Source organism: Tamandua tetradactyla, chromosome 2 (genome assembly GCF_023851605.1).
Source record: "Tamandua tetradactyla isolate mTamTet1 chromosome 2, mTamTet1.pri, whole genome shotgun sequence".
Lineage (NCBI taxonomy): Eukaryota > Metazoa > Chordata > Mammalia > Pilosa > Myrmecophagidae > Tamandua > Tamandua tetradactyla.
Window position 1 is genome coordinate 112,031,041 of NC_135328.1, and position 72,089 is coordinate 112,103,129.

Genomic DNA, 72,089 nt, shown 5'->3' on the forward strand with positions numbered 1-72,089 from the left:
ATGAAGTAGACATACATGTGTGTCTGGGTAGGGTTGTGGGAGGGGTGATTTTAAAATAATTCCTTCTCCTCTGGGTCAGCTATTAGTTTATCTGCTGTAGCCATCATGTCTGCCACGTCAACAAGTCTTTATTTGGAACTGATCATTCCAATGGTTTTGAGATCAAGTTGATGAATCCAAAGAACTAAATAGAGAAAAAAAAATTGGTACAAAATGTGGAGGAAACAATGTTTATTTCCTGGCATTTATATTTTCTTTTATATCTACCAGGTGTAAATGGAAAAACCAAGCAATAAGCAAGAACAGGGCATGGATGCCTTCCGGAAAACAGAGTCAGGGGCCCATGTTTCAAGACCCATTTAATGGCTTCATACACATCATTTTGAAATAATATACATAAAACAGCCTGTTGTTATGTAATTGTCATGTCAGTCAGTATTTCCTCAGTTGGAGAGTGGGTTCATAAAGTGCAAATGCTAACCTCTTATTCACCTTTTTAATTTCATGTCTGAGTGATTGACTCAGAAAGGGAAGGAGGGTGAAAGGAGGGGATGGAAAAAGGAAAGAATGAAAGAAGGAAGGAAGGACAGATAGACTTTAGACATGTTTGGGGAATTGCTTGAAGTCATAGAAGGAAACTAGGAATGAAAACATTGATTGCTTTCCCAAGACATGCACATATGTTATATCACAGGAGTCTCAGAATGTAATAGTTACGTCCACAACAGACCAACCAATTGAGATTCAACTCCCTAAGTGAATACGATACAGAGGTCTGCCTTCTGTTGGGGTCTCAGTTGGTGGGTTTGGGAGCACACTGTGGAAAGATCCCCTAAAGCAACACACACAACTCTTAAATAGAAGGCCCTTTCACAGAGTGGCCACAATAGAGCAGTAAAAGGCAAGAGATCCATTTTGGGCCTTCCTGGTTTAGATTACAGTGACCTGAGGGAAATTTTGCTAAAGAAAAAAATTATTTCTTTATGGTAACTCAAGGCCAGAGAGCCCATAAAACAGAAAGTCTCTAATAAATGGTCCTATTTTATTTCTATTTGGTGTTTATTTGGAGATACCCAAACAAGAGAAAGAGCAGCCTCCTAGTATTATACAGCAACCACTGAAACCAAAGCATTTTCCTTCAGGGGATGCTTCCCTGGCTTCCAAAGGGATCCTCTGAGGAGCTACAGAGGTTACCCAAGTTTTCTCATGCTGTCAGCAAGTCCTGGAAGAGACAACCATTCAAGAACTGGAAGTACCTATAACCCACTTTCTCTTTAGCTGAAATTCTACAGTTAACTGCCCTTGATCTAATCTGAAGAAGAAAGTGGAGATAAATGTCTAAGGAAACAATATGAATATAATCAGATAAATTACAAATATAATCATGTAAATTCTGGAAATAATGAATAGATTCACATTCTCTCCTAAGCCAACCAGAGGCTTTGTATAGGCTCCGGATCACAAATCAGTAATACATATGTTGTCACTGTCCCTCCTGCACTCACCAGATATGTCGCTAGTTGCCCACAGCAGTCTTCTACTCAGAGAAACAGCCCTAGGGCCCTTTTAAAAAGTGCCCATGGCAGCCCCTAACAATCACTCTGAGTTGCCTCACAAGTAAAAAACTTTTAGCCATCATTTGACTAAATGATAATTTCAGAATTCTTCATGGGTTGTCGCTAAGCTGTACCCAAATGGTATACCTTGATTTTTTGGTAGCTAGCATGTGCCTATATTGTATCTTCTGAGCAGTTAGAGCTTTTATATATAATTTAGATTTGACCCTATTTTATGCCTGAGGTATTCTGATTATGAAGCATGATATACTTTGTAGACCTTTTACCTGCCTTCATGTAAACTGGGAAATTCAAGAAATACACTTATCAAGGAGTGTGGTAGTTTTCAAGAATGTCCAATTACTAAAGTCTGGTTTTGAATTTCTATTAGGAAAAAAAAAAGAAGGCTATTGACCATTGTTTGTGATAAAACATTTTAAATTGTGGGAGATGTTCTGTAGAACAAAAAAAGAGTCATTTATCATCTACATTTCCCAACTGGCATCTAATGAGAGAGATAATATTTCAGTTAATGGAAAGGATATGTCTACAGATCAGAAACAACAAAATGGAATCAACAGAACTTCATTTTGACCTCAAACTATATAAATTAAAGGATTTCAAACATTAGTTCTGTCAGAGCCAATGTACAGGAACTGTCCAACACAGTAATCATGCCCTAGAGATGCTTAATATGAGGCCAGAAAAATGAAATGCCACGACCTTCAGCTTAATGCCACTCCTGATGTACTTCACTTTAAAGAAGGACCTGCCTCTACAAAGACATTCCCAATTCTACATCCTCTAATGCCTTTGCCCCGAAGTCTCCTCACCATAGTAAAGCTTCATCTTTAATAAGTGTTACAGAGCTAAAAGGATAGAAATTTTTAGTCAAAAACACACTGTGATGGTTAAGCTCATATGTCCACTTGGCTAGGTTATGGTGCCCAGTTCTTTGGTCAAGCAAACACTGCCCTGACTGTGTGGGGGGAGGGAGGGTATTTTTTAGATGGACTGGCATCTATAATCAGTTGATTAAATTCACAGCTATTCACACCTATAATCAACCAAGGAGATTGCCCTCAGCAATGTGGGAAGCCTCCCCATCCAATTAGCTAGAGGTCTTCCAAGCCAGAACTAAGGATTTCACAAATCAGCAAGAATTTATGCCTCAACTTCAGTCAGCCAGCCTCCCCTGGGGAATATTAACTTGTCAGACTTTAGAATCACCTTTCCTGGGGTTTTCAGCTCTCTGTCTGTCCTGTGGAATTCAGACTTGCAAGCCCCCTTGGTCATGTAAGCCAATTCCTCATAAGAAATCTCTTAATATACATATACTATATGTCTGTTGGCAGAGGGGGGGTGTATCATACTATCAGCTCTGTTTCTCTTGAGAAACCTAATATATGTACCTAACAAAGGGTCAATTTGTTATAAAAGTCAGGACCATTGTCATACTGCTATTAATACAAGCAACCATTAAAAAATTAGAGTGGATGTTTATCGAACTTGATGACGTTTTTTGGCTATGCAACTTTACTGCTGAGGGAACTTGGAAGAAATCACTGAACTTCTCTAAAGTTCAATTTTTTTAAATATTAAGGATGGTTTTGCTATGTTCCATGGACTCTACCAGACTCCAGGATGATAATGTGGGTAAAACAATGTCTTGCCATGGATAACACAGTCCAAAGAGGAGACAGAGATTTTTTTAAAAAGCCAGTAGTTTCCCTAGTTCATGTACTGGAGATAAGAATCATTCTTTTTACAAGTTTGTTTACATAAAGCACTTTATAAACTGCTGTATAGTATGTATTTGTATGAGCCACTACTTATTGAGTACCTACTGCATGCAAACAGTCACACTATACATCTTCTTGTCAAATTTTTAATGAACTATGACTATCGGCTTAAAGATCCATAAACTAGACTTCAGGGATGTTAAATAACTTGTCCAAGATGCCAGCTTCTACAATATTGCAGAAACAGGATTTGAACCTAGGTCTGGTAAAGAACAAAGGATCATTACTTGCCAATATGATATACTGCCTATGTGTTTCTTGTAATAAAAATGTAATTTTTTTTCTAAAGAGAAGTGCTACGTCTTAAGTCCCTTCTAAGCAACTCATCATGGTGCTCTTACCACTAGTCAATTCCAAGTGTGGTTTCAGTGATATCAAATGAAGGGTGGAGAAAGTATAATAACACTATTGAAATTATATCTGTAAGAGTTATCCCTAGTCACCCAGAGCAGAGCTTGGATTTCTGGTCAGTTGTAACAGTAGAGCCTAGTGTTCTTAGAGGGAAGAACTTAACCTAGGGATAATAATACAGCAGTCATTTCGACCATCCCCATTTCCCTCATCCCTGGGGTCAGAGGAGATTTGAACCCTCACAGCATTAGTGTTTGTGACTTTTGTTTATGTGATATTTCATCAAAAAGAATTAGGGACTAGTTTTTGGCAAATCAAGAAACTAACTTTTTTTAATATAAAGACTACTCAAAGACAAAAACAACCAGGAATTCAGACACACAAAAAAAGGGACAAAACTCAGTTTCAGAGAAAATGTGACTTGCCAAAGCTGGAGCAAGCAGACATACTAGGGCTTATGGGGAAAGAAATGACATGTAAAGTTCAGAATGATCTTGTAAAAAACTCCTTAAACAAAACAGAGTTCTTTCTCCCAACATACAGGAAATAGGGATCCATCTCAGGGTGAGAAGCAGAAAAGAAACACAGTAGAGAACAGTCATTGCTTTTGCTGCCAGAATGAATCACCAACTATGGGCAAATAGTGAACGATGCAGGGGAGAAGTACTCATATTTATATTTATTTTCTCAATCAAAAAACTTTTTTCAGCACCTTCTATGTTCTAGGCTCTGCAGTGGTTCCAAAATTTAAAGACCTGATTTAGTGGAGGACTCAAAGAGGAAATTTGGCAGTTGGTGGATGATAGAGATTAGCCCACGGCATCAGAGAAACACATCTGAATTAGATGTCCCAGAGAGACTGAAGGGCAAAGGAAAGACTTTCCAGAAGAGGTACTGCTCTTCTGATAATTGAATAAGGCATGGGAATTACTCATCCAAAGAAGGACATGGAATCAAGGTTGATGAGGGCATTTTAGAAGTTTCATGAGCAATTCAGTTAAAAACCAGAGGAGAAGTGTCAGGTCAGTGGTAGCCAAAACAGATAGAAGCAGTCCACAGCGTTGTCAGGTTGGGATAAAATGTATATGTTCTCCATCCTCAAATGGACTCTTATTTGGTAAGAATAAGCCTCTGAATTGATGGATGTTGTGAAGGAATAGGTGACCACTTACTTCAGAATGAGAGAGACTCGAGTTTAAATCCTTGCTCTGCGAATACTACTTGGGTGATCTCAGGCAAGGACTGCAGCTCTCTAAATCTTGCCTAACTCACCAGCAGCTGCACACAATCCCCACCTCATTGGGTGTCATGGTCAGGTTCATGTGTCAACTTGGCTAAGTGGTGGTACATGTTTGTCTGATTGGGGCAAGTGCTGGCCTGTCCGTTGCAATGAGGCCATTTCATAGAATTAAATCATGATCACGTCAGCTGCATCCACAGCTGATTCCATTTGTAATCAGCCAAGTGGAGTGTCTTCTGCAATGAGTGATGCTCAGTCTAATCACTGGAAGCCTTTTATGGGGGATTCAGAAGAGAGAGGTTCTCTCCCTGCTTCAGAGGCTCTGTGGAGTTCGTCCAGACCCTCCATTAGAATCATCGTCTTCATAGCCTGCCCACAGATTTTGGACTGTGCGTTCCCGCGGTCACGTGAGACACTTTTATAAATTTTTTATCTGTAAGTGTTCCCTGTTGATTATGTTTCTCTAGAGAACCCTAGCTAATACATAGAGGTACTGTGGGGAATGAATGATTTAATCTATGATTCAGCATAATGCCCAACAAATTCATGCTTAATAAATAGACATTACATTTTTTCTAAATGTAGATGAAAGAACATTAATTTGGAATTTGAAGGCATTAAAGGTGTGACATTAGGCAAGTTGTTTAGACACCCTGAACCTCAGATTGCTCATTTATTAAAAAGGGAAAAACATTCAAGCTTTATAGGATTGTTGTAGGAATTAAGTATGATAATTATCTACACAAGCACCTAGCACAATGCCTAGCACATACAAGGAACCCAATACATTTTACTTCCATATGACTCTGAAATACCACAATGCAGAAACACGAAGTTTTATCAGAAATGTACTTCAATGAATATTAATAGCAGGTAGTTTCAGCATTTTTCCTTAGCATCTTTTAGGCACCTCACATACACTTTCTCATTTAACACTAAAGGTCACCCTTTTGTTACCCCTATTAACACATGAGAAAAATAAAACCCCAAGAACTACAGATAAAAATACCTAAAATCTCTCAGCATTTTTTTGACCATCCATCTATCTTTCAAAAAAACTTCTACATTTCTGAGTGATTTTCTAACTCTAGGAAAAAAGACTTAAAGAGTAGGCCTCGAGTGCACAGGTAGTTCAGTGGTAGAATGCCCACCTTCCACACAGGAGATCCGGGTTCAATTTCCAAACCACGCACTGACACCCCCCCCCCAAAAAAAAGAGTAAGCCTCAAAAATAGAAAGGAGGCCAGGTAACAAAACCAACTCTGAAGAAGGAGCATCTTCATCCATCATTCAACACCAAGGGATCACGTTAACAAGCATGATGGTGTCATTGAGTGGAAACAACCTCTAACCTCCTAGAATCCACACTGTAGTTCAGTGAGATAAAGTGTGTACACATATTAGTCTCCCACATGCAGTAAGTTTTGAGGACAAATTGATATTGCCATTATTAGTGTTAAATGAGCTCAGAGGAGATTAAAACTGCATCTGGCTGGAGTGATAAAGGGAATCAGATCTGAGCATGGCTTTGAACAAGGATCCTGGCACACAGAGATGGGGGGAAGGCATTCTAACCTGAGTAAGCAATGGAGGAGAAAAAGCACAAAGAACATCCAAGGGATAATGAGGAGTCCCTTTGGACCAGAGAGATCTTATTAAAACACAGGGAGAGAGCGGAAAGGCAGGACCAGATTGATGCAGGCTTGAATATTAGGTTTAATAATAATAACTATAATTATAATTAAAACTACCATTTATCAGCCTTCATCACTTGCAGGCACCAGGCTAGTACTTAAATATATATAATCCTGCCAACAATCATATAAGGTAGGCATTAATGCCTAATTTTTACAGATGAGGACATTCAAATTCACGCAGGTTGAGTTTTTATCATAAGACGCATGCTAAGGAGTGGCAGGGCTGGGATATAAGCCCAGATCTCTCTGATTCTAAAGTTGTGTTTTTAACAACTTAGTTGTTACTGCTTCTTGAAAGAATCTGGACTTTATCTTGCAAGGAAAAGAAATTTATTGAAGAGTTTTTATTGGAACTTTCCGAGTTTTCTGAAATGTTGATTCCCAGGTCTCTCCTTCCTTGACCTATGAGCAAAATTTACCAAAGTTGATCATTCTGTCTTACTTAATACACTCCTTAATTTGCCTTCCAGGACACAGCACTGTCTTGGTTTTTCTCCTGCTTCCTCTTTTCCCTACCTTTGCTAGTTTTACCTCTTTTCCTCAACCTCTCAATATTAGGGTGGCCCAACATTGCATGTTTCTCTTCTTGTCTCTATACTCACTCTCTCTGTTGGTCTCACCCAACGTCACTAGCTTTAAATATCCTCTATATGCTAATGACTCACAAATCAACATCTCTAGCCCAGACCATTCTCATGAAATCTAGATTCATTTCCAACTGATTTTTTTTTTTTACTTCTCCACTTGGTAGCCTAAAACTGAACTCCTGATGTTTCCCAAACTGAACCTGCTCCACCGGCATTCTTTTCAATGTTGGCATTACCATCAGGCCAAAACTGTTACATCATCCTTAGTCCCTCATTTATTTCACACCCCCAACTCCAATCTGTCAAGAATTTTGGATATATTCAAAACATACCCAGGGTCTAATCGCTTCTTATCATCTGAAGCACTACCACCCCAGTCTGCACCACCATCGCCTCTCTTGGTGCAAGCCTACTTCCTCCTCTTATGTTGCTTCTGTCCTTCCCTTTTGACGGTCTATTCTCAGCTCAGAAGACAGATGAGTAATTTCAAACATAAATCTGATCAGCAGATGGTCCTAAATAATCTATTTCCTCCCTTTGTTCATCTCCAGTCTCGCTGGCCTACCGAGCATTTGTTTCTTCCTGTCTGCCCTTGCTGTTTGTCCTGCTGGAGTGCCATTCACCAAATATCTCCTTGACTAGTTCTCTCACCTCCTCAGCAAAAATCCCACCTTCTCAATGAGCTCTATCCTGTTCATCCACAGAAACCTGAAAACGGCCACAGCATTCCTGATGGCCCTTTCCCCAATCTACTTTTATTTTTGTTTTCCATAGGGCTTCCAATTTCTAACCATATCAGAGAATTACTTATTTATTTATATGTTTATACGTGTTGTCTGTTTCCCCCAGTAGAATGTAAACTTACTGGGGACAGAAAATTTTTCCTTTTTTTTTTTTGCTCTTCACAAATCCCAAAAGGCTAAAAATTTACTGGAACATAGGAGACATTCAATAAATATTTGTTTACATTCATTTGAATGGCAAATAAATGAAATAAATAAACATATACAGTACATATTTTTCTGTTCTTTTTAATTTTCTTCCCTTTCTTTGTAGGCATCTGTCATGGTCAGGTTCATGTGTCAACTTGGCCAAGTGGTGGTACCTGTCTGTCTAGTTGGCCAGTGCTGGCCTGTCTGTTGCAATGAGGACATTTCATAAAATTAAATCATGAGCATGTCAGCTGCATCCACAGCTGATTCCATTTGTAATCAGTCAAAGGGGAGTGTCTTCTGCAATGAGTGATGCTTAATCTGATCACTGGAAGCCTTTTAAGGAGGATTCAGAAGAGACAGGCTCTTTCTGTTTCAGCTGGTGAACTACACAGGAGACTGTGGAGACGAGTCCAGACCCTCCATCGGAATCGTTGGCTTCACAGCCTGCCCTGCAGATTTTGGACTCTACATTCCCACAGTCACATGAGATACTTATAAATTTTATATTTGCGAGTGTTCTCTGTTGATTCTGTTTCTCTAGAGAACCTGAACTGATACAGCATCTATTTTCCAAGTGCCCTTGGAAGGCCATTTATGTCTCCTAAGAAGTGACCACCTCACACCTGGACAATTTTTAAAACTCAATGGTAAGGACAGGCAAGAGTGAGATGGATTGTTCTCAAGATACAATTCAGAACTTTCTACATCCAAACGTACATTGAGGATATATATGGAGCATTGCACATGCCTGATAAATACTTTTAAATGAAATATGTAACAATATTTCTGTTATTACAATAGGTTGATAGAATAGATGGTCAGAGTTTGATCTGGAAATGTGGGGGGGGGGGAGGGGTTAAGAAAAAGTAACCTCTGAAGTCAAAAAAAGAAAGGCTATAAATCCCCAACGGTTAAGATTTCTTCTGTATGAATTTAATGACAAAGGAATAGCCTTAGGGGGACATCTATGAACAGATGTACTCTCACCATTCTTTAACGCGAATGTGTGATGGGGCATCTAGATGTCTTCAACACAAAGTATTATGAAGGAATAATCAGAACTATTAAGGTCAGTGAAGCAGAAACTGTTTCCAAGAAAATAAATTCATTTTGGATGAGATCACACTGTGCAATATCACTTGGTGTAAAAACACACAGTCAGACCACTGACGCAGCCATTTAAGCTAGTCAAACCACCTTAAAGAAATTAAACAGTAAAAGTACAAGAGTTATAACTGGTCTTCCTCTTATATATATATATAATATATATTATATATATATATATATATAATATATATATATATTATATTTTCATGGGAAAGTGCTTTAATGAGAAAATTCAGCACAGATGAAATACTGATGAGTCCATCTGTACCAATTACAGTTTGCCCTCCAGTGAAAGGCTCTGGTCCCTGTTTGCAGAAACTGCCTTATAGGTAAACCATATTAGTGTATTCCTAAAATTTTGAATGTAGTTTGCTTCATGGAGATTGAAATTTTGTTTTCAGTGCACTAAACTGAGAGTTTATTAAAGTCCTTAGCACTTGTTTTCCTAAAGTGTTTTTGTGTGTTTGTATGTGTGTGAAATTGCCATTTCAAGTTTAATGAAAGAAGGTCGTACTACCTTCTTCTTAATAAAGTAAGCACTGAAATAACAATCATCCCTTTTCGATGTCATTTCTATGGCAGCAGAAAACTAATTTTGTTATGTCTTGATATATCAGCATTCAAAAAAATCATCTCTGTTGACTATGACTTTACTTTTATATAAAGCTTTAAAAAATACGTTAAACAGTAGTATAACATATTTGTCAATTTTATAGCACTACTTCCCATCTTTAGATGTGAAAAGTTACTTCTTCCTTGATGGATCCTTCAATGAAATATTCATTTTTATACCCCATGACTGCACAATTTGCTGTTATGGAAGTAACCAGAACACCACATATTTAAAGTTGAGTTTCTCAGTGTCAAGGAGGGAGAGATAAAAGACCAGCAATAACAAAGGCCACATATTTAAAAGGCAACAGCAAATAATAAGAAAAAAATGTGTAAGAATAAAAATTTTAAACAATTAAAGGTAAATGGGCTTACATTTGAAAAAGGACACATTTTAAGCTTTCTATGCTTCAAAAATATTGCTTTAAAAACAATGTTTCATCAGTTCTTCTTGATATCCATAATGACAAAATATCCTTACACATTTTCATATGTATTATTTTCTAAATGGTATGATAAAAGCTGTCAGTTACTCCCTCTGCATACTAACAGAAAAGTACAGTCCTTTGTTCTGTGCATGACTGCATTTGCACATTATGGAACCATGAAATATTTACAAAGGGAAGGTTAAATCAATACAGCTCTAAAATTTGTACTTTAGTCTTCAGGGACTTATATCATCTTGATTTAATGAAGTACGAGGAGTGAGAATGTTGACACAGAAAAAAATATATTCCAGTTTCCCCTTTATTGTACATACAGAAAGTATTGAAGTAGAATTTGTTGATACCTAAGCAGTAACTAATTATTACACATTTTATGCCTCAACTATCAGTTGTGAAATCTCATGGTGAAAAACAGAAGTCAACCATCCAAAAACGAAAAATGAGATGCATGCCACAGTAAAGAAGTATTTTTATTTAACTAGCTTGACAGTCAAATTCCTTTAAAATATCTTATATTAACAAATACTACTTAATTACCATAGAGATTAATCCATTTATATACTAATAAAACTATATCGTTATACATGACATTATAAACTAATATATATTATACAATGTATTTGCATTTCATATTTTGAGAATTTATGCTTATATATCTCATTAGTATAAATGAACACTATGGACATAAATTCCTGTAAGCCATTCAAGACTATACTCATGAAATGAAACAGAAAACTCTCTTCCTATTTGTAGAAATGACCAATCTCACAGTTTGTTCCAATGAATATTTTAATGAAGTTATATAAGAATTGGAGGAGAGAAGCAAAGAGCTTTAAATATATATATTTTAAATAAACAAATGAAATGTACATAGAATAATAAGTATTTATAAAAGAATATGGGATACCTCCAGGAAGATGGCCGACTAGAGTGGCTTGAGATTAGCCCTGCTCCACAGAAAGGTTGGCAAGGGGAAAGGAGGGCAACTGAGGTGGCGACTTGGGAGTGCAGCTGACCTGGGAGAGCCTTCTGCACCACATGCGACAGCCCTGGTTGCCAAAGCCAAGGAACTGAGAGGCAAAAGGCTGGAGCCTGGCATGGAGGTATGGAAACACAGAGCCCACAGAAGTACACAGACAGGAGCCAGGGACTAGGAATTAAGTCAGGCCATGTTCCTTGGGCGCACTGCCCACACCTGCGCAGCCCCGTGACCAGAGACTCACTCCACACCCCACACGCCTGAACCCAATCACCCTCTCCCACTCCCCATGCTCCAGGCGACCCCACCCCACCAGCCCCCAGTACATGTACCTCCCCACACACCCTCCCCAAGTGCAGCCCAACTCACCTCTCCTGCACACCTCCAGAACACTACCTCCCCCTCCCTGTTCCTTGCAGGCTGTTGCCAGCACATGAAGGTTGCAGGCACTAACCTCCATACCGAGGCTATCCATGCCCCCTGCCCATAGTGTTGCACAGCCTCACCCCACCCTCCCTGAGCTCAGCACATCCCTTTACAGCACTCCCAGGCCCACGCATATGCACGGGCCCCCAATTACATCATTCAGCTCAGAGAAGTGCACTTTACAGCAGTCCTAGAATTGCGCAGTCTTCAGCCTCAAATATCAAGTTGCCCTATGACCCAGCAATAGCACTGCTTGGTATATACCCAGAAGAGCTGAAAGTAACAACACAAGCAGACATTTGCACACCGATGTTCATAGCAGCATTACTCACAATTGCCAAAAGATGGAAACAAACCAAATGTCCATCAATAGATGAGTGGATCAACAAAATGTGTGGTATATACATACGATGGATTATTATGCAGCAGTAAGACAAAATGATATCCTGAAGCATATAACAAGATGAATGAGCCTTGAGGACATAATGCTGAGTGAAGTTTGCCAGACAGAGAAGGACAGACACTGTCTGACTCCACTTTTATGACCAGCATAAAGGTATAATCAGAGGTTTATAATATAGAAGATAGGGAACTTAGAGATACATAGAGGTAGAGATGGGTGAACCATTAGCTAATGAGGTTGAACTCCAATGTAAGGGAATAAATAGATAGGAGTGAAGGTGATTCTCTAGTGTGTCTAGAAGTAATATTACCATATTGAAGATGAACAAGATTGAAAGGGGTTGTATAGACCTACCTGACTCAGACTAGAAATGTGAATGAGTTCTCATAAGAATTACTTCAAAGATGTGACTTGTATAAAGAGTGTTTAAGTCCAGGATACAGGAGTACAACTGCTATTGCATGCCATGAGCTGTGTTCAAAAGGAAACTATTCACACTACCACAACAGCAGAGGTAAATACTGGGGGGAGGGACAAGAGTTAAGAGGAGGTTTAGATTTCCTAGCTGGTGAGGGTGTTTTTATTGGTTTTCTGTCTCTTGGGAAGAATGAAATTATCTAAAATTGAGAATGATGATGCACTGTGGACTTTGGGCCCTCTACATGATGCCTGTCATGGTTAGGGACAGGTGTCAACTTGGCCAAGTTGTGGTACCTGTTCATCTGATTGGGCAAGCACTGGCCTGTCTGTTGCAATGAGGACATTTCATAGGATTAGGTCATGATCACGTCAGCTACATCCACAGCTGATTCCATTTGTAATCAGCGAAGGGGGAGTGTCTTCTGCAATTAGTGATGCTAAATGCAATCATGGGAAGCCTTTTAAGGAGGACTCAGAGGAGACAGGTTCCATTCCTGCTTTGGCTGGTGAGCCTCTCCTGTGGAGTTCATCCAGGCCATCCATTGGAGTCATCAGCTTTGCAGCCTGCCCTGTGGATTTTGGACTCTGCGTTCCTACGGTCACGTGAGACACTTTCATAAATTTTATATTTGCAAGTGTTCCCTGTTGATTCTGTTTCTCTAGAGAACCCTAACTAATACAATGCCCAATGAATGCAAGTAGCTGAAGGTTGCACTGACAGAGAAGTACACTGGCGAATGATGGTGTATACTTACGAACAAAGGCTGTGCTGCTACAAAAAGGAACAATGTTGTGAGACATGCAACAATGTAAATGAACATGTGGGGCATTTGGTGAGATAAAATAAGCCAGAAACAAAAAAACAACCATGGTTTGGTCACCCTTAGAAATTGCTTATAAGAAAACAGGAGTCTAGATTGTAAGCTTTTAGAGGAGACACATTAAATTTGGAGTGGTGATTATTATTTCTGAATTTTGAGAGGCTGTTTTATATATACAACCTGATATTTAGAAATAAGAATGAAGCCAAATAGGTTGCGGTTAAAGTAATTCAGAACATAGGGGTAATGAAGACAGTGTCTATATTTTAGAACCACACATACTCTTTGAGATCAATGGTTTATTTGATCTGGAGCTGAAATTTGCTATAGTGTATAATCTAATTCAACCTACCTGTATAGTTCATTTGAACAACTGAAGCACAGGAAGCACAGAATAAGAAAGAGGTTCTTTAATCCTGTATAGATTATTGTAATGCCTGGAAACATCCTAGAGTATATTAAGCAGATAATCAAAAAGTATTGGTAAAGTCCCCTGAGGGATGGGCCAAAGACTATGGAACTATTAAACTTTACCATCAGGGAATCTCCTCATACTGTCAAACTTTAGGGACCCAAATCAATAGGCCATGTCCTCGATCATGAGGTTTACTCTTATGAAGCTTATATAGGTAGCAGAGAAGCTTAGACTTTGCTACGTATCATAACCTGCCAACCCCTAAACAGGACCGTTCCAGCCAATCCTAAAGAACACCTTAAGGGCAATATATAAGATGCCACAAGGGTTCCAAACATTAGAGTAACTTTCCAGAAACCTACAACCTCCAGATGGGTCCCTCGTCCAGATAAATCCTGAAACCTAGCCCATCCTCTCCAGAACATCAGATTGTTCCATCCCCCTACCCCATATTAGGGACAGACCCTTCCAATATGAAAAATTTAGAATTTCCATAGCCCAAACAACCCCAAAGAGAGGTATGGAAAGATTAAAGGTGATGGTGGAATTATACATAGAAGATAGGACTTAACAAATGAATATGAATGCTGAATCATTAACTTGACATCTCTTTTAGTCTCCAGCATTTTAGAGCAGCTAGAAGTAAAAACCTAAAATTGTGAAATCGTAACTCATGTTAAAGTTTGAAATACGTTCTACACAATTGTGGTGCTGTGCTTGGAAATTTATAGCTTTTTATACATATATGCTATTATTCACAAAAAAAAGTAGGAAAAGAAAGTCAATTGTGGTGATAAAAAAAGCATTTAAGCCCTCCAGCCACCTATGTTCTGGAGCAGCTGAAAGGAAAAATATGAGAGGATCATATCGTAGCCCATGACAAACTCTGAGATCTGTCCTGTAACCACTTGTTGAACAGTGCTTTGAAAACTTGCTTTTCTATTTCTTTGCTTTTATATGTTATACTATACAATAAAAAAGTTAAAAAAAAAAAAAGTATGGGGTATGTTACGTGAAGTATGATTTGCTTTTATGGAATTGGTTTAGTCATTCCCAGTTTGCATTGCTACATACTACATAGGTATATAATATATATCATATATTATACATATTATATATAAACCAGAAAAGTTTATGACATTTAACATCAATTGATAGATCTTGACTATACTAGAGGTATTTCATAGATGCATTCAAAACAAATTATATTCATTTATAAGACTCAAAGTTTGCATATTCATGATATAAAAGATAGTAAGGGAGAGAACAAAATCCTTGTAGACTGATGATTCTGGTTCTGATAATTATACCACCCTCTGTTGCCGAAGGTAAAGCACTTTATCTTTCTGAACCTCAATTTCCATCCTATAAAAGATAAATAAAGCTGCTTCCCTGCTTACCTCACAGGATTATTTTGAAGATACAAAGAAATGATAAATTTCATTTGTAGTAAAAAAATCCTGAGGAGACATAAAAATCCATTTTACTTCATACTATGTATAGCACTCTGAAAACAACTAAAAAGTAATTAACAACTATTTATAGGGTATAAATTCCCTGAGTACATACCTGTTACAAGGCAGAAAACCAAAGTCCCCTTGAATGCTCAGCAGTGCAGAGAGTAAGGAGAAATTAGATTTGAAAAATGAGGCAAACGAATTTCATTGCAATAAACCAAGCACAATTATTTAATATCTATATTCAACTGGAAATGCTTACTTCACATTTTATTTGGCTTCACATGGGCTTGCTAATTAAATAATAATGTTATGTATCTTGGTCAAGAAAAGAGAATATGAGGCATAAAATGATAAGTGCTAATGTGTGATTGTGGACTACAGTATCAGACTGTGGAAGTGGGGGACAAAGGGAGCAAAAGACAGATAGAGGGGAAGTCAACAATAAATTAAATCAATACATGCAACTGACTGCTTGATTCCCAGGTAGATGCCAACTAATGGAACTGAATACTTGATTTGCCAGGTCCTTCCTCTGAGAAGCCATAAAAGCTGTACCCTGGGACCATTCTCTGAGTGCACAGAGAAAGGGAAAAGAAAATAATTTACTATTAATTCACTAATCAAAGTTTTTGCTATACAGGGGATTAACCGTTGCTTACTTTCAGAATCCCCCAGCATCCCATGCCTCTGGGTGAGCAGGGCAGCTCCAGGGCAGAGGTGAGAGATGAGCTGCAGGAGGTAAGACAAGGTCAGTTTCTATCTGTGTGATTAATCAGAGCCCACCGCAGCAGCTAGAGCAACAGACAAGTGCAGCCAAGAGGATCAGAAACGGGGCATAAAGAGATGACTGATACACCACTGACAAAGTATTACTGCTTCCCAGTTTCATTCTCACAGATATCTTACCCCATCTTGCTGACATACTCTTATTGCTAATATGCTCCAAAATGAATACTAAGCTAAACAATTCAGCCTATTTTAAATCTCCCTTGCCCATGTCATGTTTCAATCAAATTAAGCACTCTTAGAACCAGGCATTACAAAATGAAGCAGGCCTATTTACCAGATATGGGTAAAAGAGAAAAAACTGACAAACATATGTTGCGCCATTTTTCCACTAATATCCAACCACAAGTACCAAGGTAGTAAATTCTCATGATCTTGATGTTTTCTTCACACAGGTGATGCTAATTAATAAGCACTCTTAGACCAAGTCTTGTACACTGCTGAGTGCCTGTTTAAGGCTTTGCTTGTTCTTTCAAAGTCAAGACAGAGAGATCTGGAAACAATAGTCAGCAGCCCCGAGCTCTGACTATTGCTCAGCCTCCTTAGAAATAAGTGCCCCTCTCTTTCCACACTGTTGTCAATTTGGGTAAAGCGAGTTTCTAATTGGCCTTCCCCAACCATGTTATTTTAGCATTTAGTGATGATGTTGGAGAGAGGAGATCATCTTCATTAACTAGCTAGTTTGCCTTACTTAAGATGACAGGATTTGTCAATAAGAATTAAAATATTTTTCTGATTAGTCCCCGCTAGCTAGTTAAAAGTGATTTCTAAGCTTCCCAATAATTTAAATAAAAACCAAGATAAAACTATTACATGCACACTGAATATAAATGACCCATGCTTTAAAATATGTAGTAAATAGTGTTTTTAAAGCATGCATATACACCATAAACTAAAGGCAAACACTTTTGAATTGTATGGAAAGATAGAAATTCTCAACAAAAAATCAAATGCTATAAACAAAAAACAAATATAAACTTTAGAACTGAAAAAGTTGAAAACTCAAATCTCATTGAGTGGGCTCAATAGCAGAATGGAGATGACAGAGGAAACAGTATTTAAAGATAAAACAATAGGAATTAAATGATCTGGAAATAGATGGTTAAGGTTTCTATACTTCAATTGCAATAGAAAAATATTGATTCTAAGCAGACGATGTAAAGCTCAGTATGTATTTTATATCCCTAAAAGAACTAAAGAAAAAACTACACAAGAATATACAGACAAAAAAAAAGTGATAAATCAAAATGAAATACTAAGAAATATTCAAATATCCCCAAAAGAATGCAAGAAAGTGGAACCTGAAGTACCGAAAACAGAGGAGCAAACAGAAAACAAATATAAAAAATGGAAGCCCTAAGTCCAAACATGCCTGTAATTACAGTAAACACAATTGGTGTAAATGTACTAATTAAACAACAAACATCAGAGTGGAAAAAATATATGAATCAACTATAAATGCTACCTACAAAAATATGGTCTCAAGTAAAATGATATGGACAAAAATAAAAATAAAAGTATAGAAAAAGATATAAAATGAAAACCCTAATCAAAAGAATGCAAGCATGACTATTACTATAAGACAAATTAGACTTCAGAGCAAAGACTATTATCAGGGTTAAAGAGATATATTACAAAAGTACAAAAGAATCAATTCACTAAGAAGACAACAATTCTGTATCTGTACCAAACAACAGACATTCAAAAGGCATAAAGAAAAAACTGGCCCAAAAGGAGAAATAGATGAAAACACAATTATAGTTAAAGAATTCAACTCGATTCTCTCAATAATCAATAGAACCAATAAACAGAAAATCCGCATAGAAATCGAAGAACAGAGCAACATGATCCACCAAATATTCTAATGACATTCATAGAACAATCCATCCAAAACAGCAGAATGTACACTTTTTTTCCAAGTATATAGGAAACACTAAAGAAGACAGAACATTTCTGGGATCATAAAACAAATCTTAAGAAAATTTAAAAGAATTGAAACCATGCAAAGTATTTTCTTCCTTAACCATTATGGGATTATACTACAAATCAATGACAAAAAACAAGTAGGAAAATCTCCAAACACTTCAAGTTTAAATAACATACCTCTCAATAATACATGGATCAATCAGGAAGTTTCAGGGGACATTAGAAAATATTTTGAATTAAACATAAATGAAAATACAGCATACACATCAAAATTTGTATGATACTGCTAAAGCAGTGCTTAGAGGAAAATGCAAAGCATTATATACTTAAATTAGAAAATAAGCATAGTTTCAAATCAATAATCTAAGATTCATCCTTAGGAAAGTAGAAAACAAAGCAAAATAAACCTAGAGCAAGCAGAAGAAATAAAATGATAAGGGTAAGAATAGATATCAAGGAAATTAAAGAACAGAAAAATAGAGAAAATCAATGTAAATAAAAGCTGGTTTTCTGAAAAGATGAAAATTAATAAGCTTCTAGCAAGAATGACAAAGGGATATAAGACAAAATTACCAATATAGTAGTAATTGGCATACTAATATATGTCCTGTCCTGTAGATATTAAAAGGATAATATGGTTAGACTACATGCAACTTAAGGTTTGGTAGCATAAGCTACTCAAACTCTTCCAAAATAAAGTAAATAATGTTAATAATCCCTGTAACGATTAAAGAAAGTAAATTTATACTTAAAACTTCTAAAAAAAAAAAACCCCAAGATTCAGCTGATTTCACTAGAGAATTAATTCTATAACACATTTTTTAAAAAAAGAACACCAATTGTATACAGTGTTTTACAGAAAACAGAGGAGGAGAGAACACTTCCCAAATAATTATATGAGGCCAGCATTTGCCCTGATACCAAAATCAGACAAAAACAGTATGAAAAAGAGATGGGGGAGGAAAGGAACAGAATGGAACTGAAGGGAACAGTAAGAAAGGAAGGGAGAGGGGGAGGGAAGAACAGAAGAAAGAAGGAAACAGGGATTGAAGAGGAGAGAAAAAGAAGGAGGGAGAGGGAAGCTACACATGAATATACCTCATGAATGTAGATGCAAAGATTCTCACTAAAATAGAACAAATCAAACCCAATAATATATATAAAGAGGAGTATGCCACAGCCAAGGGGACTTTATCCTGGGAATGCAAAGTGAATTTAATATTAAAGAAAACATTCAACATAATCCAGTATAAAGAAGAAAAGTACAGGATCACATCAATTGAGGCAGAAAAAGCATTTGACAAAAGCATCCATTCAGGATAAACTCTCAGCAAACTAGAAATAGAAGGAAACTTGGAAAACCTGATAAAGGGCATGCACACAAACAAACCCTACAGACAGCATGAAACTTAACAGTGAAAAACTAAACACATTTTATCTAAGACTGGAAACAAGGCACTCTCATCTCACCTTTCAACATTATAATGAAAGTCCCAGCTAATAAAATAAGGGAAGAAAAATAAGTAAAAGGTATACACACTGGAAAGAAAAAAATAAACCTCCCCTGTTTGTGGACAATGTAATTGTTTATGTAGATGATCCCAACTCTAGAACTAATAATTGAGTAGCAAGGTCACAGGCTACAAAAGATACAAGATCAGCATACATATATCAACTGTATCTCTATATTAGAATGGAACAATTGAAAACGGAACTAAATTCTACACATAAAATCATATATATGCATTATTTATACATGTAATATATGATGTATGTATGCATATAAATATATATATAAGTAGCTCTAAAAACATATATATTTAGGTATAAATCTGGGAAACATGCATGATCAGTATGTTGAAAACTAGAAAACAGTGACAAAATGAATCAAAGACGAAAACACATGGAGAGACACTGTGTTCATGGATCGGAAGACTCAACATAGAAAAAATATCAATGCTCCCTAAATTGATATATAGATTTAATATCATTCCAATCAAAACCCAAGTGGATTTTTTTTGTGGTTATAGACAAACCGATTCTAAATGTATATGCATTTGCAAAGAAACTTGAATAGCCAAACCAATTCAGAAAAAGAAGAAATCTGGATCCCCATATCCTAATTTTATGACTTATAATGCATCAATGATTAAAACATGGTGGTATTAGTAACAGGGTAGACACATACATCAATAGAACAGGGTAGAAAATCCAGAAATAGATTCACAAATATTGCCATTTAATTTTTGACAAAGGTACAAAGAGAATTCAATGGAGAAAGGACAATCTTCACAAGTTTTATTGGAACATCCATCTGCAATAAAATGGACCTCAACTTAAAACCTCACAGCTTTTAATTTAAAAACTCAAAATGGATTACAGATATAAAGTAAAATGTTAAACTATAAAACTTTCAGAAGAAAAAACAGGGGAAAATCTTTGTTACCTGAGATTGTGAAAAGACCTCTTAGATACAGCACCAAAAGCATGATTTGCAGAAGAAAAATTGGACTTCGAAAAAAAATTTTTTAAAAGCATTTTCTCTGTGAAAGATGCTGCTAAGAAAATGTAGAGGGGCTACAGAGTAGAAGTAAACAGTTGTAAATCACATATCAAACAAAGGACTTGAATCCCAGAATCTATAAAGAGCTTCAAAACTCACCAATAAGGAAACAAACAACCCTGTTAAAAATAGGCAAAATAGCTGAAAAGACACCTCAATGAAAAAGATACACAGATGGCACAAAAGCACATGTTAAGAGGTTCGACATGATTAGCCATTTAAAAAATTCCGATTAAAACCACAATGTAATATCACTGTGTCCCCATTAGATTGGCTAAAATAAAAATTACTAATAAAACCAAGTGCTGACAAGAAAGCAGAGCAACTTCAACTCATATCCAATGCAATGACTGCAATGAAAAAGGGTAAATCCTCTCTTATAAAGTTAAAACACACTTACAATATGATCCAGGAATCCCATTCTTGGGTATTTACCCTACAGAAATTAAAATCCATTTTCACACAAAAGCTGTTACACAGATGTTTAAAAAAACATTAGTCATAATTGCCAAAAAGTGGAAATAATCAAATTTATCTTCCAGAAGTGAATGGATAAACAAACTGGTACCTCCAAACAGTGGAGTACTACTCAACAAGAAAAAAGAACAAACTACTGATGCACACAAGTTGGATGGATCTCAAAGTCATTAGGCTGAATGAAAGAAGTAGGTCTCAAAGGCACACACTGTATGATTCTCAAAAAAATAAAGCTTCAGTGATGGAGAACAGATCAGCAGTTGCCAGGGGTTAGAGATCAGGGGAGAGTATGATTATAAGAGGGCAGCCACAAGAGAGGTTATAGAGGTCATGATTATGGCAATGGCAAATTTATACATGTATTAAAATTCATAGAACTGGACATCAAAAACTCAATTTTATTCTGTTAGTGAGAATTTTTTTTAAATATTTATAGGTTTAAATTAACTTCACCCTGCAGAGGACAAAGCCCCCAACACAATCCAACACAGACTTAATTTTTTTTCTCTCAAGCAATTTTAGATAACCTTAAAAAAGAACTTCAAGAAATAACTTCTAAACTATATTTATCCTCAAACCCAAAAAATCTATTAATGTTGCTTTCTAGGCAGATAAACTTTTAGAATGTCAGAATATAATTCATGGATCAAATTGCTGTATTTCCAACTGTTATTTCTCTCCAATCAATGTGTTATTAGCATAAGTTACATTTGAAAGGTATATCTTGAAAAGTGAACAAACTTTTTTGAAAACTAAGTACTAGCAAGGGTGTCAATTTTCTCCTGTCACAAAAGAAATGCTGAGAAGGATGCTATAGCTCCCACAGAATTTAGCCAGCTTCAGTCAAAATCACACTCCCTTGGTATAAAAGCAAATTAAAATACCACTCAGACAAGTAATCCCAACTGGTACCTCTTAACAAAAAAAAATCACTTCCTGTCTGCTTACAAGTGCTACTTATTAATACCCAATGTGACATCTGCTCTAAGTTCATGATGCATAACGCATATTAGATGTAATGACTTTTGCATACAACAAAGGCAGCATTTTTCAAACCTATGACCTGGAAGCAAGAGACTTTAAATTCCATGAATGATTTCTTGAGACAGCAGCCTCCCCACTGTGAAGTCCAGAGAAAGGTGTGCATCTGTTGTTAATATATTATCTTAATGTTCTGACCATCTGCCTAAATAAAAACCAAGATGGGGAAGCATTAAAATAAATATCCTTTCAGAAAGGAAGATAAATTAGTATCTAAAACTCCTGAGTCCTTTTCCAAAATTCAGTCATTAGCTTAATAAAACCTTCCCTGGTTTTACTTTGGTTATATTTTCGGTTTTCTTATTACCATTCATGCCTCTGGACTAAGGAGTGAGCTTCTAAGACCTATTTTCATATATGGGAAAACACTGGACTGTGAACTATCTTTCCCAGATTACGTTTATCAGTTTATCGGGTTCAGTAAGCCATGTGACAACTAACATCCTGCAATTTGCTATTGCACTTGATGTGTGACCTTGGAACATAATTTTGTATTTCACATGACTCTAAAGGCACCGCTGGTTGGCTTACACATACAACTGCCATCTCTGACAAAACTTGAAGACTCAAAAATGGCCTTTGTCCTCCAGTTTCATCAGCCATGTCATGTCACAATGAGATCTAGCAGGAAGAGAGGGCAAAGTAGAAGCCAGCTCCAGACTGGGACAAAGGAAGACACCAAATGCTAAGCCTTCCTCAGAATCAATAGTTAATACCTCTTGCTCTTTCTAAACTGGGATGCTTTCCATGCTTCTATATAAACACTGGTCACCGGACTCTAATAGGTCTTTAGGAGACTGTTTTCGTCATAGTCTAGGTTCTGGTCTTGGCCCATCTAAGTTTTCCATATTTTATGGTATAAAAGAGGCTAATAAGTGATAAGAGTATGAAATTTGCATCTAGTTTATACCCCAAATTGTGCCTATACTAGAGACAGTTAACACCTGACCCCTTTCCTCTTGGAGTTTGCATTGCCCGTAGTCTGGTTAATAGACAAAAATAATCACACAGAGAAAAAACAATATATGTTGTCATAAAATTATTAAAATAACCATGAAAGGTATGAAAACGCCTACATAATAATTACAAAGTAATACTAAGACTCCAAAGCTTTCTACATTCAGAATATCTTAAATTCCATATTGGATATCATAAGGGATCAGTCATGGGGTACTTGGAAGAGACACTGGAGAGAAGATGTCAACACCTGAATAGATGGTAGATCTCAATATTGCTTATATAAACTGGTTGTTTCCAGAAACCTCAGGTATTTATGTGATACCTGAGACTGAGAGTTAGAGCTCTGCAGCCTTGAAAATCAGCAGTCCCCACACAGGAACTGTTTAAAAGTTGAAAAAAGGGATCAGACTTAGATTGGAGAGATGAATGAAGGTGATATGGACAGAACTAAGATAAAAATCAGAATATAGGATAAAGGATGATACCATGTACATTTTAAAACTTCACCTTCTGTGTGAGACCAAAGGGAGAGATGTTTATTTGGTGCAAAATCTATATTTTGGGTACCACATTAACTAATTTAACTTATATGGTCAGTTTAATTGAACACCACAAATACAAGGAATCTTGAATAGGGCATGAAATCTTGTTGGTTTGTACAGGTTAGTGTGATGCCCCAAAATATCCCAGGGTAATTTAGACAGTGGAAAAACAAGTATTTGCAAAGTCTCCTTGAGGGACTGGGAGAAAGAAGAAATCTTCAACTTCCCCATTTGGAGAATTTCTGATACCCTCGCAAGCAGCCGGGACAAACAAATCCATAGGCTGAGCCTTTGATCTTGGGGTCTGCCCCTATGAAACTTATTCCAAAGCAAAGGACAGGCTAAGTCTACTTATAATTATGCCTAAGAGTCACCCTCAGAGAACCTCTTTTGTTGCTCAGATGGGGCTACTGTCTCTAACTCAATTCAGCCGATGAACTCACTGCCCTCCCCCCTACGTGGGATGTGACTCCCAGGGGTGTAAATCTCCCTGGCAACATGGGACAGAACTCATTGGGTGAGCCAGGACCTGGAATCATGGGACTGAGAGAGCCTTCTTGACTAAAAGGGGGAAGAGAGAAATGAGACAAAATAAAGTTTCAGTGGCTAAGAGATTTCAAACAGAGTTGAGAGGTTATCCTGGAGGTTATCCTTATACAGTATATAGATATCTCTTTTTAGTTTTTAATGTAGTGAAGTGGCTGAAGTGGCACTAGTCCCCCACTGGAGTGCGATACCAGCTGCGGGGCACAGGTCGGCCACCCCCCTGGGTCACAGGGAAGAGAAACAGGGCCGGGACCCCTAGTAGTGCAGGCGCCGCTGCCCTGAAACCTGAAACTGTTGAGCTGTGTTCCAGTAGCCTCGATTCTTGAAGACAACTGTATAATGATATAGCTTTTAAACATGATTGTGTGACTGTGAAAATCTTGTGTCTGATGCTCCTTTTTATCCAGGGTATGGACAGATGAGTAAAAAAAAATGGATTAAAAATAAATCCATAATGGGGGGATAAAGGGTAAAATAAATTGGGTATACTGAAATAGTAGTCAAAGAGAGGGAGGGGTAAGGAATATGGGGTGTATGAGCTTTTTTCTTTTTTTCTTTTTATTTCTTTTCCTGGAGTGATGCAAATGTTCTAAAAATGATCATGGTGGTGAATACACAACTATGTGATAATATTGTGAGCCACGGACTGTACACCATGTATGGACTGTATGAGTGTAAGGATTTGTCAATAAAAATATTTTTAAGAAGAAGAGTAAAGCTCAAGCAGATTCTTACATAAACCCCAAGGGAGAATTTATTACTGTCACAATACTTTTTATTTATAGTCATACTGATATTAATACTCATGCAAGATGCTACATTTATAAGGTATTAACAAAGCTTTCATATTTTCTGCTCTCATGAGGAATTTTCAGAAAATATAATAAAAAGGAATAACTCTATGCTAACAATATAAAACAAAACTATCTCAAATGTATTCATCCACTCAGTGGATTTGAGGAACAACTCTGGAATTCTGACCCAATATCACGCTTTTCCTTGAAATATTTCATAACAATAAAAACTCAAATCTAATAGCTTCAGCTATGTGTAATTAACATATTGTCTCTGCATTTATATATTCCAGCCATCGACAGAACAGGCTTTCTGTGAATTAGTAAAATACATAATTTAAGATTTTTTTTAAATGCTTGAAAACCTCCCCCTCTCAAGAGAGCCAAGATAAAATAAAGATAATTCTCTGCAGGTATATTATTTTGGAGTTATAAAACTGCTTTCACCAGCAATGTCCCCCCTTCTCCTCCCTTTCCTCCTGTCTCATTCTCTCTCTCTCTAAACCACTCTGGTGAAAGTGAGTAGATATTTTTACTCTTGTATCCATTTTAAAGAACATAAATGACTTGACTCTGATCTACATATTTAATTGTGAGAAAGATAAAGCTTTTTATTTCAAGCACTATTTCTGTTACACTATAATGTTACATTCACTTTTTTTCATATATACATTTCTTCTTGAATTCCTGTTTACAGTGATAGATATTTTTAGAGTAGTGCTTCCTGAATGGAAATGAGTACCAGAATTACCTGAGTAAATAAAAGGTGGGTGGAGCCCTACACTCTACAGGGACCCAGACAATTCAGATATAGCTAGTTCAAAGTCCAGTCTTTAAGAAACACTGCCTTTAAGACACAATATAAGGGTAGAATGCTCACCTTTCATGCAGGAGATGTGGGTTTGCTTCTTGGACCATGCACCTCAAAAATAAATAAATTAAAATTAAAATTAAAATTTTAATACTTTAAAACAAATTAATCCATTAAATTATATTCCCAGGTTCAGGAAAATTATTCAGAATGGAGGCTTTTCTAGTTTGCTAGCTGTCAGAATGCAAAATACCAGAAATGGAGTGGAGTTTTAAAAAGAGAATTTAATAAGTTGCTAGTTTACAGTTCTAAGACCGAGAAAATGTCCCAATTAAAGCAAGTCTACAAAAATGTCCAAATTAAGGTACCAACAAGAGGTTACCTTCACTCAAGAAAGGTCGATGAAGTCCAGGCTTTCTCTGTCAATTGTAAAGGCACATGTGGAACATGGTGACATCTGCTAGCTTTCTCTCCAGGTTTTTTGTTTCATGAAGCTCCCCCAGGGGTGTTTTCCTTCTTCATCTCCAAAGATCTCTGGCTGCATGGGCTCTTTCTCTTGGATTCTCAAGCCTTTTCCAAAATGCTTCCTCTTTTAAAGGATTCCAGTAAACTAACCAAGATCCACCTGGAATAGGTAGAGTCACATCTCTCTCTAATGAAGAGTTAATACCACAAGTGGGTGAGTTACCCCTCCCTGGAGAAAATCTAATCACGTTTTCAACTTTATTACTGAATAGGGATTAAAGAATCTTACCTCCACAAGATTGATTAGGATTAAAACATGCCTTTTCTAGGATACATAAATCCTTTCAAACCATCACAGAGGTAAAGAAAGAAAATTTGACAGACAGAACTGAAACAGGAGTAATGTTTATAAAAAGTAAAAGTAGATGGTAAGACAAATTCCACTGACTATGTCTGCCTCAGGCATCCCTGCCACTGGGGCAGAGTTTTAAGACTGTAGACTCAGTCATCCGTTTTGAATTAGAAACTTCATGTTCCTCCTGTTGCTTTTATGGTGATGCTGAGCATATTACCAAATTTCCAAAGACTGATTTTTCTAGCACTAACCCAATGTCAGCCTGATAAATAAATATAAATATAAAAATATTTATCATAGTAAGCATTGAAAACTCAAATATGTCCTCTATTCTATATCTCAGAAGCTCTCGATCTATACTATTTTGTCACCCTGTAAATGTTTTAGTAAGTTGTGTTTCAATGCAAGAGGTGACACATTAACAGTAGGCTGAAATCGTAAGTTCATTTGACAGCCCATTCAGTGGAAAATAGGAAAGAAAGGGAAAAAGTAGTTAAAAAAAAAAGTCATTAGTCACAAAATAAAATTTTATATTTTATAGTGCTTTGGAATACTCCCAAGGTACTTTAATATGCATCATCGTATCTGATTTAACCTACATGTAAGCCAAGAAGCATTTGTCCTGGCATTGGAAAAAATTAAAATTCAAAGATGTTCAGTGATACATCCAAGGCCACATACCTCAAAACAGCAGAATTTGAATTAGCGTACAGATTATCTGACTCACAAAGTACAAAGCTTTCTAACACAGTATGCATAAAATACTTAAATGGTTATATATATCTCCCCATACTTTTTCTCTGTTTCCTTTGACCATTTCTACCCCTTCCATTGCCACACAATATCTATGATTCCCCAACGTCCTTCACACTTCTCCTTCTGTATTTTGTTCCTGAGTGATCTCATCCAAATATTCTTTATAAGATTCATTTCCTTAACCTAACATCACCCAAATATACCGTTCCAACTCCATCCACTTATCCACATACCCTATCATCTACTGAATATTTCCCCATAGATGCCCAGGTGTATCTAATTCATGAATGAAACTGAACTTACCATATACCTCAATAAAAGTGATCCCTCTCCTATATTTTCCTTCTCATGTGAATGACTTCACTATGAAACTCAGTTGCCCAAAGTGAAGGTCTGGAAGTCATCCAAGACCCTTCCCATACAGTCACCGCCTATTCCCCACTATCTAGAGGTCACAATTCTGATGAGTTTAACCTGTACAAAACTGCATATCACTTTCTTCTTCTTCTCTGTCCCCACTATCACAGCCTTCCTTCATCCCTTTTAGTTTCTTGGCTTACAATAGCAGCTTCTTAGTTGGTTTCTCTTGGTTTCTTTAGTTTCTATTATTCATAGATACCAAAACGGCATTTCTGGCCATGTTGATTCTGGTCCCATTGATTTCCTACCTCCATGGAGGATCTGCCAATGCTTTTAGGATCAAGATCAACCGTTAGGTTATTTCATGTGAACATTCGTCAATTTTTCTTCTACTGTTGCTTCTGACTCATACTTCTGCCCATTCATTCTTTAGTCATATGCAAACTTTACTTTAGGTATACTGAGCTACTAAAAATTTCCCAAACATGTGTAGTTTCTGTCTTTCAAACTACTGGTAATGGCCTTTACTTCCTACCTCCATTCTTCTTATACAGTTAATTCCTTTTTTCCCCAAAACTCAGCTCAGACATCACATTGTCAAAATATAATTTCTCTATCCACTTAACTACAGTCTAATTTACATGCCCCCTAAAATATTCCCATTTATCAAGGGCCATAAAATGTTCATCATATTTTACCCTTTGTTTATACTAAAAATCCCAAAAGATGAGATGGTTACAAGAATCAAAAGTCATAGGCACATTCTAGGAAAACATCTGACTTTCTATACTTTCAATCTCCATAAGACTTCTATATTCACTACAGCTCTAAATCACTTTTTCTTCCTCCAAATTTTTACTTTTGTACAGCTGAGAGGTAAATATTTTGAGCTACAGCTTCTCTCCTAAATACATTCAAATTTGGGTTGTGGTCTTCTTTCTCTTTAACAGTGTTTGCGCAATTATTTTGATAGATTACTGAATGTTATATGTATAAATAATTTTTGTATTAGTGGAAAAAACAAAAGTGAAATTGCTGAAACAAAAGACACTGGTTCTAGAAACTTAATAAAATTGCAACACGGGAATGAAAGGAATCTTTAGCTTCAGTCCATCCCTCACTGCAACTAAAGTAGTCAAGTGTTCTTTTGCAAAAATAAAGAACAAAAGCTTTCTGTGAATTGCTGTTAGAAACATATTGTCTTAAAAGAAGTGGAGTTATGGACTTCATAATTATTTTTAGCTTTAGGGAATGAACTTTCCCTTACAACTTGTAAGTATGTAGTAACATTTCATGCATTTCACTCTTTCTAGGAATTTATTGCATTCACACGGGACAACACGTACTTGTGAAAAATAAGAAGCAATCTAAATATGCAACAGTAGAATGAGGCAAATTAATTGATGCCACAATCACTAGGTAAGACATTTTGCAGCCATTAAAAATAACAATTAAACAAAGCAAACTAAAAAAAAAAAAAAAAAAAAAACAGAATTGTAAATGCTATGTAGCAACCTGAAACCAGGGTTCTAATTTAAACAGAAGAATTATAAAGTGCATGCCTATAATGAACTCAATCATAAATAAGAATATTTCACATTGAAAAATTATTAGAAGGGAGCATACAAAATTTACAGAAGCTGTTCAATTTTGATAGCAGCATTATAGGCAATTGCCCTCTATATTCCAAGTTTTTCATAATTGCTGTTATTATTATACCTAGGATAAATATTCAGGAGGTCATTTCTATAAATTCAGCACTGGGAAAGAAATAGACCTCATTTATATATAAAATAAATATAGGAGGGCTTTGTAAATCCTCTATTGGGGAGAAAGTATATTATCAGTTGTAAAGGTACAGTGGTATATTAGGCAAAGGCATGATGTTGCTATTGTCATATACGAACATTAAATATGGTTAAAAGAACTGTGCGCAGATGCCTCACTGACAAGGAATATAATGTGCTGGATTGTCCTATCATCAATTTCATGACACAGGTAGCAATATTTCCTAGAATCACTTTCCCTGTATAGATTCAGCTTAGAACTAGCCAAAAGTGAAGTAGTATGAGATTTGGGAGGTGAAAGTAAAGAAATAACCATTACACCCTGAAGATCAACATTGTTTAGAGGGAAGAAAGGACATGTCAAGGTATTGGTAGATTCCAATTTGACTTCCTCTACCTCTCAGCAAACAGATTTCCTTCCCAGCATTTGGCCATAATAACCAATAATGACCCCCAGCTCCTTTCACTACTTAGAGGTGAAATCACAGAAGCAGTAGCCATAGATATCCAATAACCTCCCACTGATTTCTACCAGACTCCTCTGTGGTCCTACTCTAGTACCTGGATATGTCTGCCTTCCAGATCTTCAAACACCTCAAGCTCATTCTCATTCCCATAGACTAGTACTGAGTAGTGACATTTCTCTAACCCTTTAACTTCCTGCCCCCTTTTGGAGTTCCATGGCCAAACAAACATGTAAGGTCAAATGCCTATAATAAATTCATTCTACCATGATATACTTATTAGTTATGCTTCTGTAATAAAGTGTTGACTGAAACATTTATTGGTACCAGAAGTGGGGTAGTACCATGATGAAACTCTAAAGTATGTGGACAGTAGTTAGAAGTTGGACGGTCCCAAGGAAACTGTTAGTAAAGGCTTGAAAAATAGTGAAAAATTGCTACTGGAGGCTGAAAAGAAGGAGAACCAATCTGAACAATTAGCCTCCTTCATCTTAGAAGACAAAAAGGGCACTCAATTAACTCATGCATCTGGCTAAGGAAACGTCCAGGCAAAATGTTGACAGTGCCAAATAGCTTCCTCTGACTGCCTATGGTAAAATATAAAGAGACAAATATACTAAAGAAGTCATTTATCAACTTTCAAGCATTATGTAGAGGAAATACTGGACTCTTTCCAGCAAGCAAAAGTTTCTCAAGGTAAAAAACAGCCTCATGGCAAAGTTAAAATAGAGATGGTTTTTAGCCCATGAAAAATGGTTTCTGTTGAGCAGGACCTCAGCTTTGTCAAGACTTCAGGACAAGTTAAAGCTGGGCCTCATACACCCTCTCAGGTAGACAAGAGTCTTATGGACTTGCCTCTTAGATCCTATCTGCTAGACAATAAGGGCTTATAAAAACCCAAAGAACGTTATCCCATATCATGCTGACTCTCAGCCCATGGTAGTGAGTGGGCTGTGTAATGGAGTAAGCCCCAGTGAGACTGATTACAAAAACATTTAAAGAAGATGGTATTGGTGACAACACTACCAGCATATACTGAAAAATCAGAGAGGACTCCAAAAGAAAGCCCTTGGGGGTCCCTAATCTACAGGGAGAAAACAGTCTGAGAAATTTCTCAGCTGAAAATCATGGGCTGTATTTCTTATGGAAAAGGTAGGGTGATTCAGTGTTCTGAGTCAAAAGTCCAAGGAGCAGAGCCAAGACTACCAAATAACTCCTACAGATCAGAAATGGGTTCTAATTAAGAAAGAGGTGATTTGCGTCCTGTTGTATTCAAAACTGTGCTATGGATCAGTGAGTACCATGTGCCTCCTTTCCCCTCCCTTTTAGAGTAAGAATATCTACGGTGATTATTCTATGTATAGTTCACCATTGCATGCTATATAAGTGTGGGGGGGGGGGAATCAAATCACTTAAATCTTATATCACAGATCTTCATATTGAAGAATCCAAACCTCTGAAAAGTCTCAATTGCCTCTAGAACTGATTTAGATGAAATCCTAGATTTCAATTCTGAGCTTCACACTAAAAGGGATAAGACACGATGTCTTGGAAGAGAGATGATATATTTTGCATGTGGGAGAGATGTGAATCACTAGGACAAGAAGGCAGGCAGTATGAGATCGTCTTCAATGATGTCCTCTCCCCCACTCCCACGGAACCTCACTTGTCAATATTTCTATCTCTCTGTTCTCCCCTTGAATCTGGGTTAGCCCTGTAAATCATATTTGACCAATAAAATATGGGAGAAGTAATGCAGCATGACTTTCAAGATTAGGTTATAAGAAACTTTAATTGCTTCCTCCCGGGTCTTTTGGAATGTTCACGAAGAAGGAAGCCAGTCACCATGTAAGAGTGCTTTGAGGAACCCCAAGGTAGCCATGTCAAGAGGCCATATGGAAACAGAGATACTCCTACACAAATATTCCAGCCATCCTTGCTAAGATCTAAGACAGGTGAGTAAAGAAGCCACTGGATGTTCAGCCCAGGTGAGCCTTTAGCTGACCCTTGTCCTAGCTGTCACTTGACTACACTTGCAGGAATGACTTAAAGAGGAACCACTCAGATAAGGCCAGTCAACTTAAACAACCATAAGAGATAATAAATTATTGTAGTGCCCCACTAAGTTTGGGTATAGTTTGTGACACAGCAATGTATAATTGAAACATAATCTGATAAGCAATTGTCTTCACTTTGAAGAGAGAATCATATATCTATGTTAGACTCCTTGGGGGCACAGACTTTATAAATCTTACAGTAAGATGCTTCCTCTGGCTTTATTTCATGGTAGCTCAATACTGGCTCTCTGAAATAAAAAGATCCTTTTGTACACGGTAGGCAGGACCGTTCCTATCCTGACTGTACTCAGTGAATGTTAATGCTGATTCACGGGGAAAAAAAATTTTTTGGACCAAATGTCAGTAGAGCTGAGATAGAAATCCCAATCTCTCCATAGCCATATTGTATGCAATCAGCCAGTCTTTATCAAAAGCTTAACTTGTTGATCATGGTGATGAATATACAACTATGTGATGATATTGTGAGCCACTGATTGCATACCATGTATGGACTCTATGTGTGTGAAGATTTCTCAAATAAAAATATTTTTTTTAAAAAAAGCTTACCTTGTGCAATGAGGTGGAAGAAAGTCTAAGACATAATCATTCTCAAGAAGACCATATTATTCTGGTAAAGGAGATTTATAAGACCAGAATCTGCATTAGTGAGATACATGTCATGAGAAAGGTTTGTATGAAAGGTAATGGAAATAGAGAAGACGAGAACGTAACATGATGTAGGTCCAAGAAAGGGCAATGAAATCTTCTAGAGGAAACAGTTGTTAAGTTAGATCCCATGAAAAAGGAGAGCATTGGATGGTGAAAAAAAGGAGGAAATGATATTCAAGACAGAAAAAAATAGCATTTGAGCTGTGAATGTTCAGAAAAATTTAAGTATCCAGGAAGTACTAGATTATTTTTTATAGAGATTAAATTTCAAATCAAGAAGTACAAAACAATGAGGTTATCACATGTCTATTTAGGATGAAAAAGTACGGATTTTTTTTTAAAGTTCATGCACTCTTGAGCTAGAGCTTGAATTAACAGTTGGAAATCACCATCATACCCTTCCAAACAGGTGCTGTGACCCTCTGATTCCTGTTTCCAGAAATAATCATCTGTTTTTATTATGTCTACTTCTTTACATTTCCAGTTTTTAAATCAACCTTCTGGTCTCAACTACTTCACTGACTCTTCTGTCTAAAACATCTCTATTTATAAGACCAGTGGCGTCAGACTCCAGATCAATGTTTTAATATGTGGTAGCAATGGACTTTGAACTTAAGGAATTTTAGCAACAACATGGCAAATAGTTTCTTGCTCAATTCATTCAAATGAGTTGGTATCTCTATAGAATCTTCTTTTATACATTGAAATTTTATCACAAATAGGCTACAAATTACTATAGCCTACTACAAATAGGCTATTTTTCTATCTTATCTAAACTTTTTGCTTACAAATTCAAGTGAGATTTGGTCTGGTTCCATTTTTTTTTTTTTTTAAATAGACCTGGCTGTTTTGTTTAATTTTTCTGCTAGGACCATATCACTGCTATTATCTTTTTAATATGGTCGGTTCATTGGCAATATAGTCCGCTGGTTGTTTGTTTAAAAAGCAGGCTCTGGACCCTTTCATTGAGGTGCTGAAGTTGAAGGTTGTGAGGTGAGGTGGAGTCTACAGCACCTTTGAGGTGACCCGTTCCACAGTCGGAGTCCAACTGTAGTCATATTTGAGGTCTTGGGAAAATAGTATCTGTGTATCATTTAATTTGTAGCCTATTTGTGATAAAATTTCAAATTGACCTCCTATTTTATCTGGATTCTCTTCTTTTGCTTCTCTTCTTATCTCTTTCCTATCTCATTTGTCAAAATTTCTAAAAGAAGATTCTATAGAAATACCAACTCATTTGAATGAATTGAGCAAGAAACTATTTGCCACGTGGACTGGGGAACTATCACTTAGTGGGTACAGAGTTTGTGTCTGAAAAGGTCATGAAAAAGTTTTAGTAACAGAAAACAGTAACGGTAGCACAACATTGCGAATATAGTTTACACTACTGAATTGTACCCTTGAAAATGGCTAAAGTGGCAAATTTATGGCATATATATATATATGCTACCACCATAAAAACAAACAAGTAGTAGGAGCAAAGGAGAAGGAGGAATTATAACAGAGAAGATGGGATTTAACAAATGCCTATGATTACTGAATCATTATAATGATAATTCTTTTAGCTTCTAATGTTTTGGAGCAGCTAGAAGGAAAAACCTGAAATTGTGGAATGATAACAACATACCAAACTTTGAAATCTATTTCATGTCTATCTGTTAAAATGTACTTTGAAAGTTATTTTTTATGTATGTTATATATCAGAATTAAAAAAATGTTTTAAAAAAACAAACAAGTAAATAAAATAAATTCCTATGAAATGTTCTAATTAGTAAAAAAAAAAAAAAAAAAGATAGAAAAATAGGGTACCTAATAGATTTGGAAAGATATCAATTGAGATAGCTTCCAACTAAATAGGTATGTTTTGGGAAGGTACTTGAATGTAATATATGAATGTTGACAAGATAAAAGAAAGGGAATACAGCAGGAAAGCATATAAATAGTGGATTATCAACAGGAAAGGAAAGGCAGAGAGTGATACAGACATTATATTTAGTAAAACTATAATGCCTTGATATAACTATATATAAAATATCAGTTCTGGATATTATGAGATGAGTCTTAGGCTAGAGGGGAGATACAGACTGGTGAAATAGGCTTCCAACATTTGATTCAGTTAGCTCTACTAGAGGTCAACATAACTTCTCTGAAGTTGCTACTGCCTTAGAAGCAAACACGACTCTTGTTAAGTCATTTCCTATGATATTTGCAGCAAATTAAAGATGACCACAAAAATACTTTAATATACCTACCAATGAGAGCAGCATCAATTCCAATCCCCTTACATCTGTGCCAGCCTTTGGGAATTGTTTGAGCAGTAGAATACACTGAAAGAAGTGTTCTTAAGACTTCCAAATTTAGGTTATAAGAAACCTTACAGCTTATACCTGAATCTCTTGGAACAATCACTTTTGGGATGCTTGCTCTTGGAACAGTCCCCCTTGGAAGCACGTGCCTTACTGCCGGAAGCCAAACTAACATGGAGAAGCCATGTGAAAAGTCTTCCTTGGTAGCTTCTCTGATGAAAAATCCAGCTGAGTTCCTGGCTGAAGCCAACAACCACTGCCAGCTATATTGGACATCTAGCCCCAGTGAGCCTGCAGCCCTATGAGAGACCACAAGCAAGAACCACCCCAGTCAACTGAAGAGAAATTACTAATAAATTTAAGGCAATACATTTTGGGATGATCTGTTATGTAGCAATGACAAATGGAATAATGACAGCAGGAAAGAAAATGCCCAGAACAGTGCAACCTGGAGGTGGCAATTAATACATCATTCTTTCTTCTCAGGAGAAACACCAAATAAATTATTACGGACCCAGAGGGCACAAAGATTTAGAATTAACTTATTATTAAAATTTTATTTTTAATTTGGTTTGTGCAAGTGAGAATTAAAATATAAACCTGAATACCACCCAAAACCCCTTTTATATTATGAATTTCTCAGTCAACAGATCTATAATTTTCAAGATACAATTCATGGAGGGGTGTCTGGTAAAAACTGAATACAAGTAAAATCTGTACAGACCAAGAGCATTTTCTATAATAATCTGCAAGAATGATGCTATCATCTAATCAACTCATTTTACAAAATACCAAAAGCCAGTATGTAAATGTGAGCAATGATTAGCATATATTCTTTAAATGTGGTTTTAAAATAAAGCATTTAAATTTATGGACTGGGAATTATAAATTCTGAAAAAAAAGTCCATTTTTGTCTTTCTTATGTTTTTCTTAAAGCAAAACTTATCCATATTAAATTTTTCAGGGAAAAAGCAAAGGTGAAGAATACATCCTAGACCACTGATGTTTCACATGCACTTATATTTAGAATAATCATCTCTAAACTGGAATTTATAACAAAAGTACAGACAGGATTGGAACTGTTGAATTTTTAAATGAAGAGAAAGATTTGGACTATTTTTCTTTTTAGCAATAGCATATGTTCATCTTTCAGATTTTTTTTTACCATGTTATAAGCTATATATGTCAAATCTGAGAAGTATCCTAAAATGTGAACAAAGGATATTGTTTGCAATGATATGACTTGGTGACTCTGGTTAAATGGAAAAGTCATGATCCACACATTTGGCACTGTGTAGTTTCAAAGACACAATTCTAAGAAGGAATGGCAGGGGTAACAGAACCACCACTCCCTTCTTAAGGGGAAGCCCAGAACCAATAGAGCTATGGCAAACCTAAAGAGGATTCTTAAAAGAAAAGGAAACAAAAGTAAGATTTTAAAGCTCAGGCTCTAGTGCACTTACCTTGGTCCCTATGAAGCTACTTATATTATACAGATTAAAATCTTAAAATAGGTACAATTAAATTTTACAGGTCCTTATGGTCCAGCTAAATCCTTTTCTAACATTGATTTGAAGAAAGGAAATTACACACTCCTTAAGGCCATTAATCTCAAAATTTTACACAACCGGAGAGATAGTTACACAGGAGCTTCTTGACGTCTGTGTCAAAAGAAGGATTAAGTACTTCTGTGCTATTTCTTTCTTAATATTTGGGAACATTTTTCATCTATCCATAAGAAATGGAATGTACTGTACCTTTGCCTGTATATAGAGAAATGAGATCGAAAAAAAATCATTTGCTTCCCGCTCACCATCATATTAATTATACATATTTTAATTACATAATGAGTCAGGAATGAGCTACCTAACTCAGTGTACTCTTTCCCTGGTATGTTAGCTCATAATTTCAAAATCCAAAAGACACTATGAATCATAGGAATTAATGCACTGGCATTCCAAAGAAAACAAGTCTGCATAAGTTTTAGAGTCTGTGTGACAGAGATGATTAGTTTCTAAAAAGGGGGTTTTCTGCTCTATTATTTTCTGTGTTACCTTCTTCTTGCTCTTTCAAAACATTCTGTGCTAAAAAGGAATCATACCATGTAAGGAAGACAGAGTACATTAATACACCAAGAACTGTATTTCAAACAAAAAGGCCTCATGTACTGAAAGTAGTTTGATGCTTTACATCCAGCCCCAATAAGTTCCTATATCATTGCTTATTAAACTTTATATAGGTTACTGTTATTTGAACCATTACATTCTAAAAGAGACAAAGCCAAAAACCATTACACACAGACTGGGCAGCAACCTATCTCCTCCCTTGTTCTCCTTCAATCATATTATGTTAACAGTGTCATATTCAATTTTTTTTAATGGAATTAGATACTGTTTCCCAAAGGCTAGGTTATTTGTCATCAGCGTGACACCAAAAAAATATATAAACAGAAAACACTGAAGAGTCCTCTAGCAAGACTGAATTAAGTAGCAGGCATTTGCCTGTTAAGGACACTACCAAATCCCAAATCTCCTGAGAACAGTCACCATCATAAAACCCATCCTAGACCACAACCTCTAAGGTTAGGTCTGCTTGGATTAAGGATCCAATGGATTCCTTAAGACAACACAATTAAGTCAACTTAATCAGGATTGGAAGTTTGGAGAGCAAGCAAAGTGTCTGTGTAGTTGAACTGGGTAAACCATAACATGTGATATGCTTCCTTTAAGGTATACCATCTACCTGTCGGTATATCTATATCTACAAATCAAAAGCTATCATCTATCTAAATCTATCATCTGCCTGTCTGTCCATCTGTCTTAGCTAAGGCTGCTGTAACAAAGTATCACGGAGGCAGGTAACTTACAACAACAGAAACGTACTGTCTCATAGTTCTAGAAGCTAAAAGTCTGAAATCAAGGTGTTCGCAGGGCTATATTCCCTCTAAAACCTAAAAAGAAGAATCCTTCCTTGCCTATTCTAGTTTCTACTGATTTGCCAGCAATCCAGGGTGTTTCCTCTGTATCAGCCATCACATGGTGCTCTCCTCTCATCTGTATGTCTGTGTTCAATTCTCCATTTCTTATAAAAACATCAGTGATGTTGGCTTAGGGCCCACCCTTATTCAATTTGGCCTCATCTTAACTGATATCTTTAGAAACTCTATTTTCCAAAAACATCACATTTATAGGACTTGGAATTAGGATTTAAACATGTTTTTGGGGGGATGCAATTCAGCCTACCTACCTACCCACCTACCTACCTATTATTTATGCAGCTCAATAAGGAAAAATAAGCTACAGAAATGCTCCAACATGAGGGGAGGCATCTGTGCCCACAGAAGACCAAGCACCTTACAGGGCGGAGCACAAGGGAAAAGAAGGCAACTATATTAAAATGTCCAAAGGAGTATTCTAGGCTCAGCTGAGTCAAAAAACCTACAATATTTGGGACAAAGTAAGTGACACAAAGGGTGCTTTTCTTGAAATATGCTTCTATCCCGGCCATCTAATCAGCAGTGATGACTAGTCAGTGTTCAAGAGCCATCTAATAACACAACTAACCCAAGGTAGGGCATGATACATTTTTTTCAAATATTCTAAGCAACCAATACAGTAGGGGTGGTTGTTCCAAACTGATTAGGTCACCAAATTTCTTCAGTTTGAAAAAGGTTAGTATTATTTCAGGACCTCAATACAAACCTTCATTGGCACCAAAAAACAACAAACAAACCTGCCTGACCTGAGAGAAGATAAGAGTGCAAAAGAAATAAAAACATTTCCTTAAAACTGAAAGCAGCCCAACATCGTAACTGCCTATGCTTGAAGAAATGTGATTCTTCACGCACACAACACCCTAAATGCTTTCCAGCCAAGTACATCCAGCATCCTGCTCCATCATGTACAACTTTTCTCCATTTTCACCCCTAATTTCTTTTCCTTTTTCTTAATGGCAGATCTCAGGACCATCACTGGGCACCTCAACAGGCATCACCTGGTGCCTGTGAAGCAGGGGGGTGAGAACCCAAATGCCAGTAGCCCCCTCCTTTCCAACCTCTGCTCATTTTGTATTGTGACTGTCCTTCCCGCACTCTAAGCAATCTGAAAGAAAAAAACACATCTTATTCAACTTACTATGCTAGAACTTACCACTTAGGACTACAGTAAGCATTAGCTAAAGGCTTATTGCTTTCACAAATAAATTAAGGAGGGGATACAAGGGTAGTTCAGTGGCAGAATTCTCGCCTGACATGTGGGAGAGCTGGGTTCGATTCCCAGTCTATGCACTAACGACCCCACCACCCCCGCCAAAAAACAACAACAAAAAAAAAACAGGTGCTGCAATTATGGAATACTCACATGGAAAAAGAACGAACTGTGGCCCCACCATACAGCATACAAAAAAAATTAAACTAAGGGAAAATATTCTTCCTGAGAATGGTTAAATCATTCTGGTTCAATTTATGCAGAAAAATCAAACTTTTTAATTTATTTCATGACTTAGGTTATGAATTGGAATAAGTATCCAAAATGCCAGCTGATCTAGTAATAAAGAAATGTAAAATACAAACATGCATTTGTTTCTTTAAATCACCCAAAGTAGCGTTTTAATCCTGTAAAATGCAAAAAGACAAGCTGACAATCGGATTATTTATCAGGTAGACTATGACTTCCTCCACTCAGAGGTCACCTCAGAAATAAAAAATGGTATATATCAGTTTACATGTGTGTGCTTCTGAATACATAAAACGTCTGCATGTCAGCCACGATATCTTAATCAAGGACTACAATACACCTCAACATCAATCCTGATCATTTTTAATGGCCACTTTATAAATTGTGGGGATTTTTAAACAATATTTTATGATCTGTGATGACATCTAGCCCTTCACTATTTATGAGAATCTTGCCTTTGAATGCTAAAGAGTTAGTATCTGCTAAGTGTACTCTTCTGAACCGTGAATGTCTCGGTCAAAACATCGATTATATCTTCAGTGTTCCTCATTATTTTGGATCATTTATGTACTCTTGTTCCAGAGCTACCCATTTTCACCTAAACCATAAAGCACACAGTACACACGCACACGCACACACACACACACACAGAAATAGGGGCAATTTATAATAAGAACAGCCAAGATTCCTTCAAAAATCACATGAATTATTTAACTTCAAAGTACCATTCCACATCTTTAAAACCATCTCAATAAACCAAAAAAGAAGAAAATTATGATTTCCTCTCCAATAAAATGTGAATTGCAGACAACTCGGCATTTACAACTATGCTCATTATGAACAAACGTAGAGCCTAGAGAAATTTTGCAAAGAATACTCTCAATTTCTATCACGGAGCCAGGATTCCAAGGCCAAACAAGCACCCTGCTCAGCAACAAAGTATACCTTTTGGAGAGTTTCTACCAAATTCATCTCATCACTTAAAGAATTGGTTCCAACTAAGGCAAAATGGCAAATGAGCCTTTCAACAAAAGGCTCAGTTTAAAAAGAGAAATTTGTAAAGCTTCAGATTTGAGGTCTCTTTTCTAAAGGTTTTGAAGGCTTCTTTGGAAGCTACATCATCAAATAAATAATAGCAATTTATACTTGTAACGCCTTTTGGCTTATGGAGTTTTTTCTAGATACATTTATTTTCCCAAATTTGATTGGCTCGACCACCTTGCGGGGGGGGGGGCGGGTTGCGGTGGAGGGGGCAGGCCCAGCAGGTATTGTCTAGATATATACACTACGCTAGAAGGTACAGCGCAGAGCTCTTCACCCATACTAAGGCTGCAGAGCCTCGGATATTTTTATTTATAATTTATCAAAATCCCCTAGAGAGTGAGAGTTCAAATCAGGACCTGATGCTGGGATACCTGCCTCCAATTCAGGGATTTGCGAAGCCTGGACTTTCTACATAAACAATATTGTGTTTGCTGGCTTCAATTCACTCCACAGTACACAGAAATAAGACCCTTTCAGAATGAACTGCGTCTTCAGAGTTACAGTCATTCATACTCTTCCCTAAGCACCTAATTTACTTCTGAGAGTGGCAGGGACCCCAAGAAGAGTCTGGTTCACTGACGTTTAGGACACTGTGCACTCCCTAGCCATTGGGTTTAATGTTTCATATTTTATGACTCCCAGCCCAGTCCCACCTCTCTGCTGGATTGCATTGTCCTGAAAAATGTTTATATGTACCCAGGGACTCCAGTAATGGCCCCATAAAAAATTCAATAAAGAAATGTTTTAATCAAAATACGCTGTCTGACATCATAGAGTCACCAGAATTCTCATTTAAAATTGGAGCGCATCACTGAAAAACGTTGATTGCTGTTGTAACTTCACTGGTTTCTAAATGCATTCTGTTCATGCTCTGCTGTTGATGGAACTGGCTACTGATGTGTATCCTTATAAGAACCTTTTTGTATAATGAATAAAGAATCTCAAAATATATAAAACGGGCCTACCATCTCTCCCAGCAAGGGTGCCAGAGAAAGGGCAGCTGTCCCCCATACCTTGGTTGGGATCGTGTGAGCCCTATTAAAAAAAGAATACTACATCTTTAAGAGGAAAGCAATGTCCTTTCATTCCCAACGAGAAGCTGCACAACAAGTTTCTTAAAGCATCTTTTCAGTGCAAGCTGTGGGTCCTTTACCAAGGTGATTAAACCCCCTACAAAATGCCTGCAAGGAGAGATGCTCTTGAGACTTCCCTTGGGCATCTGCTGAGCTAGCCAAAGTATGCACTCATGCTATAGATCACTCTGGCACCATTAAAGAATTACAGGGTGTCACATGGTCTTGTAGGAATTAATCACTGCTTAACAGCATGAGCTCCTGTGTTTATGAAGTCATTTGGAATATCTGCATGTAGCCAATGGCTCAGTGACTGGAGTATCTGCAGGTAATGAACCATTGCATTGTGCGATGGTCGAGCTAGAGAATGTTCCAATTGGCAATTAACATGGCTAGCAGTGGAATGAATTTCTTTTAAGGAAAGTCTGAATCATAATTTTAAATCTTTTTATAAATCATAGAGAGATCCTATTTATATCATTTTCTTTCAATAGCTCTTGACATGAGATTTCAAGGGGAAAGGACAGCAACAAAGAATGCCCTCTAGCATTCCATAGCAAGTAACTCTTTAAAGGCACAGTTCCTATGGACTTATGTCTGCATTTTCCTTCAGGGCCCATCAAAAAAGTTTAACTAAAGAATATATATTAATTTCAGTTTCAAATATTTGCCATCAATAAAATAAAATAGTGGGTTACGGGCGACTAAAGATTTAACTGCCCTAAAGAAACATTTGGCAAAAAAAGAAAAGAAATGAAGTGAGGGAGAAGAATCAAAGAAGGAGAAGGGAAGGGAAATTGCAAGATAAATTACAAATCTTAGATTTTACACATGCAGGTAGTAGCTGTGTAGTATCTAAGGAATATAGTTAGTATTAAGACTAAATAAGGGAGTTCCATTCTGGATTTCTCAAAGATTACACAATTTTCCACTTATAAATATTTATCTTGCCTGTAAGAGTCAGATGATACATTCAAGCATCAATTAGCCTCCCTAATAAAAGACAAGCTGCAGAAATGGGAGGATTTATCTAAGGCTGTCGAGCTGTGTGCTGCTAATTCATTTCTAGTTCAAGTTGTTTATCATTACTGTACCTCATTTTTAAAATGTTGAAGAAGTTTTAAATAGATACTTTGTAAATTTATATGTAACAAGTACCCTAGAATGAGGATACTCCACTTGCACTAGAATTCTGGTGTAAGCATTAATGAAATTGTTGAGATTTTATATAGCTGAGGCAATGCACATTGCTCCCATTTATGGAAAGGTAGGAAAGAGATAAGAAATACTTAATTCATTTTTCTTTCTCCACTCTTCAACCTCCATGAATTACCACATTTCCAAGTAATTAGGAAACAATCTCAGTTGTCCTATTTGATTAGTAGTTGAAATCACCATGTTCAAATTATGCAGGATTCTTTTTTTTATTCCCTTTAGCCTAAGTCGAAATACTCTGATTGTGCTGGATTAAAGCAGTAAATTCAAAATCACCAGGAACTATAAAGATATCTTCCATATAACTACCAAGTTTTCCTGAACCAGGATTTTACCAGTTTGCAAACCAGTTGGCAAACCTCCCAGGCAGGTCACTCGATTCTGAAATATTAGAATCTAAAAGTGTCAGTTTATACTTTGGTCCTTTATTCTAGCATCATCTTGGTATGCCTTCTATGCAGTGGTTATATCATAATAATAAGTTCTGAGGTTAATGTGGGAAAAGACAAGTAAGAAACTTGCACTGAATGCTGGTGCACTATTTTTGTTAGAAATAAATATCAAGTTGGAGATGGCATTTTCTCTCTCCACAATCGACCATGGAAAGAGAGTGAGAAAGAGAGAGATCTAAGAATGTTGAAATTTGTGAGCTGGTTTGTAGGAATGAGCTGATTCATTCAAGCCCTCTTGAGACCCAAGATGTCAAATTCTGTAATAACTACCATACATCCATAAAGAGCAGAGATGAGACCTTAGTCTCCATTATTCTTGAATTAAATCATCTTTTTTCTCTCACTCAGTTTATATCTCCCAATGTTGTCTTTGCTATCCAAAGGTAGCCTGTCAATCCTGGAACTCTTCTTCAGAAGCAAAGTCAGGTGGGAATTATTCCCTAGTGCTACTGAGACCCACCTCTTGCCAAGAACTTCCGCAAATCAAGGAAGTAACTTCCAATGTGATCATTTCATACTTCAGTTCTGCTGAATTTTCTGTGATCTTTGAACCCTAGTTTGGAATTGAAATTCCATTTGCTTGTATTATGAGTGGTGGGGGAGAGTTTGGAAATGTGCTTATGTTTCAGTGTAAGTCAGTCCTCTATGTTGCTCAGTGCTCTGGTCTTGAGCTTATGAAGAGAGAAAATGAAAATCAACTTGAATGGCCTGGTTACCACTGCACAAGTCAGAGTCACTTTCATTCCTCGCCTTCCAGCCTTGACTTGCTCTAATGTAATCTTGTCTACTGAAGCAAGAGGTGTGACCACGGTGTTATTATCTGCATTTCAGCTCTAAGCCCCTTTGGCCAAACGGCACAGAGGCTTTCTCTCTTCGGTATACCTCTCATTCTGATCACTCCATGCTGCAAGACTGAGCTCTGGCCTCCGTACTGCCCCTTCCACAGCTCTTCAGTCTATATATTGAATGTTCTAGCAACCTGCTATGAATGCTACTGTTATGGCACATCTTCCTGCCATGCAAGGGTAAATAAAAGTTATGTGCCTATCAGAAAATCAAGAGTTTTAGAGTAAATATAAGTTCTCTCATCATCTCTAATTGTCACTTGCTGTGGATGTCAAACTGACAGAGTAGCAGAATCTAATTTCCTTGTTTGATTCACCATGAAATTAAACTGAACTGACAATTTTTATTTTCACCTGGCAAATTCGTCCAACACTATTTAAATCTACCTAATCAAGTACAGTTATCTCCTACACACACTCATCTCCCTACCACACCTCTTGATTTGCAGCATCCCACTTCCCGGACCCCCTCCAACAGCCATGCATTGGATTACATTTACAGTTTTGGAAGGTGTAAAGGAATGCATGAACATAGCTAGCCAAGGTGCCAGCAAATGCATCATGTCACAAAATTACTACTGAAAGGTGGAAAAATTGAAATGAGAGTCAAAAAAACAAAACTCCTGGTCTGCAACACTGTTCAAAAGCCCAACCAGTCAGATGAGTAAGTGAGGTTCATATTCAGTAGAGTAGAAAATATAATTCTGATGTTAACTGATGTTTAGGAAAAAGATGTGTTCAACCTTTGTAGTAGATAAACATCATCATCCTGATATAGTAGATACCATAGCAGGAAGTGCCAGAAATATATTTGCCTAGGGACACAGGGCTATCTGGTAGAGGAGGGGTGGCTACTGATAGATGAACTATAATTTGAGCCTTCAAAGTTAAGGATGGTTCCTGTGTGAGTCATATCCTGGGTCACTACACAATGTCCCAAAGAAGAGATTTATGGTATTAAAAGGTATCAGGGAATTCTAACTGAATGAAGCTGACAATGAGGAGAAAAAATTTATAGAGCTCACCACTGAGCCATCAGCAATTGCCAACAGCTCTGAAGTGGCAATCTCAAGGATCATCACTAAAGGAAGGAAACTGGACTTAGTCCACAGAACAGCTGAATGAGTCTCTCAAGGCTTCAATCCTACCAGGAGTAAGATATTACCTGGGCCAAAGGCAAATACATCACATCTACACCTGTGATTATCTCTCCAGTTCTAGTCCAGTTCCCAGATTTCTTCACCAATTTACTATAGATATTTGTCTGACCTTTTTCTATTCTGGAACTGAAGTGAAGTTGTGTGGCTTAATATCAGCCCCAAGACATCTTCAAAGGTGAACAGGGACTCTGTGTTGATTCCACCATTGGGACAGAAGCTACATTACCTCCACATGCTTAATGATTAAGAACCATGTGAGAATCTGATTAATTATATGCATGCAACCTTAGAAAAATTATACAATGCTTGAAATCCACAAGCAATTTCAGAGGCAACTCATGGACACCTTGAAGCCTTTGTGTTATCTAAATACATTCATTGCTATAATGTATTGAGCCTTTACTGTACGTTGGACATGGTGCTAGCACTTTAGAGATGCCATCACACCTTCTGGACTGACCTCCTCAACACTGTTGAGGAGAATAATTAAATTAAAAACTTTAAGCCACTCACTCTTGGGGAAGTTACATGACATCACTCTGAAACAAGCAACTTCAGTGCCAGTAAGCATCCACAAGTAGAAGAGGTTGCCACTGTAACTTTAATTTCTATTTTAAAGTTTCTATTTTAAATTGCAAATTGTTCGCATTGTTCCCACATCTTAATATATATAACATATTTACGTTATAGGGAGCCAACAGGCCAGTATGCTGAATCTCAGTAGCAGTTGCTCTGGAGAAAAACTTTGTCTTTATACTTCGCCCAAGGTTCACCAAAATGAGTTTGAATCTACATAACATCCTCAGTTTCTTTTGAGTCATGCCAAACATATCCCTCAAGACATTTTCTTGCAATGGAAATTACAAGAAACCTAACTTTATTTGTATAGTTTGGAGCTTACAGTCAAGGAAGAAGACATTATCAAAGAAAAAATTATTCCTTCACTTGATAAAATGGGAAGCCAAGGCAGAAAGGATAAATAACTTGCCCTTTTTCACACAGCTGGTAAGTGGTAATGCAAAGTTTAAAATACAATTTTGTTTGACTTTGAAGCCTAAGTCCTCAATCGCTGTGCTCTATTGCCCTAGACTCCAGCATAAGAACCTCTGCTAAACAGTACTGGTGATGAGACTTCTGGGGGAAGATGGCAGAATAGGGAGCTGCAGAGCTCACTCCTGCTCTAAGAACAGCTAATGGACAGGCAAAACTGTCTGAAACTACTGCTCTGGGGCACTGGAGGCCAGGGGGCACTGTGCAATATCCAGGGAAGAGCCAACGAAAAGACTAACTGTGGTGAAAACCTGTGAGTAACTTGCTCAGGAAGGCTGCTGATGCCCATCCCCCACATTCAAGGCAAGGCTCTGTGGGTCAGAAAAGAAGGGGTTATCAACGAAAGTCTAGAGAGCAGGTGAGGAGTCAGGAGAGAGTCAACAGCATCAACAACTAAGGCAAGAGAGAAGATGCAAGTTCCATGGTAGGATGTTTCAAAGGAAGGAAAGTCATCAAGACAAAGGCTCAGAAAAAGGCCACTGAAGGGAGGAAATGCAGTCTCTTTTCCCATGTAGAGAGCATGTGGATGGAACAGAGATTGGGGGTGTCATGGCTTAAAGAAGGTACCTGCGCCTTTGGATACTACCTTGAAGTGGCTGGTGCAGACAAACAGAAGGTTTCCCACCTGAGGGTAGACCATTGATCTAAATATTCCTTTCAGGTTAATTTTTTTTTTTAAGTGGGCAGGCTCTAGGTATCAAACCCAGCATGGCAAGCGAGAATTCTGCCACTGCGCCACCACTGCACTGCCCTTTTTTGTTAATTTATATCCAAACATGACTAAAGTTTTTTTTAATTGATAAAAAATTATAACTTTCATTAGTGAAGGAGTAGCTACATTCTGAAAATGATTCTTGGCACAGACGATGATGACTGGTAAAGCTTCTACCTATGCTGTAACCCTGTGGGCACAGTGCCTTATGCTCCCTGCACAGGGACTAGGACAGCACACTACACACAGTGGGGTCAGTTAAAATTGGTTGGTTTTGAACCACTTCTCCATTCTCCCTCAAATTCTCCTTGAATCAACTATCAGTTGTGCTGTATTAGCACTGCCCTCTGAAAATAAGTTTAGAATAGGGATCACTATATCCAATTAGAAAAGGGGGCAGGAGAGCTGAGAAGTCTAGGGGGTGATGAGCAGCCTGGCTCAGGCTAAATCATCTTAGGCAGGAACACCTGGTAAATTATTAGTGAATTCGGAGGACTTGGGATCTTGATGCCCTTCCTAATCCATTCGAGTCCTCCCTTGACACATAGGGATATTCTTTTCAAGCCATCCAGCACACTTCAGAAAATTCAGAACTCACAGTCTGTAATTTGGACCTATCCAAACCCAATGCTCTTGACTTCAGTATATCCAAATATTTGAAGGTTTGTTTTTTTTTATATCTCCTACCTTAGACTAAACTACCTATCTTTTGGAGACAATGAGATGGTACTGAGTGCTTCCTCTACCTTGAAGGTATTTCTTCTCCTTGCAATTAGCTCTCTTCTATAGGCCAGACTTTTATCCAGTATCCCAATCATTGAAAAAAATGCCCTTTCATTTGCATTAAGTAGGAGTAAGAGATTCATTTGGATGAGACCCACTAGAATCATAATATGTCTGCATGGTTTGCATGAAGCATTTTATTTTACTCCATTCCCTTCCTAGAGAACACCCCAACCCGTGCCGGTTCTTCGCTCATTAACAACATAAATCATGCAAGATGTTAAAAGTTACTATTGCAATGGTATTTGATAGAAAATTTAAATTAGACCACAGAGAAAAATGACAGTACTCCTCTGAGGCTGTATGATTCATTTCTTGGTACCAAACCAGAAGTTGAAAATGCAATGCAATTTTATAATGAACAGAAGCACAGCCTCTGGCCCTCATACAACTCCAAAAATAGAAAAAGACTGACCAAAATCAGGAGGGTCTTATGCAGAGCATTTTCAGTACCTCACTTTACACTTATCTTTTATATATTTTTTTTTCTTCAGTCTCACCTTCTGATCTCATTCTGATTTGCTCTGTCTCTCTGACAGCCCCCCTCACCCTGACTCATTTTCTCCCCTTCCTTCAGTCAGTCTTTCTCGCTGACTCCCTTTCCATCTAGAAGTCTGTTTTTCTCTGCCTCTTGGCATTATTTATTCTCTTTCTCATTCTCTTTCTCCCTTTGTCTCCTATATTCCTCTATTTTGTTTTAACAACTAGGTCTCCTTCTCTCTGTGTCTCTTTCTCCTTTCTCTCTCTGTCATTTTTCTCTGCGGTCTAATTTAAATTTTCTATCAAATACCATTGCAATAGTAACTTTTAACATCTTCTCATTCTCTTATTCTGTCACTAACATTTTCTCTGTCTCTGCCTTTCTCTTTACTCCTGTTTTCTCTAAGACTTTTACTGTGAGCCTCTCCATTCCCACTGCAGACACACACACACACGTAACACAAACACACTCAACAGTGCTTAGAGCAATTACATTTTTATATATCCCTTTTTCATAGAGAAGCTATTTCTCAAGAGGCCTGCAACTCCCCAGTGCCTGCCGAGACGAGTGAAGAACCCTTTCTTTCCCCTCTCTCGAAGGCTGTCCAGGTATTTTCTGGATCACACAGCAGAGGAGGTGGGACCACAGTGCCCTTTGTACCTTTTCATGCATCCCCTTCTGTAAGACATATTCAGCCTACATTACCCCAGTGTGGAGACTCAGGAGTCTCAGGTCTCATCCACAGTCAGGTTGTCAGAAGGAAGTCTGCTGAAGCCCTTCTCTGGCCTTGTTATTTTTGTCTCCCTATACAGTATTTCAGTTTTATGCCTCACTTCTAACCCTCAGGATAGAACGCTAAAGGATGAATAAGCTGTCCGGCTTGAAGTGGAGAAATTCTGAAAAGGATTTAGATTCAGACTTTTGAATCATGTGAGTGCTTGCAACTGGAGAGAGGCAGCTGGGGGAAAGAAAACCCAGAACGAAACCCCTCAGGCAAGTGTGCATGTTAGTTCAGAAATGGCATGTTTTGCTCTTTATTAATTAACTTAATCGCCTAGTTGTTGGGAAAAAATAAAACAGTACCATTATCACATTACCATATAATTACCATTGTTTCCTAAGAAGTTACTAGGTAGTTACTATATTATTACAGAAAAATAAAACATGCTATTTCATGGTAACTATGCAATTAGCTCATGTCACCACCAAATGTACACTTATTGAACCAACAAAGAAATAAAATGTTCCATTTTCCCCCATGATTATGAGTCATAATATTGTCCCTCTTTTTAGAAATGACATAATGAATCAACGTACTAACATAAATATGCAGATTGTGCTTTTTTACTGATCATTTTTTTTCTAGTGGGTAAATGAATACCTTGGAAACTGCAGATGCAAAACAGTTAGCACACCAGAAAGACAGGCAAGCAAACAGATTCTTTCAAGCAAATCTACAGCATTTAATAAGAAAGGAATAATAAGCCCTTTTGGGCTGTGGTTAGGAAGGTGCCTCGGCCAGCCCAGCACCTCAATGGCTAAGAGAAATGATAAAAGGATTAAACACAGCTCATTCTATATTGCTCACAGGCTGAAAGCATAGCAAACAAAAACTGAGGCCATGTTATATGTACAATCACAGAAGAATTTCAATTTTTCTAGCACATACTGCAAAAGAGAGATCCAGCATTTCAATATTTAAATAAGTTCTATAAAAATCAGACTGCTCGGTAAAAGTTTGAATTAATGATCACAAGTTGTTTCTGGTAGCGAAAAAGATGTAGAATTAGGGCAGGCCATGGTGGCTCAGCAGGCAGAGTTCTCGCCTGCCACACCAGAGACCCGGGTTCAGTTCCCAGTGCTCACCCATGCCAAAAAAAAAAAATGTAGGATTAGAAAGGGCATAGACTAGTCTTTGTTAATGCTATCACATCTTTATACTTAAAACCTGTATCCAATCCTCTTTCTATAAAGCTAATTTCGAGCCGCGTAAGATAATGAGAACGGGTTGGTTTATTGTAACTAATTGATTTCCATTACTTCAAAATTAATTGGGCAGAACAGGTCATGCCAGGCTTTCTCTGAGGAACATTTAAATGGCCTCAGGATTTAAGAAATTAATGGTTAGACTAATATAATTTATTTTCACATTTGTTATTTTTCTAGAAACACAGCTTTACAAATTCTCCTGTGGAAAGATCCCTTTCTTGTCCCTTTCTTAACTCTATTTTTTTCTGCATAGTTCTCAACTTCCATCTCCTATATTTCTAGTGGGAAAATGCTTCAGCTTCTTAGGTATTCTGAATTAAAATTGCAATCATGAAAGAAAGAGTCCCAAAGATTATGTGAACTCACTAAAGTTTTTAAAAATATACTAGCCATCCTCTCTAACTGGCAAAAAGATAACTATCTCATATGAGACAATCATATGTGCATGATTTGTATGTATATTAGATGCCAAAATTTATAGCAGATGTGTTATCTATGGAGCATGTAGGTTGAAGTAAACACCAGTTTCCAACCTTCCTATTAGCACATATTTTTTTAAAAAGGGGGAAAGCAAATAAAACCTTCATTAATGAACAAGATGCCTAAATTCCTAATGATCTGAATCAATGGCTGTCAGTCATAAAAATATACATGTATCTTTTTAAGGGCAAGATAATCAAGGGCTTACAATCATCTTCTTCACCCAGAAATGTTACAGGGATTCAGGTTCCTTAAAGGATTCCTAGAACTAAATCTAAGGTTACATGTTATTAAAGCACAACTATTTGTATTTCTCTTCGCTCTTCTTACCCATCTCCCGTCTCCTCCTGGTCTCAACCTTGGGGAGATTTACTTTTTACACCAAAAACGATAAAATATCCCTTCAAAAGCACAGTAGCTTCTCATTGCTTTAATTGTACACAAAATCCTATCATTCTGTTGAGCATCACCTCCATACTCTTTGTTTGCTACTGCAGATTAAAAGGAAGATTCATTTCTTCAAAATGAAAAGCACCAGTACAGTAGGCAGGACTCTAAGTTGGCCTATTAGTCCCCAAGATTTGCTACTTCCTTGGTGTATTAGGCATAATCTCCAGAAATGTGAGTCTGGTAGATTCTATATCCATTATTAGGTGAGGTTAAGAGAGAGAGATTATCTGGGTCGGCCTAAACTAATCACATGCACCACTTAAAAAATGATTTTCTCCAGCTGGTTGCAGGAAAAGAAGTTATAGAAATGTGCTCCATTTGGCCTGGAAGTCAGCACCCAAGTTGTGAATGACCTAAGGGGACCCCATAGCAAGGAACTACAGACAACTTCTAGAAACAGAGAGCAGTCCTAGCCAACAGTAGAAGGAAAATGGGAGCTTATGTTCCTACAACTGCAAGAAAATGAATTATGCCAATACCTAGTGAGTTTGGACGAAAACCCTGAGCTCAGGTGAGAATCGCCACCCTGCATGACACTTTAGCCTGGTGAAGCTTCAAGTCACACCATGCCAGATAACTGACCTACAGAAAATGAGAGATAACAAGTTCTTATTGTATTGCGCTCCTAAGTTTGTGGTAATTTGTTATGTATCAATAGAAAAATAATACAATAGGAAAGAAGGTATCTGCCTCCTGAATTTAAAGGATTTCTTTTTTACTCTTGTGCATTTTTAATCCAGATAGTTGGGAGATTTGCTATTGGGGTTTTGGCAGCATATTTGTTTTTTGGTTTTTTTTCTGGCAAAGACTTAGAAATGAGATTCAATATTAAATAGGCATAACCAGTATTTATGGACTGTATGACAAAGAAACTTTCTTTACTAGAACCAGAGATTCCCCTAGAATATCTGTATGTTTTGTCACTGGAAGTTCTTCCATGAACAGAGCTTCTTCTCATTCAAACCATCAAATTTCTTCTCTAACCAGTCTATTGCCAGGGTTTATGTTGAAGCATCCACTAAACTGGGGATTGAATAATTGTATTCTTGGGTTGTACAATCACAGACAAAGGGAGGTGGAGGAAAATCTACCATTACATCAGCCCACATTACATTCTGAAAGTCACAAAAGGATAAAGTTTCAGTGCACAACAATTGGTGCTTTTTTTGTGTGTTGAAAAGGATAACCCCAGGTACACAGGTGATTTAGTGGTAGAATGCTTGCCTTCCATGCCAGAGACCTGGGTTCAATTACCGGTCCATGCATCCAAAAAGAAAAAGGATATCCCTAGCCCCATCAGACTTCTACACAGACATTTCAAGAGGAGGCCTGATATTGGCAAACATGCAAAGGCACACCACACTGTGTTTTGATTTAATGAAGGTTATTGCAGATAAAGACATTACAGCACACAGTTACATCAGCAAGTTGGCAAAGAAGACACACCTGGCAAAGAGTAACCTTCAGAAACAACAGAAAGGAACAAGACTGTCAAAATCAATTTTCACACAATTTTAGAAATTAAGTGAGGAGAGACAACAATGCAATGAATGCTGAATCAGGGAAAAGAAAAACTAAAAACAGTAGGCCAAGTTTACTTCTCAGGCCCCTCCCCTTTCCATTCCTCCATGCAGCAGTTTGTACTACCTGTGGTGGCAACATGGCTACCTACATAGATTCAAATGAAGGTCCCTGGGGCCTGATTATTAGTGAACCTAAACAAAAATATTTGTACACTGGCCACAAATGACTCGATGGAAGACTGACTCAGAGCATGTGTCTCGGAATCTTGGTTGTCTAATCCAAAATTGACCTAGTCAGAGAAGGAACGTGGAAGGGAGGAGTGAAGAATCTGCGCAGAGTCAGCACAGGAAGGCAGGGCAGAGCGCTGGAGCACAGCCAGTGCAGAAAGGCAGAGCCGACTGGCGGAGTGGAGCTGTAAAGTGGGGCTGCAGTGGAAAATGCGGTTAGAAGCAGTGGAGTAGAGCTGAGCTGACCACAGTCACCTGGGGCAAAAAACTGTGACTGAGACAAAGGTACAGTCTCATGCTCTGGGAGGAGAAGCAAGGGAGAGAAACTCCTTTTTCGGAGACAGCAGCACATGAAGTATTCTTGAGAACTACCACACATGCCCAAAACAAGACACATGCTTAGAAAGACCTAGGAAGAAGAACCAAACTGTTCACTCAAGGCTGAACTATAGGTTCAGTATAATGTGGACAAATGTTGAAGAAGAGCCTAATTGAGCCAGTCTTAGTTTCTTAGATGCTAAGACAAATACCACACAATAGGTTTGCTTAATTTGTTGTATTTACTGGAATCTACTGTATTTATGGAATTTATTGGCTAACAGTTTCAAAGGGTAAAGGCTTCCTTCCTTCCAGAAGCAGTATCTTTTGACTGGTCAGAAATCTTGGGATTTCTCTGGCTTTTTTGTCACATAGCAATGCATATGGTGACATCTAACTCTTCTCAGCAACCTTGACTTCTGGCTTCTGGCTGTTCTCTGTGACTTCTCTGTGTCCAATTTTTTTTTTTTTTTTTTTTTTTTTGCTTATAAGGACTTTAGCTATATTGGATTAAGTCCCACATTCATTCAGTTTGGGCATCTTCAAAGATCCTATTTAGATCTATTTAGACAGATCCTATTTAGATCCTATTTAGATAAAAAGGACCAGAGGTTGGGGCTGAAGCATGGCTTTTGTGGGGAATCAGATTCAATTCCCAACAAAGGTAAAAGGCAAAGAGAGGATCCTAAAAGTACCCACAAATGACTTGTCACATACAAGGGACCCACAATAAGTGCCTATTTCTTATCAGAAACCATGGCAGTGAGAAGGCGAGAGGACAACATATTTGAAGTGCTAAAAAACAATTAACAGCCAAGAATTCTATATCCAGCAGAACTATTCTTCAACAATTAGAAAGTGATTAAGACATTCCCAGAAACACAAAAGCTGAGGGTGTTTGTCACCACAAGACCTGCCCAACAAATCCTCAGGTTTAAAGGAACAGCCTCTAGGCAACACTCAGATCCAATGAAGTAAAGATATCCAATAAAGGTAATTACATGGGTAAAAACAAATGCCAGTATTATTGTATTCTTAGTAAGTATCACTATTTTTTATTTCTTACAGGATATGCAATACAAATGCACGAAAATCATATTTCTATGCTATTGGGCACACAAAAAATAAAGAGGAAATCTGTAGTGAGAACAACAAAAAGAGTGGGGACAGAACAGAGGAGTAAAGGACAAGAGAATGGGTTTGCTACTGAAATTAAATTGGTATAAATTTCAACAAAACTGTTACAGATTTAGGATGTTAAACACAACCTCATGGTAATCACAAGAAAACACCTACAAATATATCCAGAAAAGGAAACGGAAAGGGGATCAAACTGCTTCACCACAAAAGATCAACTAAACACAAAAGAAGGCAGCATTGGAGGAAATGAGGGGAAAGACATATAAGAAACAAATGACAAAATGGCTGATATAAGTCCTGTCTTAAACAGTAACTTTGAATGCAAACTGATTAACCTCTCCAATTAAAAGACAAAGACTGACAAAATGAATAAACAAGCATGATTTTTATTGTTCACATAAGGCTCATCTTAGACACAAAGACACAAATAAGATGAAATGAAAGGATGGAAAAAAATATTCCATGCAAACAGAAACCAAAAGAGAACCAGGGTGTTTGCTAAATGCTGCCAGAATGCAATACACCAGATATGGACTGACTTTTAAAAAGGGAATTTATTAAGTTACAAATTTACAGTTCTAAAGCCTTTTTTAAAAATGTTCAAACTAAATATACCAGAGAAATATACCTTGACTCAAGAAAGGCTTATGTCTGTCACATGGGAAAGCACTTGGCTGGCATCTGCTGGTTCTTGTTCCTGGTTCCATTGCTTCTACCCTCTGATTCCAGGAGTTTCCTCTCTAAGCATCTGTGGGCCTTCACTTAGCTCCTCTGGGGCAAAACTCTTGGTTCTCGCTTTCTTAGCATCTCATGGGAAGATACATGGCAATGTTTGCTGGGCTCTGCATCTCTAAATATCCTTGGTCTAGGCGTCTGCTCTCTCTGTCAGCACTATAAGCATTTCCAAATGTCTGAATCTCTGTCACCTCTGCAGTAAATATGTTTTCTCCAAAATATCTCCCCTTTTAAAGGACTCCAGTAAACTAATCAGGACCCACCTTGAATGATCAGTCATATCTCCATCTAAACAAAAGGCCACACCCACAACTAAGTGGGTCAATCTCCATGGAAACAATGAGTCAGGGGTTTTTACCCCACAATATTAAATCAGGATTAAAGAAACATGGCTGCCCCCATAAGATTGGATCAAGAAAAAGGACATGGGTTTTCTGGGGTACATGACAGCTTCAAACTGGCACAGGTAACAACACTATCAGCATTCAAAATAGAGTTTAAGTTACAAGAGACAAGGGACACTATATATTGATAAAAGATTCAAACCATCAAGAAGATATAAAATTTATAAAAATATATACACCTAATCACAAAGCCCAAAAATACATGATACAAACACTGAAAAACTGAATTGTACACATAATTGTACAATACTAGCTGGAACTTAAACATGCCACTTTCAATAATGGATAGAACATCTAGACAGAAGAGCAATAAGGAAAAAAAAAAAAAGGACTTGAATAATATTATAAAAATAGACCAAACAGATATACAGGACACTTCACCCAACAACAGTAGAATTCACATTCTTCTCAAGTGCACATGGACCATTCTCCAGGAAAGACTACCAAAAAATTTCAAATTTTCAAAGATTAAAATCATACAAACCATCTTTTTCTACCACAACATAATGAGACTAGAAATCAATAACAGAAGGAAAACTGGAAATTTCACAAATATTTTAGAAATTAGCAATACATTCTTAAACAACCAATGGTCAAAGAAAAAATCTGAAGGGAAACCAGAAAATTTTCAAATGAATGAAAAGTAAATTGCAAACTACCAAAATCTATGGTATGCAGCAAAGGTAGGGCTCAGAGGGAAACTTATAGCTATAAATGCCTACATTACAAAAGAAGAAAGAGCTCAAGTCAATAACCTGATTTCTCATTTGAGAAAGTAGAAAAGCAAACACAAATTAAGCCTAAAATTAGAAGGCTGAGAGAGTAAAAAAGATTGAGAGTGTAATCAAAAACCTTCCAACAAAGAAAGGCCCAGGACTTGATGGATAACTGGTGAATTCTACCTAACTCAGAGAAGAATCAACACCAACTCAGCTCAAACTCTTCCAAAAAATTCAACAGGAATTTTGAATTAGTCCTAATGTATTCTACAGGGCTAGCACTATATACCAAAAACCAAAATCAGGTAAAGACAATCACAAGAAAGGAAAATTACCTACCAGTTTCCTTTATGAATACAGATATAAAGTTCTTTAACAAAATACCAGAAAATCATATCCAACAGCATATTAAAAGGAGTGTACACCATGACAAGTGGATTTATCCCAGTGATACAAGAAAATCAATCAACAAAACACCCACAATATTATGAATATCCCATGATCATCTCAAATGATACACAAAAAGGCATTTCATAAAATCCAACGATCTTTCATGATTAAAAAAAACACTAGGAAATACGCAAATAGATAAAATGGACTCCATCAAAATTAAAAACTTTTGAACATCAATGGACATCAATAGAACATCGGACTTTTGTATATCAACAGGATAAAAGGCATATATGAAAAGCCCACAACTAGCATTATGCACAAATTGCAAAAGATTTTGCTAAGTCAGGAAAAAGACAAGACTATTCAACTTTGTACTGAAAGTTATAGTTTTAGTAACCAGGCAAGAAAAAGAAAGGGCATCTAAATTGGAAAATAAAAAGTATCTCTATTCACAGGTGACATGATCTTTTATATAGAATATCCCAAAGAATCCAAAAGAAAACCATCAGACTAAACAAATTCAGCAAAGTTGCAGGCTATAAGATTAACATACAAAAATCAGCTGTGTTTTTATACATCACCTAAAAAACAAACCACAATCGAAATTTTTTTTAAATTCCATTCACAATAGCACCTGAAATAGTAAAATATCTAGGAATAAATTTAGCTAAGAAGGTGAAAGTCTTGCATGCTATAAACTACAAAACACCACCAAGAGAAATTAAAGAAGACCTAAATAAATGAAATGATATCCTCTGTTCATGGATAGAAAATTTAATGTTTTAAAGATGTCAAAACTACCCAAATAAATCTAAAGATTTAATGCAATCCCTATCAAAATTCTGGTAGCCTGGTTTGCAGAAATGGGAAACCAATTATCAAATCCATATGGAATCACAAGGAGCCCCAAAGATACAAATCAATCATTGAAAATGAACAAAGCTGAGTTCTGACACTACCTGAAATTTCAATACTTACTAAAAAGTCAGAGTACTCAAACCAGTGTGGTACTGGCATAAAGACAGATAAATAAACCAATGAATAGAATTGAGAGTTCAGAAATGAACTCAAACATCTATGGCCAACTGATTCTCAGGGCATCAAGTATATGAATTAGAGAAAGAATAGTCTCAACAAATCGTTCTGGGAAAACTAGATATCTGCATACAAAAGAATGATGGTGGACCCCTACCTCACACCATATACAAAAATTAACTGCAAATGGATCAAGGACTTAACGGTAAGAGCTAAAACCATACAAGTTTTAGAAGAAAACATAGGGGAAGGGACTCCTCCATAACCTTGGATTTAGAAGGGATTTCTGAGATATAACACCAAAAGCATGAGCAACAAGAAAAAACAGTTAAAATGGACTTCATCAAAATTTTTTAACAAAGTACATTCTCAAGAAAGTGAAAAGACAACTTACAGAATGGGAGAAAATAACTGCTAACCTTTTATATGATAAGGGTTTAACAGCCTGAATATATAAATACCTGTTACAACTCAACAGCAAAAAGACAAGCAAGATAAAAAATGGGCATTATGCAATTTTCTAAAGAAGATATACAAATGGCCAATAAGCACACTAAAAGATGCTCAACATTATAGGTCATTAGGGAAACATAAATCAAAGTCACTTCACACCCACAAGAATGGCTATTATTTAAAGACAGAGAGACATTATCGGGTTGGTGAGGATGCAGAAAAACTGGAACGCTTGCACACTATTGACAGGAATGTAAAATGATGCAACTGCTTGGTTTTAGGGTTCCTAGAAAGCTGGGCATAGAATTATCATATGAATTGCCAATCCCCTTCTTGGTATAAACACAAAATAACTGAAAGCAGGAACTCAAACAAATATTTCTACACCAATGTTCATAGCAACATTTTCCACAATAGCTAAGAAGTGGAAGCAACTCAAGTGTCCATCAACAGATGGATGCATAAACAAAATGTGATATACAGATATAATAGAATATTAGTCAGCCATAAAAAAGGATGGATTTCTGATATAAGATACAACATGTTCTGTACTGTCTAAATTTTGAGGAAAAATTATTGAGTCTTACCTTGTCCTCAAGATTTTAATCTGATTAAGATACTGAACAGAGTAACAGGGTTACATTTGCCTTGGATATAATGGTTGCATATAAATACACATCACTTATTTGTTAATTTATTTAATTACAGATACGAGGACTTAAAAGATAAAGGCCTATGCCAAGTGTTGTTAAGACACAGTTCCTGCCTCAAGAAGCATATAGCTTAGAACTAAACTGTCCACTCAAAAAACAATACTGGGGCGGGCCGCGGTGGCTCAGCGGGCAAGAGTGCTTGCCTGCCGTGCCGGAGGACCTCGGTTCGATTCCCGGCCCCAGCCCATGTAAAAAAAAAAAAACAAACAAACAAACAAAATATAATAAAACAAGAAAATGTTTAAAGATGTTTCCCTTTCTTCCTTCCATCCTTCCTTCCTTCTCTGTCTTTCCTTCCCTTCCTCCCTCTCTCTTAAAAAAAAAAAAAAAAAAAAAACAATACTGCTAAATAGTATAGGATAAGTCACAAAAAGGACCCAAACAATTCTGGAGTTGAGAGATCACATCTACCTGTATTTATAAAGGTGGTGGAATTCCACCTAGGCTGAATAAGTAAGATTTGGATAAGTGAGTCATATTAGGTGATGCTAAATTACAAAAAGAAATGTGTATAACAATTTGTAGACTGATTTATTCTTCTATGAAGAGAAAAAGAAAAGAGGAAGAGGAAAAGGAAGAAGGGAATAAAAAAGATAGGGATAAAAAAATTTTAATATTAAAAAGAGACAGGGATAAGTACATGATATGAAAGAAAAGATGAAAAGGAGAACAGTGTGAAAGAGTTGGGAAGAGGAAGACAGGACAGCAAAATTTTTTTTAGTATATTCTACACACAAGGTAATGAACTAATCACTCTACATGCATTTTCTCTCAAAAAATTGCTAGGAAGAAGGCCTTATCATAGGCGCTAGTTTATGTTCTAGTTTGCTAACTGCCAGAATGCAACACACCAGAGATGGATTGGATTTTAATAAAAGGGGATTTATTTCATTAGTTCTTCAGAAGAAAGGCAGCTAACTTTCAACTGAGGTTCTTTCTCACGTGGGAAGGCACAGGGTGATCTCTGCTGGCCTTCTCTCCAGGCCTCTGGGTTCCAACAACTTTCCCCAGGATGATTTCTTTCTGCATCTCCAAAGGCCTGAGCTAAGCTGCGAGTGCTGAGATGAGGTATGCAGAGCTGCTTGGGCTGTGTTACGTTGAGCTCTCTCATTTAAGCACCAGCCAATTAAATCAAACATCATTCATTGCAGCAGGCACGCCTCCTAGCTGACTGCAGATGTAATGAGCAACAGACGAGGTTCACGCACCACTGGCTCACGTCCACAGCAACAGAACTAGGCACCTTCACCTGGTCAAGTTGACAACCGAATCTAACTACCACAAAAGGTTAAGTAACTTCCCCAAAGTCATACAGTTAGTAAGCTGAAGATAGAGGATTTGATTCCATGTCTAAGAGCAAAGTCCCTATTTTTTTACAGTGAAAAGATCACTGAGGGATAGAACTTCAAACAAAAAATGATCTTCCCCAAATCTTAAGCAATCCTTATCAATCATATTAGAATCAGCAACAGCGAATAAAAGCATAAAGCAAAGCCCTTATCCATTATTTCTTTATTCTTCTACCCCAAGCACCTAGTACTTTGATAAACATATTGTAAGGATTTAATTGCTTTTAAAAACCAATGACATTTGAAAATATATATTTAGAAAAACATAAAAATTCAGAAGTACATCACAAAAACCAAGAGAACTTCAATTAAAAAGAAAAGTAGCCAGTTTCAGAGACAGCAAGAAAAATGAAGGCTCAGTAATTAAAAGGACTTTCATTCTCTTAACAGTGTCATCATGATTTTTTTGTTTGTTTTCTTTTAATCAATTTTATTGAGTGATAATTTGCATTTAAAGACTGAATCCAATTACAGGTACATTTTGATTAATTTTGATAGTTGTATACACCTAGGAAACACCACAATCAAGATACAGAATATTTCTATTCAAGTTTTTCCTCCATAGTGAGTGGATCTTGTGCTCTGTTTAAGAAATATTTCTATAACCCATGTTTAAGAAATATTTCCATATCCCAAATTCATGAAGACATTTTTTCATATTAATTTTGATTTCCACAATAATCTACCTGGGATCCAACTATCCATCAGCTATAGAAATTGGGTAAAAATAAAATGTGTACATCAACTTAAACAGGAAAAGTTAAAAAGACTAATCATACCAAGTACTGGTGAGATGTAGCACAACTGGAACTCTCAAACTCTGCTGGAGGGAATCAAAACTCCTAACAATTTGGAAAAGACTTTGCAGTATCTTAAAATGCTAAATAAGCCCCTACCAAATGTACTAGCCATTCTATGCCTAGATATTTACCCAGGAGAAATAAAAGCTCTTATATATGTCAGAAGGACATACATAAGTGTTTATAGCAGCTTTATTTGTAAAAGTCAACAACTGCAAACAACCCCAAAATTCAATAACAGGTGATTGGATAAATAATTCTGGTATCCATACACCGGAATATTAGTTACTCAATTCTAAAAAAGTGAACTTAGTAAAATTTATCTTAAAATAACTATGTTGTGATAGAAATCAGACATCAATTGAACATACAGTATGATCAAATTTATATAAAAATTTTGAAAATGCAAACTGTAACAATAGAATAGCCCACAGTTGTTTGGGAATGAGACAGGGAAGGGCAGAATGGAAGAATTACAAAGGGGAACTGGAAACATTTGGGGGTGACAAGTATGGCAATTTTAATTTTGACGACAGATTAATGGATGGATACAAATGTTAAATTATCAAATTGTATACTTAAAATGCATGCAGTTCATGATATGTCAATTATGTCTTAATAAAGCTATTAAAAATAATTAAATTGTATTTAGACATATGGTACACTAAACAGCTATGAAAATAAGCAAACTACACTTCTATGTAACAACTCAGATAACCAGTCAAGTGCTATGCAAAGGAAGCCAGGCCCTAAAAGTTCCACACGATTCCATTTATTATGAAGTTCAAGAATAGGCAAAATTAATCCATGGCATTAAAAGATACAACAGTGATAACTTTTGGGGAGGAAAGAAGAGGTCAAGTGTGGAATTTACATCTTTTTTACCTCTTACTGCACCCCTGTACCTAGAACAATGCCTGCCTAGCTCATGGGAGCTGCTCAATAAATACCTGTAGAATGAGTGAACAAATACTCCATACTGGTGAACAAGATTTGTCATCCACTCTGGTGGCCTAAAAAAATTGATGCCTCCACATTGGAGCAGGCGTGAGGGTGTTTTTGCCGCATTCAGGATATAATTACTTTTGTGGCGGGAGATAAGAAAACAAACACCAGCCAAGTTGAAAGATGTACCTGCCATTCACCCAGGTCTTCCCCTTTCACTTCACACTCTCGACATACTCTGCCACATACACTGAAGAACAGCCCCTGCATCACTGTCTCTAACTGACCATTTGAAAACAACTGCAATTCCCATCAACAAAGAAAATCAATTAACATATTATGATATATTCAAGTTTAGAATCATATGCGGCAGTGAAAATACATGAAATAGAGCTATGTACAGTAACATGTATTACCGTAAATGTAATAGTAAAAAAAAAAAGTCAAGTTACAAATGAATACATCCAGCATGGCCACTTATATAACATGAAAAGAGTACAGCACATTGTTTAATGAAACACACACACATTTCGTTTGTACTAAAGCCTGCATGGAGATGTAGTTTCACCGTGTTCTGGATTATAATTACCTTTGTGGAAGGAGATAAGAAAATGGAACTGGAGAGAACACAGAGCCACAGAGCTCTATTGTTGCACTTGTCATGGTTTTTTTTTTTTTTGGTCTGGTTCAATAAAGCATCTGAGTCAGATACAGCAAAAAAATTAAAACGTGATAAAGCTGGATGGGTGGTATCTGATTTTTAGTCTCTACATTTTCTATATGTTTGAAATATTTTACATCTAAAATAAAGAAACAGAAAAAATAAGAGATACAAGAAAGGGAAATTCCTTATCTTTGAGCCAGGGGGTTACATTCTTAGTAAAATGGGGGCGGGGCCAGGCAACATTTGCTAAGCCAAGAGGTACCTGGAGAGGGGGTAGGGCTAAAGGAGTACAGTGACATAAGGTCCATCTCCAGAGAGAGGGAGAGGTGGTTAATAGTAAATGAAATATCCTGCATCATACAGCTCAGCATATAACCTGCATGCCCGTACCAGAAACAGAGTTAAAAAGGATATTGCATCTGGAGAATGAATTGGGATGCTAAGCACAAAAAAAAAAAAAAGGCATTATCTTCCAGAAAAGGCTATTTGTGATTTTAACATGTATCTTCTGGTAAATTAAAAGGTCTAAAAAATAAGGCTAACCTTGGTCATGCTGCTCTCAAAATGAAAACCAATAAATATTATTACCAGAAATTGAGTGATGTCATTAGGACAAAAAATTGGTAACTTGCTTATAGCCACGCTGAATGCTGAGGACTGAGGTCAGCATAGATGTGCAATCTTTTCAAGTCTTTTCCTCCCCAAACAAGAAAATCTGTGTATCTGTAGCCAAATGAAGATTTAAGCTCTGGCTGGCCTTGGCTCTGCCCCCATCAAAACAGAGCTCACTGAACTGTTTGATTATTGCGTAGCCCATTTGGTTTTTAAACTGGTTAAACAGGATGAAAATCTGTGCCCAAACTTGCAAATGAATCACGGAAAGACAAAGGCCTTTGAAATGGACATTTCAAATGAGCTAAGTAGGTGAAGGAGAATGCAATTAATTGTTCAGATTTCACGGGGACTCAGGCTTTTCATGAATTCATCTCAGTGTCATCTTTCATACATATTACAGTGTCGGTTCATTAAAATTCTTGATGCAGTGCTGAACCTGGTCAGACTGAAATGGGGCTGACGAACCTCATGTCTGCCGCACAGATAACCAGGCCTTATGAAGGTGAAATTAGTTTTCAGGAGCTGTGCTGCTCACTTGATTGATTCCGCCTTAGAAGTCATATGACTTAATGTTTCCTGCTTGGGCTGTCTCTGTCATGCAAACATGACCTGATAACACATTGTCAGGAGCACTCCAGAGAGCTAACAGCAATCTAACATCTTTCTACTGAGTGTGAAGTTCCATCTGAAATGTGCATATTTGATAAGCAGCTTGTCTTCCCTCTGTCCTTTTCATTTTCAGAAAGTTAATCTTCTCTGCTCTAGTAAGTGCAGTGTGGGGATGAGATGGGCAGACAGGCTACAGGTGGCCCCAAACTCTGGCTCAGGGAGAGCTCATTGTCTAGAAGCCACCTTGTCTGGACCTCACTTCCAAGAGACAGGAAATGACAATGCAGGACTGCCACTGTGTACAGGGGGACAGCATTTCCAAGGCCTTGGGAAGAAAACGAAAGCAGAGCCGTCCATTACCAAGTGTCATCTGCATTTAATTCATTTAACTGTCTCTCCACCATGGGAAAAATCTGTACTGTACCTCCAGTCTAAAATGCAAACTGCCCCCCACCCTCTGAATTAGAGGTATTTTTAAATTAAATTTTAAAGCTGGAAGACATATAGAGGTCAGAAGAAATTCATCCTCCTCCCTCCTGTCACCATTACAGGTTGCATTGTGTGCCCAAAAAGATACATTGAAATTCTAACTGCCAGTACCTCAGAATGTGACCTTATTTGGAAATGAGGTTATTGCAGATTGAATTAGCTAAAATGAGGCCAAATTGAATTACAGTAAGTCCTAAATCCAATATGACTGGTATCCTTATAAGAAGAAGAAAATGTGGACACACAGAAGAACGTAGATGGAAGAAGGCAGGGACTGGAGTGCAGCATCTATAAGACAAGACTATCAGGTCTGCAGGCAAACACCAGAAGCTAGAAGAGTCAATAAAGGATTCTTCCCCACAGGTCTCAGATGGAGTGTGGTCCTACTGACACCTTCATTTTGGACTTCTAGCCTCCAGAACCGAGAGACGATACATTCTGGTGTTTTAAGCAACCAATTTGAGGTGTCTTATTATGTCAGCCCTAGGAAAGGAAAACACCCCCTCTTCATACTTCCCTTTTATAGATTGGTAAATCTAAGCCCAGGAAGGCTAAGTGGCTCATTCAAAGTGACATAGCTAATTAGAAGTCATTCCAAGACCAACACTCACAACTCCAGATTCGGTGTTAGTGCTCTCGGCTCTCCACTGCACTGCCTCTTACCCCGAAGTAGACTTGGGCTCCAGAGAGATTCCAAGCAGAAGATCACATTTGGATCCAGTGCAACAACCTGTCAATCCCCATCTAGGCTTGTAATTACCTGACATAACAAAGTTCAATAAAAAAATACTGTCGTTAAGTTGCAAATTACAACTACAGACATTATCTCATAGTCCTCCACAAAGGAATTTTATTAGACAAAGTACCACAGGCATTATCCTCATTTTATTGGTGGAAAAACTGAGGCTCAGAAAAATAAGCAACAAGCTTACAGAGAAAGTACTTGGAAGAGTTGGATGGAGATAACAAAAGAAGACCAAGACATAAGAACCAACGGAGCACAGCATCCAACACTGAAGAGTGATAAAGTATCAGCTGAGTTGTCAAACTACAGAGTAACAAGTCCACACAAAAGCAAGAGACCAGGAGACCGCCAAAAAAGTCTCCAGAAAAATAATAAAAACTGAAACGATAAATTAGCAGATACATAGATTTCTTTGCTTTGTATATATTTATAGTATACAATAAAAAAAGCTAAAAATTTTTTAAAAATGAATCTTGTCTCCAGTGTCTTGGAGCAGCTAGAAGATTTCTTTGCTTTATATATATCTTATACTATATAATAAAAAAGGTGAAAAAAATAAAGAATTAGCTGATATGTCTGGTCATTCATAAAATAATGTACATTTCTTGCTGATAGATCTTGCTGATAGTGTTCGGGAGAACACTAAAAAGAGATAGATTTATAGAAAAATAACATTTTTAAAGCAAAGAGTAATTATCCCCAGGAAAAACTCAAAGGGAGGCATTGTTGTGACTGACTACTTAACTCTAATGTAAAAAAATTTTAAAAATATAACAACGTAATCACTGACTTTGGATAACCAAGACCTATGATATAAATATATTGAAAGGATAGCGAGAAGGTGAATTGGCAGCAAAGGTAGGCGTGTAAGAGAACCAAATCCCCATCTACCATAAAGCCCCTGAGGGTTCCTAGGTCAGATAAATCCTGAAACCCAGAGGGACTAGCCTGTCCAAGATTATCAATTAACTGCATCCGCCTATCTTGTAGTGCCAACACCCCTTCTCAACATGAAATGCCTTTAGATTGGGAGAGGAAGAGGAGGTATACCGAGAAAACAGAATTTAACAAATGAGTATGATTGCTGAATCACTATATTAATATTCCTTCTAGCCTCCTGTGTTTTGAAGTAGCTAGAAGGAAAAATCTGAGATGGTGGCATGGTAGCCCATGACAAACTCTGGGATCTGTTCTGTATCTACTTGTTGAAGTGTACTTTGAAAATCATTGTTTTTTTCTTCCTTCGCTTTGTATGTTATAGTTTACAATAAAAAATGTTTTTAAAAAAAGGCAGGCAGCAGACAGTGTCTAAAATTGGTAACTCTATCAGTTAGCTTTTGCTGTATAACAAACCATCACATACGATAGCGGTTTAAACCAAGAGCCATTTTGTTTCCTCCAGATTCTGTGTGTTAACAATTTAGGCTGGCTCACATGGGATGATATATCTCCACATCACGTGTCAGCAGCTGAGCTTACTCACATGTTCACTGGGCAGCTTTCAGCGGATGGCTTCACTTACATATCTGGTAGGTGGCTGGCTGTAAGCTGAACCAAAAGGGCCCTGTGTCACTCCTCTTCCAGCAGACCAGCCCAGGCTTGTGTACAAGTTAGTGGTCACAAGGACTCCCAAGAGCAGTAATAAGTAAGCCCTGATCCACACATGCACTTCAAGCATCTGCCTGTGTCATGTTTGCTAAAGATACAGTGGCTGAAACAAATCTCATGGCCAATTTCAGAATCCAAGGGTAGAGAAACAGACTCCACATCTTCAGGGAAGAGCTACAAAACTGCACTGCAAAGGAGCATGATTTCAGGGATGGGAAGAATTTGTGGCCATTTTGTAAGTCTACCACACTAGGAATTGATTTAGGAATACGAACCTAAATATAAGAATCAAGCAATGGCTGAAATATTTCCATGTTGCTTCAGCAAACAAAGAAGGCATAGACAGGCAACAGTTGGAGAGTTTCTCAAGTAAGGGTGGTTCTGTGAGTGATTCAGAATCCAAAGTTCTGAATTGAAGGCAATTTTCTTTATTAATTCTTTGTTTCCTCTATCCTGCAAAGTATCTAAATAATAATCAACTGCATATGATGCATTTGACAAAGAACTAAAGGAAGAGCAAGTCATGTTATGAGTACTTGTTTCTCCATTTTTGATTTCCTTGATGTCGTGGTCAGGTTCATGTGTCAACTCGGCTGAGTGGTGGTACCTGTTTGTCTGGTTGGGCAAGTGCTGGCCTGTCTGTTGCAATGAGGACATTTCATAGAATTAGATCATGATCACATCAGCTGCATCCACAGCTGATTCCATTTGTAATCAGCCAAAGGGGAGTGTCTTCTGCAATGAGTGATGCTTAATCTAATCATGGGAAGCCTTTTAAGGAGGATTCAGAAGAGACAGGCTCTTCCTGTTTCGGCCCGCGAGCCTCTCCTGTGGAGTTCTTCCAGACCCTCCATCGGAATCACTGGCTTCACAGTCTGCCCTGCAGATTTCAGACTCTGCATTCCTGTGGTCACGTGAGACATTTTTATAAATTTTATATTTGCAAGTGTTCCCTATTGATTCTGTTTCTCCAGAGAACCCTAACTAATATACTTGACTTTTGACTTCTTTCTGAATTTTTTTTTTTTTAAACATGGGCAGGCATCAGAAATCAAACCCAAGGCTCCAGCATGGCAGGCGAGAACTCTGCCACTGAGCCACCGTGGCCCGTCCTCTTTCTGAATTCTTGAGAGATGTTATCAGTCCTATGGTTCAGATCCTCCAGCTCTACTCTTCCCAACTATATACTATATCAATGTCAAAGGTGATAGAGGGATCCTAGCAGAAGCTCTGCTTACATTTTACTCCATCAAAATACAAGATTTACATAGGAAAAAAAAATAGTCAAGCAATGATGTACAAATCAAAACTGAATGCCTAAGAATAAAAAGAATCAAATGGTCGCCTAAATGTTACATGAATGGATACATGTAGTTGAGATGAACATTTCAAAGATGATATCTGACAGGACTCCACAAATTTTGTAGGGACAATCACTTAGCTATCAGGATGAAGTGCTATAGAAAAGTGTGTTAGCTACTGCAAAAAGTGGCTCTAGAAATGAAAACTTTTATTTAAAAGTTTTTTTTTAATGTAAAACACCTCAAGTGTTTTACAAGGTATGTGTAAAAAAGCAATATTTATGAATTGGTATGTTATTTAGCTTGTCAAAACATTCACATTTAAAATGAGTCTTAATGTTCATCTTTAATAATTTACATGAATTATTATCATTAAAAATTATTTCTAGCATATCACCAAAAGTTTAAATATTCAAGTTCACCAAAAACTTTTATTTTAATCTTCTATTTAAAAAAGTGATGGTTGCATTATATTTTGTTGATGACCTATATTCAAATACACATAATCATTGTGTAAAAACAAGTATACCAAAATATTAATACTACAGAACCACACTGAAATATGACTTCACATCCACTAGGATGGCTAGAATCAAAAAGTCAGATAATAACAAGTGTTGGAGAGGATATGAAATCAGAAGCCTCATTCACTACCAGTTGACACTTTGGAAAACAGTCTGGCAGTTTCTCAAAAAATTAAACAGAGTTACCACAAGATCCAGCAATTCCACTTCTAGGTAAATACCTAAGAGAAATGTACACACACTTATCCATGAATGTTTATAACATCCTTATTCATAATAGAAAAAAGGCAGAAACAAACCAATGTCAATGGTCCAGAGGAGCAAAATGCAAGCAAATCAAGTCCGTAACATGTGCAGTTAACAGCCTATGGCCATTCATCTTCACGTATTTCAGAGATGGGTTAGTGCCTGACTCTACAACGCCTCCTGTTTCAGTTTTTTGAGAGAGGAAGGACTACTGTATCAAAGAGTGCAATGCAATATTAGAGGCTATGTTTAAGAAATCTGAATTATTATGTTAATGAACAAATAAAGGTAAAAACAATTTCTTAATTACCAAACACCTCTCCCTTTTCTTTGCTCTTCCTCCAGGGTTATCAGTCCTCATAAAAGACCAAACCTACCACTCTATTTAGCATTACAGAAGATTTCATGTTTTATGACAGTACCATGCCTACTTCCAGAAGTGATAAATAGTAAACCCCTTCTTCAGTTGTCATCACATCCCAGAGGGCAGAAAGCTGAAGCAAACATAACCTTTTTAACTAATCCCCAACCATAGGAATTCTGAACTCAGTCTCTTATCTTTCTTTGCCTTTCAACCTAGGGAAGCTCATGTTGCTGGTTTAAGGTGAAAAATGATGAACGAGTGGTGCTGGTTAGTTCAGAACCTCATCAGCCTTCCCCATGCAAACTGCTGATCTATTTCTCACTACTCCAGACCCAAGCCTAGGCTGCAGCTGCCAGCCCAGAAGTTTTATTATAGAGAAGGCAATCAGCGGAGTGAGGTTGAACTCTCCAAACAGTTTTTCCATCTGTGACACCAATTCTGTTTGGGAGCAGAGGTGATGGACTGCATGTATGTTAGGCTTCACGGAGTCTGGGCAAGCACAGACATTCCCCACCTCCACACCACAAATGACACTTGCTGAGATTCGTGTCATAAATGCAACCGTAAACCTGGCCACATTTATTATGTGTCCCAATTCCCTTTACTTTTTAACAAGAGGAACTGTTCCTTATTGGTCCCTCTTTCTCAAATGTTTGAGAAATTTCCTCCAGGTTTGAAGCATTCATTCATTTTCCTCTGAATCTTCTAGATGCATTTTTCAGATCCGCCACTAGATGCCCAGATGCCAAAATAAAACTCTAGCAGCTTTTGCACAGAGCACACACGGTGGTTTTGTGATTTAAAAATGAGAGATCATGTCAACCATGCTATCAGGAGCCCTGGGCAAGGTTTTCACACACTCAGTGAGTTGTGTTTTATAGACTGAACAGCATAATTGTACAGATTAGGAAGAAAAGTTCTTAAGCCAAGAATTATGGAAATAAAAAAGCCCAGAAGCTGTCAATACTTCACTGACAATTGAAAACATTATAGGAAAATACGGGAAAAAATGTTAGCATTTGCCTTAGTATACAGCACCAGAGCTTCAATCTTCATGGCCCTCATGAAAAACTGTTTTACCAGCCTCATTCCCTGGCTGACCACTCTACCAATAAAGTGTCTTTTATTGTGGCATTTTCTTCTTCTGCTCATTTGGAGGATAAATGAGTTCCATTCCAGCTATTTTTTAGGTGAGACATGACCATCTACCATTCATCTAGACACTAGTTACTTGGGTTGCAAAGGGCCTTGGAATCAAATCCCAGGAAATATTAGTAAAGGAACAGAATTGGATTGCAGAATTGCCTGAATCAAAGTGACTAGGAAGAATGGAAGAAAACATAGGAAAGGTTTTCAAACATGTAAAGGGCCAGAACATGGAACTCCAAAATTAAAGAGCTAGAAGAAACCTTTGAGAGCTCTGCAGCTGAAAGAGAACAATGCCTTTTCCTCACAGGTGTGTACAGCTGTAGTCCGCCCCTAACTCTGTAGCATACCTGAGCATGCTGTATACTTTTCATGATGGGTTGAAACAATAGAAGGTACAGATAAATAAAAACCACCCAGCCAGGCTCACATCCATCATCGGGTCTTTAAGATGGTCCCCTGCCCTACTCCAACCTGCTTCCCCATGGCTGGGACACCTCTCAGTGCCTCCACCCTTCCAAGTCCAAGCCAAACTACCTCATTAGCCATTTAACCCCTTTGTGTTAAGACTCGTCTCCATAAGGCTTCCCTTTCTGGTCCACTGTTATACTTCCCAGGATGACAGTGGAAGAGCAGCCATTCCTTCTATAGGTGACCTACACATTCATCCCAGAATTCTGGCCTGCACCGTGGCCACAAATATTCTTAAAGTAGTCTGAGAAATTTCTCTTTTCCACTGCCACCTTACTGCAAAGAAAGAACCTTCTAACAGAGCTGAGCATGAACAGGATGTGCAAACACCAAACCAAGGGAGCACCCCACTGCTGGAAGGGTTTATGGTGATGCAGTGTAGCTCCCAGCCCAGGCTGCTGATGAAACAGTTCCTGAACTGGGGTGGGGGTGATTAGCATAAAAGACCTCATTTAGTATCTGCTTTCCATTCTACGCTTCTATTATTTTTACAGACCACATTCTGGAAAGTGAAAAGGGCAGGTTCAGAATTTGGGAGCTACAGAAAGACATTTTTTCCTAAGTCTGCAAGTATTTGTATGAGGTTGTTGAGGTTAACTCTGTCCCTAAGCCTGAAAAATATTTTCTTTAGAAAATTCTCCGTGGAGAATGACTCCAAACTTTCTTTAATAATAAATTCCTATACTTAGCAATGTTTTCTATCCACACTGACACCTCAATCATTCAGACCATTCTAGAATCCCTTATTTCAAAGAGTAAGTAAATCCTATGAAGGAAATTCGCGTCAGGCTACATGCAGGCAAATGCTAAACCAGATTATCTGGAAATTCTGACTCTGTTATTCAAGATATTCTGTGTTTTATGGAAATGCAATCCATATATTCTCATACCACATCAAGGAACAGCTTCTGAACATGTCATGTTCTGCTTCCATGTCTGAACAGTTCAGTGTCAGCTCGGGCAAAGGAATGTGTGATGTTCCCTGTCAGGATGCAGAGGCAGAAGATAGTGATAAAAACTCCTCCCTGAAGCAAGGGACCCAATAAAATGTTTGTATTACCCAGTGTTATATATCAAGTAATTAGAAGCAGACTGTGCACTAAAAAGAGACCATAAAAGCTGTCCATTTACCATTCTACCTTGTTACATGCTGTTATGGTTTGCTAAAGCAGTCAGAATGTAATACACCAGGAACGGAACAGCTTTTAAAAAGAATTTATTAACCTGCAAGTTTAGAGTTCTAAGCCTATAAAAACACTGAAACTAAGGCATCCCTAGACAGATACCTTGACTCAAGGAAGGTCGATGGTCTGGAACACCTGTCAGCTGCAAAGGCACGTGGCTGGCATCTGCTGGGGTCTTTGGCTTCTCGTTTCAACAGCTTCCCTAAGGGCATTTTCTTTCTTCATCTCTGCCTGCGTCAGCTCTGTTGGTTCTTTCCA

The 72,089-nt window shown here is 37.4% G+C and overlaps 2 long non-coding RNA genes across 3 annotated transcripts in view; both read right to left on the bottom strand.

Annotated features, from left to right (window-relative positions):
• Positions 1-15,607: 15,607 nt before the first annotated feature.
• Positions 15,608-29,060, bottom strand: LOC143673682 (uncharacterized). The gene is made up of 3 exons (XR_013170520.1): positions 26,086-29,060; positions 25,773-25,814; positions 15,608-15,986 (listed from the first exon to the last, which is right to left on the bottom strand). It is a non-coding gene; the product is annotated as an uncharacterized LOC143673682 (long non-coding RNA).
• Positions 29,061-71,366: 42,306 nt separating this feature from the next.
• LOC143673681 (uncharacterized) overlaps positions 71,367-72,089 on the bottom strand; it is a 61,492-nt gene continuing 60,769 nt past the window's right edge. Inside the window, exon 5 of one of the 2 annotated variants that reach the window (XR_013170519.1) lies at positions 71,367-72,089. This exon is cut by the window's right edge and continues 9 nt beyond it. This is a non-coding gene — a long non-coding RNA (uncharacterized LOC143673681). The other variant, XR_013170518.1, reaches the window with a different exon arrangement.